The 61,316-nt window shown below is 45.8% G+C and overlaps 1 protein-coding gene across 2 annotated transcripts; it reads left to right on the top strand.

The window, feature by feature from the left end:
- The first annotated feature begins 1,700 nt into the window (after nt 1-1,700).
- Nucleotides 1,701-57,055, top strand: Cmtr1 (Cap methyltransferase 1). 2 transcript variants are annotated; one of them, XM_077665535.1, is made up of 26 exons: nt 1,704-1,897; nt 3,690-3,761; nt 5,820-5,927; nt 8,352-8,447; nt 11,953-12,021; nt 12,526-12,606; nt 15,698-15,729; nt 17,279-17,440; nt 18,154-18,246; nt 19,666-19,737; nt 19,862-19,956; nt 21,263-21,335; nt 23,600-23,792; nt 26,004-26,122; nt 27,327-27,423; nt 31,064-31,196; nt 35,162-35,347; nt 36,352-36,408; nt 39,837-39,894; nt 42,782-42,850; nt 44,046-44,195; nt 46,786-46,908; nt 48,123-48,214; nt 49,481-49,597; nt 50,247-50,377; nt 56,713-57,055. In XM_077665535.1, the coding sequence occupies exons 1-26, from the start codon at nt 1,867-1,869 to the stop codon at nt 56,967-56,969; spliced, it is 2,766 nt and encodes a 921-aa protein (XP_077521661.1). In that variant the 5' UTR covers nt 1,704-1,866; the 3' UTR covers nt 56,970-57,055. The 2 variants fall into 2 exon arrangements, with proteins under 2 accessions (XP_077521662.1, XP_077521661.1); XM_077665536.1 differs by lacking the exon at nt 8,352-8,447 and having other exon boundaries at nt 1,701-1,897.
- Nucleotides 57,056-61,316: the final 4,261 nt, after the last annotated feature.

Genomic DNA, 61,316 nt, shown 5'->3' with positions numbered 1-61,316 from the left:
TGTCTCACTTCTCTCGGTGGACACCCGAACCGCGACGTAAGGGAAGGGATAGAGGAGGAAGTGAAAGAAGAAAGGAAGAAAGATGTGCCGTAGTGGAGGTCTCCGGAATAATTTCGACCATGTGGTGGGGATCTTTAGTGTGCACTGACATCGCACAGCACTCGGGCGCCTTCAGCGTTTCGCCTCCTTCAAAACGCGGTCGCGTGCAAACAGTAGTAGTAGTAAGTGGTTTTTATTAAAAAATAATAAAAAGGAAGGAAAAGATTTTTTGCTAGCCCCGGCATCTACCATCTATACTGAAGTGCCTGAGCTGGGGCAGCGGAAATAAAGGATAGCAGGCAGAATGGAGAAATGAAATTAAAGAGATGAGGGGAAAGGGAGAGGATAGGGGAGAAGTAATATACGGGCGCGTATTGTGTAAATAGTTTGTGTGCAAACACTAAAATTGGTTTTGAGGAAAGGAAAGGGCGCAGAACGAACGCAAAAACTGTTGCATGGTAGCTTCTTTCCTGGTTTTAATTTTACCTCTGCTCTTGCCTGCCCAGGAGTTGAAATCACAACGAATCGATTACCTCGCGGTCGCGTGCCGTTCGGCTGTTGAAACCGAAACCGAAAGAGCACAAGAAAAAATATTCATTAATATTTAAAATTACTCTATTGTCCTGTGCATCAATAAACAACTCCCACATAAATTTAAAGGATTTTATATACATCACCACATGGTAATCACGTACGACCGGCAAATCATTTCTAATTTACTGTTATCTAATTTTTGCTTACATATTTATTCGGTTTTGCTTTAGCACCCAGATGATTATTTTGACGCTTAAGGCCACATGAGGTACAACATGGCTGCTTATTCATTCGTTGTCTTTAGGGATCTTCGTGCAGGCTGTCTCAAAGCAGGTAATGACAATGATGGACTACGTTTGAATGACATTGCGATCCTGGAAACTTTTCATGTCATTCCCAATTAATTGGGACCCGCTTAATGAGACTGAGATCAAAAGTGGCCTGATATATGTCTTATGGTTCATAACAAACCGACTTTTTTTAGGTCATATTTACTGCCTCACGGCATAAAAGGGGTATGCAATCATAGCTGAAAGGAAAAGATAGCTTCATTACTACGAGAATAGCATGACGACAAGATGCATGCGCCCAAGCAACCTTAACCCGCCGCGGTGGCTCAGTGGTTAGGGCGCTCGGCTACTGATCCGGAGTACCCGGCTTCGAACCCGACCGCGGCGGCCGCGTTTAGATGGAGGGGAAACGCTAAGGCGCCCGTGTGCTGTGCGATGCCGGTTGACGTTAAAGATCCCCAAGTGGTCGAAATTATTCCGGAGCCCTCCACTACGGCACCTCTTTCTTCCTTTCTTCTCTCAGTCGCTCCTTTATTTCTTCCCTTACGGCGCAGTTCGGATGTCCACCGATATGTGAGACAGACACTGAGCAATTTCCTTTCCGCAAAGCCAATTCAATTCAAGCAACCTAGGCTATCTCAATTTTCTCCGCTCAAATTTTGCCTGCTGTATCGTGTTTGTGGCTGTTCACTCCATGCAAAATGCATTTTTCACCTCAAGCCTGCTGGGCCGCGCGGAGTAGGTGCTTCCCTGTGTGGCACACTGCTCAACTATAAATATAATTCAAACATTTCCTGTTCAGCGCGTTTCCAAGTTCTTCCGCACCGCGTCGCAACGAGCGCACCCAAAAAACATGGCGCCGCCCTGGTTTTAGCATGGGCCGCTCCTTTCTTTAGTTCCCGGTTCAGCGTTTTACTTCCCTTCATTGATATAAACGCTCTCAAAACTAAAACTACGTTTAGGTAGGAATCGTGAACTCTAGTCCGAGCTTCGTTGCTCAACAATGAGTGCGTTCAAGCCGAAGATGCTTTCAGGTAAGACGGGTTGCCTTAGTGATGCGGACCGGCTACTTGTTTGCGTGTCAAAAGAGTTCGCGTTAAATCGAGTTCTAGCGGTGGTTATCGAGAGTCGTTTCCCGCCGATGGTGATGTGGGGTGCTGAGCTTGGGCGGAGCTGCCATGTTAAGCTTACCAGGTGCTATCGGGTTATCGCGATACGGCGTTATCGACAGTTCGCGTACTTATGGCAAAGTCCACCGCTCATCGATGAACGCTGGGATAATGTCGGTGTTGAGGCGCTGGGCGGCGAATCGGTCGCTGTTTGTCATTCGAGCGTAAAATTGTTTAGTAGAAATCGGCACTTTTAAAGCGGTAATTCGGAGTGCCGCACACTTGTCTGTTTCCGTACAAACAGAAGTAGATGCGTGTAATTTTCCGGAGTATTTACTTACGTGCGGATCTGTGCACAGCTGGAACGCCGCTGTTTTTCTACTACGAAGTGGCGTTATGTTTTTGTTTGACAGTCATTGTTTGAGTGAAAGCTGCCGTTTATCTCTATTACATAGTTTCCGTTTCACAACCTTTATATATTTTCATGCAACTGCTTTAAACCGTTCTAAGGTTGTCAGTGTTCGAGTTACGTTAACTGTCAGCCATTTATAACCAGCTAAAACAGAATAGTAGAAAACGTCGAAACAAGAAACTGCATGCGTGTCGTCGTCGATAATTGTAACTGCCAATGCTAGGTGCATGCATTACCACGCACGCACGCGCGCGCGCGCGCGCACGCACGCACGCACCCATTGCCTTGGATACCTGTGGCACACTTGGTATACAAATTTATGAAGGCAACGACTGCCTTGAAATTGCCGTGGTGGCACAGTGGTTATGGTACTCGGCTGCCAGGCCGAGAGACGCGGGTTCGATCCCGGCCGCGGCGGTTGCATTTCGATGGAGGTGAGGTTCTAGAGGGCTGTGTAATGTGCGATGTCGGTGCAAGATGACGAACGTGAGGTGGTAAAAATCCTTTCAGCCCTCCACTATGGTGACCCTCATAGCCTGAATCACTTTAGGATGCTAAACTCTATAAACCAGACCAAACCAAAATATAGTTTTACTACGCCACAGATAATACAATAATATGCTGATTCACTCAACAAAGTAACACAAGCTCGCAGCTGTTGACTGTGCTTCTATTTCCTTGGGCCAAAATTCTGGTCCTACTATGCCATGTCTCTTCTTCAAGATATGATGTGCTGTGCCGTTTAATGTAAACTTGGCCTAGCTACATTGCTCGTCCCAACTTGTTCTAGTAGAGTTAAAGCTGCATGTGCCGTGCTACAGCTTCGACAAATATTTTCATTTGCTCACAAGTGAACGATAAGCCAATGCGTTGTGGCTGTCTTCCACTACTGTGTAAATGTGTTGTGTTACGGAGTAGGCTGTGTACAGCATCTGTAACTCTTTATATTTTTTTTATTTGCTCTGCATCACTTTGCAGGCCCATTTGGTATTCATTTCAAATTTCCAGATGCTGAAACCTAATTTTTAAGAAAGCAGGATCATGAAAAACATGCTGCTTGCAAGAAGTAAAATTGATTGTCTTGAGTTGGCTGGCAGTACTCTAGGGCAGTGAATATAAAAAAACAGAGGTGTTTGTATTATATATAAAATTGAGTAGAAGAAATTGTAGCCTTAATTTTAATTTCTCATGATTTGGATATGTTGCACATTTATGTTCTACTAAAATTAATGGAAGTGATAACAAAATCTTCTGCATCCTGCCGTTCTTGAGACTGTGTGTTGAAAAAAGTGGCTTGTTTTGCAGATACAAGTGAGGATGACACGGATAACGACCACGAGTCACCCAAGAAGACGCAAAGTTTTCGTCCAGCACAAGGTATATGTGTGTCTTTTGCATGCTGTCTTTAGTCATGCATAGTAAGGTAGGCAGCCAGCTACCCCATATTTTCTTAAAGAGTAGAAAGTGATCAGAAATGCGTTGTTAATTCCTGTGCACGCTTCAGATTAATTTACACGTTAAACAGCTTTTATTCCCGAGGCAGAGTGCCTGAGGGACACTTCAGATTATGGGGAAGAAAACAGAGCTTACGTTGCAGTTCAGGACCAATAGCTTTTTGTATTGGTCATCCTCACAGCGTGTTCAACACAAAGTTGTTAGGATTACCACACTGGGTCAGAAGAGTTATATACGGCTTACCTTAAAATTTAGAGCCGCCGCGGTGGCTCAGTGGTTATGGCGCTCGCCTGCTGACCCGAAAGACGCGGGTTCGATCCCGGTTGCGGTGGTCGAATTTCGATGGAGGCGAAATTCGGTCGAATTTCGATGGAGGCGAAATTCTAGAGGCCCGTGTGCTGTGCGATGTCAGTGCACTTTAAAGAACCCCATGTGGCCGAAATTTCCGGAGCCCTTCACTACGGCGTCCCTCATAGCCTGAGTCGCTTTGGGACGTTAAACCCCCATAAACCATAAACCAAACCTTAGAATTTACTTCCGTCTATTCCCATTTTTACTCTGTTTTTTGAATGCCATTATTGATTGTGCGGCCCAGGACCAAAGACATTTGCCGGATGATAGTTCACCTTTGCTTCACTTTCTTCGTGTGCCACTTGTGGCCTGAAAAGTGGAACAGCAGGCAATCCTTTGCTGACATCTCTATGCTAGCACTGTTTAGAATGAGTTTTAAATGCATTATCTGTGCTTTTTTCTGTACCCCCGTGCAGCACTACTTTCTGCTGCCTTGGCATTGGACAAACGCCCCTTGCTCACAGCATCATGCTTGTGAAACCAGGAAAGACTCTGCAAACTGTGTGGAGACGTGTTCATAGTATTATTTCCAAGCATAAAACTTAAGAAACTGGGACAAAAGCATTTCACAGTATTTTACCACAAGCACATTTTTTTTTTCCGTCACAACTTTTTCGTAGGAGAAAATGCAATTGTATATTTGTCGCAAGCCGTAAAGAAGGAAATATATTAAATGGATTGAAACTTTTTGAAAACTTGTAGACCTTAAGCGCAACAGACAGATATTCGCAATTTTCTTCTTGTTCAGTGAATGATACAAGGATGGAAAGGGGGAGGACACGAGCCTGTCTACTGGAGGGCTAGCCACCACGCCCACTGCCAGTGTGTCATAGAAAGAGGTGGGGTGCTTGGTGGCCTTAGTCGTTCAGATACCGTGAAACCCAACACAACAACGTCATACTATAACTTTAGTCATATTCAGGCACCTATGCTGGCAGTATGCAATGATCAGCTTCTCAAAAAAAAAAAAAAAGTAAGTGAGTGAAAGAAGCAGTAGAAGTGAATCGGTAAGTTAATAAAAATTCAAAAAATGTGGAAAAAATGAGACCAAGCAGTGCCGGTCACATCTTTTCCTTCTGTCTATCTCGTTCCAGTCAGTTAGGCTCTCTTTGATTTGCTAGGGGGGACTGTGAAGAGGTCCAGCTATTCTAACACAGTAGTCATAGCGCGGGAAGAACGCAGGACAAAGACGAGACGGGACAAGCGCTTGTCCCATCTCGTCTTTGTCCTGCGTTTTTCCCGCGTTATGATTACTGTGTTACAATGAATTACCAACCTGCCCAAGCCTATTCCGTTCTCCAACTATTCTGCGCTATTTTACCACAGTGATGGCCTTGTCTATTGAGCATCCGGCTCGCGTCCGCGGGAGTAACGCGGTTCAGTCCCAGTGCCGCTTGGTACCCAGCGGTGGTACAAGGAGTATAAGCTTTCCCCTGACCTGGTGATCGGCTTCTTTGGACTGAAATGCTTGGTAAATGTTTCCTTGACTCCACCTTGAAGAGACGAAGAATACCTTGGTGCTTTGGTGCTCTCAGCCAAGCTGCCCTTGCGTCATAAAAATTCATCATCATCATCACTTTGTTTGTTCTACCTTCACTCGTTAAATATTCTGTGGCCTGCTTTCTGCAGCTCCCAAGAAGGCGGGGTTCTCTATGCCGAAGCTGTGCGGAGACGATGAAGAGGAAGAGGGAAGCAACACAGATGACTGGGAAGGGAGAAGTGTCAACGATGATACAGGTAAGCTGGATTGAGTCTCTTTATACTCCCTTTATGAGTAGAGTTCTTTATACTTGCTGTGAAGATTTGGCATGCATACCATGGTTACCATGGTTTTGCCAAAGGCTCTCATTTAACTCTAGTGATTACAACTGCTTCTTAATAACACTAATTTGAGTCTTTTGTATTAGCCATTAGTTTGAGCAAGTAGCTGTTTTGCTCCTTGAGGGCAGCCAGTTATGCTAGCGCTGTCTCTCTGGTGCAAGCCCATTAAATTGCATTTCCACTGTTGACAGTTGCAGAACACGGCATATGAGTGCAGGTTTGGACAGTGTTGATATGGCACACTGCATTTTTGTTAGGGCACATGTGAAAAAAACTCTGATAAAAATGGGGATGTTCCTAGCAACTACTGTTTGCTCCTTTGGTACATTTTTTATTCGGGGCGCATGTGAGTAGTTCAGGAGGCAACTAATAAAGCACATTTGACTTCTCGCTTGTGGGATTCCTGCACTTACTTTTTCATTTATTCTGCTGGCTTACCTAGTCATTATGCAGGCCTACTTGTCCTCGGAGGTAACTTTTGAAGGCATGCTAAAGTGAACTTTTATTATAGTAATTAATTTTAGTTATGAATGATGTTTAAATAATTGCGTGCAAGTGCAGCATTGCAAATCGCAACCACTTATTCTGCTCAATGTAATGCTTGCTACACTGCATTTGTCGTGTTGATTTGGTACTTGCTCATGGTGAAATAGATGGAAGAGTGCATTAATTAAGCTATTAAAGAGTCCTAAATCAGTTATATTTGGTGAATAATCTACATCAGTGGGCATATATGCCAAATTTCCACATGAAGTTTGGGCTTATCTTCTACCTTTATACAATTTTTTGGCTTGCCGCAGTTCCGTTCTTGCTAATAGGGATACACACACAGTGTGCACTGCTTACTTGCTAGTTTTGTGAGGTTGTGGGGGATGTGTGTCTAGTTTTTTAAGCAGCCTGACGAATGGGTGAAGTGAACAGTCCAGTGCACTTAAGAGATAATGTTGGCAGTTGAAAGTTTCTTAGTTGGAAAAAGAAAATTGAAATAATGTAGCAGAACACATGCATTGCCAAAGGATGAACCCACAGTCTCATTCACGAATTGGTAGAGAAGCTCTATTGAGTTTTGGTCGTTTGTAATATTCGGAAGTTGTTTGGTTAATGCTGAAAATATGCCATAGTTGAGTACGATATCCTCATTCACTATGCATGCATGGTCCTTTTTCAGTTTGTGTGCATTGTAGCTACTGTCACTCCTTGGGCAGCTTGGAGTTCAGGTTTCTAGTTAAATGTGCACAAACTCTTACGGAAAGTTTTTGCATAGCTGGCCCAGGCTGTAGAAAGCTGTGAAAAAAAAAGTACTCATTTTAAAGAGAGTGTAGAGTGCTGAATAAAAAAGGACAGCCGAAAAGTGTGGAGCTGCCCATCTACCAATACCCTTACGCTGTAATGACAGCACGCTATCTAGATCATATTGAATGAACTCAGTTGGCATGTTAGGCAATAGCTTTGAAATGAGCGCTTTTGTGTGGCCTTGCAGTTCAAGGGAATAGGCACTTTTATACTGTCTTTCTTATTCAAGCTTCTTGTAACCCAGCCGACTGCTTCAAACATACTTCGGCCATTGTGCGGTAGGAGGTTAACACACAAAGTACTTGTTATCTGTAACACTGCAAACTTGAAAGCTGCTTTGTATGCCTGGTAATGGAGCCTTTAATGGTCTACACACCATGTTGTAGCAGCCTAAAGCGTAGTTGTCATCCTGCGTAGACAGTAACTTAATTTGTAAATGAAGTTCAAGGTATAAAACACTTAGTCCCCACTGCTTTTTCTTTATTTGAGAGCCATGCCACAACAAGGGGCTGTGTTCTTCAGTGATCACTTTCTGCAGTGCTTCCACTTTACATGGCAAAGTTCCTTGCTGCAGTGAATGCATTTGTGTACATAGCTATGTTTTCTTCTACCTGATTCTGTCAAAAGCAACGCACTTTATTGATTTAATGGCGTAGTTCTCTGTGCATCACATTCGTAGCAGTTTTAAGAAGAGTCCAAGGCCTAGCTACCTAAATGTATTCGTAGTCCACGAAAAGACGGCTGTTCAGCTGTATATTAAGAAACCTACATGACACCAGTGTGCCTTTCATTCAATGTCTCTGTGCTCAGCAGCTAATGTTGCATTGAGTCAGTGTGCATGAGAAATGCATCCTCCGAGAAATCTCTTCAGTCATGCTTGATCTCACTGGACGGGGTACGTGTGATAGGTGTGCATCGCGAAAGGCACATAGCAAGAAATGATCACTTTGGAATGCGGCCTCTGCCCAAGATAGTATTGATACTGTTCTGAGGTCACAGTGTGGACTTTGTGCGTGCGTGTGTGTGTGTACGTGTGTATGGCCACAGGTAAAGTGAAAAAGGCTCCGTCCAGCAGTGAAGACGAGGACGGTGAGAGCGCGAACAGCGATGACAGTGGCGGCGGCAAGAAAAACACGTGGAGGGGTAAGGATGGTGTGTGGCGGTGGCCGGAGCAACGTGCTGTGAGTGGTGCTGATGTTTGTGTGTGTGTGTGCGTGCATTTGTGTGTTTGATGCTTCGACCTGGGAAATCCGTTTGTGCTTCTGCTGCTGCTGTTGGTGTGGAGGTTGCGTCTGCATTTGTGTCACCGTGTCTCCTGCGTTTGTCCCCGCCATCTGCTTTCACTCACCACCCCCAGTACATGTTGCGTTTTCACTCATACTGCGTGAAATGCTGTTTGTCGTCACATTCGTTGGCTTACGCGGGATTTATTAACCTTGGTGGTGGCGGTGGTTGGGAGTCTGGGCTGTCACCTTCTTTCGGAGTGCATTTTAATGTGTAGCCTGCAGCGAAAGTTCATGGGGCAGATTTATGTCGTATGACAAAAATGAGTTTCCTAGTGCCCTTGGTGCACATGACCTGTACCGTGTAAGCTGTATTGAGTGGTTGCAGAGACTAGTGCAGTTTTCACTGATGGGTCCCAAGCATAATTTGAAGTTTCTGACGGCGTGCGTGCGTGTCCCGTGAGCTTTTGCTGTCTACTCAACATTGAGTTAATCTCAGTGTTATACCTCAGCGTTTATCTGTTTTTGTGTGGTCAGAAAATTATATGACTGATAGTCTAGAAGTAGCTGGTGGTCACTGATGGTCACCTGACTGTGGATGCAAAGTAGGAGACCTTAATTAGGTGGTTGTGATTGCCTTGCATCTTTGTTGGTAGACACAGCTGTTGAATTTATCTCTAGGATGCACTGCAGGATTGCATATGCAGTTATACCAACGTGATATTTACAAGATAATCGGATCTATGCTGTTTTTATTACCATAAAGACAGTAATTTTAAACGTGCAAGATGCAGAAAGATGCCTAGAACAGAACAGTGCAGCAAGATTCGCAATCTACGCGGACGACGTAACAGTGTGGGCCGAGGCCAATGATTTTGAGTTTCTGTAGGCAACGGTGCATAGCCTGGAGACCTCACTAATAGAGCTGGGCCTAGAACTGGCACCTGACACGACTGAGTTTCTCAGCATTGATGGCAGGACTCGTACTAACCCATCCCAACAGTTGTATCTTCTCATGGCACGCCAGGTGCTCACACCTTATAACGGATCACTCAAGCTTCTCAGTGTGCCCTGCAGCAGCTGTAACAGTCCTCGTACTTGGATCAAACACCTCAAGAGCACCTGGAAGAGTACCCTACATCTCATCGCTCATATGTCAAACAAGTACGGTGGTGCAAGGCAGGAGGCTTGTCAGATGCTGGCTCGCACGGTAGCAGTTGGCAAGATTTTCTACGGCGCCCCCTCGTACGAACGGACCACGAAGATACACGAAGACCAAGCTCGTCTGCATAGGCCCACGTTACGCACCATAACAGGCCTACCACTACATACGCACATCACGGCTGTAGAGGAAGCAGTGGCCCTTCCTCCTATACACAAAATCATTGAGGAAGCTGTAAACGGGCCCGAAACATGCAGAACTTGCACGAAAGGGGGCGCGCTTTGGAACGCTGGGACGAACTCTCGGCACCGGTTGATTATGAAGGCCGGCTCCGCCCTGGCTTCGTCCACACCTCGGCCGCTACAGACGTACAGCTCCCCCCGGAGCACATACAGCGGCACGGCCCCCCTTGCTCGACACACGGCCGCTGATGGAGAACAAGATGAGGACATATACGTAGGTGCATCCCTTAAAGACAGCGCCATATCAATGGCATGGCGCAGCCCTGAGAATTTCAATTTCAACGGCTGCCGTAGTATTCGTGCACCAGATGGGTGCATAAAGAAACGGGAGCTGCTTGCTACATACGGCACTCTACTGCAGGTGGAAAACGTTCTGGTCGGCAATCAATTGCTGTAAACTGACTTGTCGCTCAAAATCAGAGTACTCTTTGATTCTCATGAAGCTGTACGCGAGCTCCACAAACCATTCTCGACCCACCCAATTGCACAGCAGATTACTTCTATAATCAGAACCCTCTCAACACGCAATGTACGCATCCGCCTCGCGTGGATCCCTGCACACACGTGCGATGACGACGGGAACCAGTCTGCTCACAACGCGGCTCGGGTTTGTGTCTCGTTCCTTCCTCCGCTGGTATACCCCGCCGTTACTGATGACCGTGCCGATATGTCCAACAGCTTGGCTAACCTAACGTGCAGACTAGAACACGCCAAACAGAGGAGCCACGCACGATTTATGGCCGTTACACCACCGGGTTACCTTTATACCTCAGCTGCTCTCACATAGCATAGATCTTCATTAATAAGGTCATCGCCGATGCCGCCTACATGCCAAACATCATCCGTAGATGGCTTGCCGTCCCTCGCTGGCATCAAGAGGGCAATATTGACGTTGCGAAGTGCCCGTACTGTGGCTGTACGTGTCGAGCTGACCTGTACCACCTAGTTTGGCATTGTTCAGAGTTCCGCAAGGGACGCGACGGCCTCGTCGCCAAGCATGGTTTTCCCACCGATGGCGAGGACTTTCGTGCATTGACCAGAGCCGGAGTGAACAGCATCTGGGCAGATATTGGCAAATATGCTATGTGGCCTCTACAAAGCAGTGTAAAGCGTGGCCCATGCCGTCCCTTCATGTATCAAAAGACCCCTACATTTCCCTTCCTTAACAACCCAATTCCCCAGCAAACGGCCATGAGCTTCCCTTTCTGAATAAACAGCTCATTTATTCATTCAAAGGTGCAAGATCTAGAGTAACTTATCTTTTGTATGTAGCATATATGAAAAGCTGTATTGAGCAAGATGTGAAGAATTTCAGAAGTCAACGATATCAGTCTGGCTGCCATATATACAGGGAGCTTAATGGGGGCTAACAATTTTAGAAATATCTTTATGGGAAGACTAGGTGTGTTCAAAAGTACTGGAAGAATAACTTCGTTGTCTTGTATGTGCCCAGCAAGCAAGCTTGACCAGAATTGCCTTGTGATAAGAAAAAAACAAAACGTTTGGTACTGTTCGCAGTACCCCTTTGTGCCTTTTCATAACAGATGGCGCCGCAAGTCCAGTTGGATACTTTCAATCTAGAATCGTTGAAGTCTTGAGTGCGCGTAAGAGGTCTCAGGGAACTCTTGGCTCTTAGTTTGAGGCGTTTGCCGCACATCGTGAGTAGTTAATAAAATGTGCATCTTTTATGAAGTTCAAAGTTACTTGTTAATTACTTCGTTCACTGCTAGGGCATTTTTCCTGTTCTTTTTCTAGCGAGGGTAAATATTCAAGAATGCAAAAAATATTCTTAAAAGCAGGGCTTGTATCACCCAGTGTACTTGAGAACTTGGAATGCATTTTTTTGTAGCCTTGAAATATGAATAAAAAACATCATTTTAGAGCGTATTCTGGGTAGATTCAACCGCTTTCATGAAAGAGCTGATCCCCTGTGAAAGGTTGGTTTTTTTATTTTCCTATGTTGTGAAAGTAAAGCCAAGTTGTTGATTCTTGATTGACAAGGTTTTCTACATCTACTGCAGGCAAGTACAAGTCACCTGGCGCGGTAAACAACAGAAAGCGGAAAAGCGGCATGCATGATAGTCCCAAAGGTGAGAATTGCTTGTACTCTTCAAGCCTTTGTGTGTGCTCTGAACATTAAGTGCAAGGGCTTGTGTAGCGCTTGAGTGAGTTTAGCTTTTTTTTTTTACTTTAGAAATTCTTAGATGCACTGTTTTTGCAAATGTTCAGGAGCAGATGTATTGAAATAGAAGCAACCTTCACACATGAATTGCTTACACCTCTAAAGAGATTAAAGCTACAAGGAAGAATGATTTGAGTGGTTGACTGTCTAAAATAAGGAAGTACTTAAGCTTTTGAAATTGCTATGTTCTTTTAGGTTGACGTGGGGATCTTTCGGTAGGATGACAAATTATATTCCAAGTGCGAAAAGGATATTTAATGGCAGTGTCGTCACCGCTGAAGCTACTTTAAAACTCCATTTATATCTTGGGCCTTTCAGCCTCAGACCTGTGCTTATGATCACTTGCATGTCGTCTGCAAGAGTATGCAAAATTTTTCACTTGTACTGATGCTGTTCTCTTGCACTCTTGCAGCTAAGTTCCAGAGGTTCTCCCACGACTCGTCAAAAGAAGATGACGATGATGTTGAAAGTGGCTCGGGCATTTCCATGGGTGGTAAGTCTTGAATACTCATTTTAAACTTAGATGTGTTGAGCTTTAAAATTATGTTGGGTCGTGGAAGTGCTTGTCTTAACCGATATCGTTCTGTTGTGCATTAGAACAGCACCATTATGGGACACTGGACACATCCTCTTGCTTTGGTTTTGCGGGTTTAGCAGTATTAGACATTACCAGTGACCTACCAGTTAAATAGACAGCAGTATAATTTGTGTATTTCGGACAGCTCTTTAGTTACAATTAGCCCGCATTGTGATGCTGCTTTTTATGTGCTGTAGTGAGCATTGCTTGCTTTTAATGGCATCTTGCCACTTATTAATCGTTCCTTTACCTTGTGGTAGTGGAAAATTAGCATACAGGCTGTATTCTGGGCAAATTTGTACCATGTTATCAGTTTATTAAGGAACGCAGCTGAACCTACTACGCGAAATGCAAGTTAACTTCGTAGATTTAGTTACACTTGCTCAGTTTAAATTTGGCCTCAAAAGTAACATTTCTAGGTATGTATATGGGATGGTCTTTAGCAGTCTTTTTTTTTTTTGTGATATCAGTGCAAAAAAGTGGATGGGGGCTGATATCACTTAAAATATGTAGTTCTGTACAACTAGCCCAACTTTCTATTATTTTTCTTTAGCAGCTATAACAGCGTTGTTCTCATTGATAGAGCCAGTGCGCAAACATTTATGATCTGCAGAAAAGCAGCAATTTGACCGTTTTGAAAGCGCCTAAAAGATCATTCCATTGTTTGATCTACGGTGTCTAAATGTCTGAAGTTTACTAGATTGATGCCGGTGGTAAGCATGCTCACCAGGAAATTGGGCCAAAGGCTGTTCAGCTGGTACAGCCAGTAAACCTGCATTGCTTCCTAAATTGGTCGAGCCACTGTTGTGGCCTTTGGAGGAAATGCTTTCCTATTCGCAACGTTGTCCCCCAGCTGCGAAATTGCAGGTTGCCTGGATTTTCTTATCGTGTTCAGTATACACTGCGGTAGCGCCCGCTCAGGCACTCGCGTGCTGTAGCTCATATTGAGTGCAGTAGTACATGGCAGTATAGAAGAGGCAGTCGGAACACCATTGCACTTGTTCATGAAATACGTGCCTTCGGGCTGGTGCTTTTGCCACTGTTGCTGTCTCCTTTTTACGGCACTACAGTAAAACCTCATTAATTCGAGGGAGTCAGAAAAACGCCCCAGTTATCCGAGTGACAAATTATCGAATGCTCCCCCAAAAACTGGAAATAAAATTTCTTTTGTGAGAACCTGGGCAATGGTCTCCTCCTTTTAAGATTAAAGCTGCGAGACAGTGGTGATTTTTTGCAGTTCTGTCTAATGTTTATAATTCACACGCTATCAGGAGTGTTGGAAGCAGAACTGCTCCGTAATAGTAACGGTCTTCGCGGTTTCTTTCTGCAAGCGATGCATTACCACTGGATCTACTGCCGCGGTGGCCAAGTGGTTGAGCATCCACTTCTCATGCGGGAGGTGCGGGGTTCGATCCCCAGTGCCGCCGGGTACCCACCGGTGATACAATGGGTACAACCTTTCCCCTTTCTGGTGCTCGGCTTCTTTAGGGTGAAATGCTTGGGAAGTGGGTCTTTGACTCCACCTCAAGCAGTCAAAAATACCTTGTGCCATGGCGCTCTTTGGCCACAGATGCCCTTGCACCATAAAAATCCATCATTATCACCACTGGAGCTCCTTTGCAGATGCCGCTGCACATGAGGCTTCAGAGCACTAATGGCAAACGGCACATGACAAGCATGGAGCTTTGGCGCGCTGCCGAATGGAAATGCTGTATGGACAGAAGTGAGGGGAGCATGCATTGATGCCATATCGGCGAGACTGCTTCGAAAAAGAAAAAAAAAATTAGCGACAAAGCGATCACCGTTGTAAATGATACGCAGCTATAGGCTCGGCTGGCTGGCTGATATGAGCGGTAGGCAGCCACCATTGCTGTGGGCTGGCAGCGAAGCTCTGATAACAAAACTATCGACAGCGGCCTGCCGATCGTCAACGTGCCTGCTGTTTCACGCACATCAGAGGGGCACGCGAAACAGTGTGGTGTGCAGTTTCGGTCTGTGGGTGAATGTTTGGATGCTTGTCGTGCCACTCATACGTTGACGCAGCACTGCTTTGGCAGCCCATCCGAATCAACTGACGCCAGCAGCAGGGCATCCAAATAAACAAGCTTCCGACGCCAAAGACTTGGATGGGTGTTTTGGTGGGACTCGTGGTGGCAGTCCTAATTATCCAAATTTCTGAGTTAACGGGAGTTTAATTAATGAGGTTTTACTGTATATCTGGTTGTGTGCACACGCTCAGGACAGAGTAGTTTCTTGGCTGGCATGCTTTTCACGTGCTAACACGATTAAACTCGTGAGGGCACCTTGTTGTTTCACCCCGTCTGTCTCTTAGTCTAGGAACAACTTTTGTGGTGTATCCTATTTACTCGCGCAATGCATCCACTCTTATAATGAACCCACCCTGCACTTTTGCTGTTGAGAGCTTACCGCTACTTTTTTTTAAGAATTAGCTTTTCATAGTGTGTTCCTCAGTTTTGTGCTGTCCGCAGTGCAGACCTTGGCGACCTGGTGAGCTCGAGATTGCGATCGATAATAATTAACTGCTTTCGCAGTGCAGCGATCTCTTAAACATTCACCTTATACACTCGTAACCATCCTGCAATTTACTTTAACCTTGCGTAAAAAATGTGAATCTGACCTTTAGAGCTGGTGTTCAGCATGTTGACTTTATCTTGCAACGATTGGCCAATGCCATCGACTATCACAAAATTGTTGAACTGCGCCACGCCAAGATACAACAAACACCTTTCAAAGCAAATGACGCTACACAACGGCAACAAGACCATGGCTGACTGCGTGCTTTTATTGATGATGGACAGACGGACGGATGGATAGGCAGACGTATGATATGAAATTTCTACTCGGAAAGGAATTGTCAACTTTCTTTCTTCTTCTTTGGTGGGTGCTACATTTTCAAAAAGCATGCGGGATCTGTATCGGCAACATGATGCCAAGTTCACTTTTGAATCGTCATTATCTTTCTGACTGCATTTTTTTGTTGTTTCAGGACACTACAGCAATGTTTCAAAGAAGCTCATGGTAAGCTCATTTTTTGTTGGACTGACCAGTTGCAGTAGCCTTTCTGGGTTTTCTACTGCCTTCTATAGTGCACCAGTGATTCTTTTGGACACATATTAGTATTTGCGTCTATTGTTTTTTTGTGATGCAAAAAAAAGAGGGGGAGTTTGGGCTGGTTATGTTCTGTGCCAAGTTCTGACAGGAATGGTGCTGTGAGCTTGCTGTGGAGAAAGATACCGTATTAACACGTGTAAGGGTCGCACTTTTTTTTTCCTGATTCGAGGGCCAATTTTCGGGGTGCGGCACATACACGCAATGTGTGAAAAAAAATTTTTTTCAAGTAAGAACACACCAAGCAGGGAATGAGCGGCATTTATTCTACGCTCAATCCGTCACTCGCGGAGTATTCCGTCTCCGAGGTGGTGCTGTGCTCAACGATTATGCTGTGCTCTGATGCATGCTCATCCCTGAAGAAGTCGCGCAGCATGTCCGCTGTCAACGCGTAGCCGTTGTTCCGCGCTTCCATCACTTAGCAGAGCAGCTCTTCTTCCAGTTCTGGAAACTTGCACAGCTTGCCTCGGAAAGTGTGCTTTTTGGAGCTTGCGTTCCTTAGTGCATCCTTTGGCTGCGCCATCGTCGGATGCACATCTCGGCCACGTCGAATTTCCTACCTGCCGCACGCTTGCTGTGTTCGAGGGCTGTGTTCGAGGGCTGTGTTCGTGTGTCATCTAAGGTGCTTGCCCATCGTGGTAAAATTGCAATGCTCGGCTGCAGCACACAATAGCAACAACTACGGTGAACTAACACTACCATGACTCCCGTGACTTTGCTAGAGCTGGTGATACTGACGTTGATATGAATAGTGGGAGCTCGCAGCAGAGTTGATGATGATGATGAGACCCGTGGCCTCATGTGCCATCCGTGGGTGGCACGTGGAAGCTGCTATGCGCGTGCGTGGCCTCCGCAATCAAGCTCACCATTGCTCGCAGACAGAGCTGATCGCAGAGGCCACGGTGTATGCATTCTGAAGGCTATTCCCGCATGGGTCTTAGAAAGTTTGGGTGCGGTCCTTATATGGACCTCTCTTTTTTAAAAAATATTTCCTTTGGGAAAATAGGGTGTGGCCCGTACAGGGGTGCAGCCCTTACACCTGTTTACACGTATGTGTTTAAACTACATACACATGCTTCTACATTGGTAGCATTGTGTTGATGGATGATTTCTGTTCATTATGAAGAGTGTTGGATTCCTGTACTTTTGTCTATGTGTACTATGCTATTTTTGCAGTGAAACTTGTCTCTTTTTTAGCCAAATATTCAATTAGTGCACTTGGGGGACACACATGTCCAAGACAGATATAGGAGACATTAGGTCTTGATCTTGATGTGTTTTTTTATTTCATTATGATTTGTTCAGCTTGCCCAGCCAGCAACTGTTTACTTGCCCCTTTTTTTGTGAAATTGTGCATTAGGGAAGGCACCTTGTCCCTAGCTGGAAGAGACCGCACTTTTCCATTCAGTGATAGCCTTGATGGAAGCCTACAGTGAGAGTGTTCATCACTGGCTTTTAGGCGAGCATGGGCTACAAGGCCGGCACAGGACTGGGCAAGGACAACCAGGGAATCCGGGACATCATCCCCACATCCAAGCAGAGGGGCCGTCGAGGTCTGGGTCTTTCCATGGAGGGGCTCGAGCCCAGCACTGACATCACTTGGGACTTTGAAGAGGAAGAGGTGAGAAGCGGCGTCCTCTGCCCCCCCCCCCCCCCCCCCCCCCCCCCCCCCCCCCACCTTTGTTCTTGTGTGTGGACGGTTGTGAGCCGTATGTCACTACCGTTTTCTTCTTTAGGTCATCTAAGCTCAAGTTGAAAGTTTTTTTTTAAACATTTTGGCATGTCGGATACCTTCGAGTTGTTACAACCTTGGTAGAATAAAATGTTATTGAGATGAGCATGGTCAAAGAAGATAGCTTGTGTAGAACATGGGAACTTCTTTCAGGGTTTATGGTCTACAAATACATTCTCATATATGCTCCGAATACTTTGCTTTTATATGTTAATACCCAATGGGCAATTTTTCCCTCCAGCTATGGCTCCCAAAGCCTATATAAATGTTGAATATATTTAGAAAGCATTTAGGGCTTGCCAAGGAGAGACAGCCACATTTCTGTTCGGACACAACTTGCCATTGTTTTTTTTGCCCTTCATTAATTTCAGTTTCTGTCTCAAAAAACTTTGTGCATGTTACCACTGGTGTTTCCGCCATCTGCTGACCATGCAGTAACTATTTCTGGCCACAACCACCACAGAAATGCTTCGTTCTTTGTTTCTTTATTGCAGTCCTTTGTTAATCACTAATCCCCATCATTCAGTACCTTACATGTGGGTGCTCCTTTAGCAAGATTCTCAAAATATGGTCTCAACAGTGACGTCATGCTCTCCACACAGGTTGACGTGAAGGAACCGTTGGAATGGATTCCCGAGTGCGAGGAGGAGCCACCCAACATCACCCAACTCCGGGAGTGGGTGACGGAAGGAAAGGTGAGATCTGTGTTCAGAAGATCAAACCTGTAATGTGGGTGTCAAAGTCGTTCAGGAGTTCTGGACATGTTCCTAAGGACCTTATACTTTGCGGGGCCTCTTTTTTTCTTTCCTTCTTTGTGTGGTGATAGGACTGGATGTAGGCTAACTGTGCTTGCTCCAGTTCAGCATATAAATTGTTCATATAGTTCAGCATGTGTGCACCTGTGTGCATGCGTGCATGTATGTATGTGCGCGCCTGTGTGTGTATTCATGTGTGTGTGTGTTTGAGAGAGAGAAGATTTGAGATCCCAAAGTGGCACACAGGCTGTGAGGGCACCTTAGTGGATGGCTTTGGGGCTTTGGACTAATTTCCATCACCTGGGGGTTTTCTAAGGTGTGCTGACATCGTGCAGCATGTGGATGTTATTGCATTTTGCCTCGATTGAAAAGTGGGCACCTCGCCCAAAGTAAACAAATGATACCAGCGTATACACAATTGATGTTATGATTAGGGGCTCTACCTGTGCTTTATTATACAGGTGATACTCGCTTTATTCAAACTTGCAGTTTATTTGAATTGTGGTTTGGCCCCATCAGCATTAAGCATATCAGCATTAAGCATGTCTTATTGAAATGCTCAAATGTAATGTAGAACTGAAATGCAATAAAGTTGCCTTAAAATTCCTCAATTGAAACTCTGCTTAGTCCAAAAAACCGTGAAAGTGCACAAAAGTGAAGTAGGAATAAGATGCATTAAATGCACAATAAAAAGGCCCTAATTCGAACTCCGCATGGTCTGAGCAAATTTTTTTGTCCCCTTTGAGTTTGGGGTATTAAAAGTTGGCTGTATCTCTACTCCTGTTCCCCTTGGCTCCTCGATCACCTTCATTGGTACTTTTTGAGCCCTTTGCTTCCAGCAGTGATGTTCTATGCCAAATCTGAAAATTCCCTCAGACCCTGAAATTCCTATGTCAGGCCCTTTTTCCTGCATCAACTTGAAGACTCCAATCAGTTGGAAAAAGTGAGACAATTTCAGCTCCTAAATTTCTCTGAAACTGTACTAATTCCCTTTTTGCCTGATTTTATCTCAAATTTTCTGAAAAAGAGAAAATTCCCTGAATGGAACACCACAAATGGAGCACCATCACCTTCACTAGTGAATGTGATGGTGCATTTCATGATTGATAGCCATTGGATTATTTCCTACATCGAGGTATCTCTTCTCACACAAAAGGTGCAGTGACTTCTTTTTTAGGTTTGAAGTTTTCCACCTACAATTCTTTGCATGACCTTCAGGGAAACCCAGGAAGGTTTAAAGCCACGCTTTCAGTGTATTTTTATTGGAAATTGGCATGAAAATATATGCAGCTTTGAAACACAGTGCAAAGGGAAGCTCATCACAAACCCACACATGCTTGCTTGCTTTCTATCTTACAGAAAAAACTCACCATAGATGATGAGACCTGTTTCTGTGACGAGGACGTGCTCAGAGAGGTTCTCGACTGCAAGGCAAGTGGCACTTTGTGCTCCTTTTTAGCTGAAGCATCAGCGCCTCATTTTGTGGTCTAAAGGCTCCGCTTCCTCCTTAACTTGACCTTGCGTCTTGTTTCCCCTTTGTCGTCCTCCCTTCCAGAGTGTGTTTGACAGGCTAGAACCAGAAGAGCTGCGGAGAGCAAGAACACGGTCAAATCCTTTCGAGACCATTCGAGGTGGAATCTTCCTGAACAGGTAATTCTGTCCTCCTCTGCTGTTCATCACAAATACGGTTGAGCCTGGGTGTAACCGCCCTCTGTGTAGCTAATTCCCTATATTACAAAGTGTCTGAAATCCCCAATGCTGCCACCAAATTGAAGCACGTCAATTTGGGAACTACGTATTACAAAGCTGTTGTGGCGGTGGACCATGGTATAATGAAAACACTTTGCTGACTTAGCTGGTGCTATGTTACGTGAAATTGGGGAGAACCATGCAAAAGTTGCTTGACTATAAAATATGGACTGCCATAAGAGGAATGTCTATGATCGCAACAAACAAATCCAGTTGACACAACATGCCTTACTACAACACTGTCAGTACATCTACATGGCAGACACGGCAGTCTCCACAGCATTTGCTTTTGTGACATCACACCAAGTGACACTACAACAGTTCATACGTGAAAGCACTGTGAAGCAGCAGGACAGAGCTCAGAAGACATGTCATGAGCGGTGTGCACCCATCGCCACCGCTCAATTGTTTGCGCGGTTCTGGTGGCAACAGCTGACGCACCTGCAGCGGACGCCCCTAACCAATAGGGTCACCCTGTTCTACAAGTTTCTAATGGTTGCTGCTGCTGCAGTCGCGTTATCAGCATGTTTGCAAAATGTTGCTCAGTGTTTATAACTTTGAGTAAGAGGGCTCACTGTGAACAACTGCAAGATGATTTCACCTACTACATTTATGTCTCATTTTGATTTCCAAGCCGCCGCAGTGGCTCATTGGTTGCGTTGCTCTGCTACTGACCCGAAAGACACAAGTTCGATCCCGTCTCGCAGCGGTCGCATTTCAGTGAGGACAAAATGCTAGAAGCCCGTGCAATATCAGCGCAATTTAAAGAACCCCAGGTGGTCGAAATTATAGCCCTCCACTGAGGTGTTCGGCATAGCCTGAATTGCTTTGGGGACGTTAAACCCGTAAACCATAAACTTTTATTTCCATTCTGCAGAGTCCTTTCCTTTCTTCACACAAAAACTGCACACAACAGAAGCTGGATGTAGTAAAAAATTGCACTTTTCTCTGTTTCATTATGTCCAGGTTTAACTCTGTAAACTCTGTATAAAGAAAATATAAGTAACACCGAAATGCAAAAAGCAGTCTCCTTTGCATACGGTGGAGCTTGCTTACTAAAGAGCTGGTTTTTGGTGTGTTACACTATCTATTGCAGCCAGCGGATTTAAGTCTTGAACTGCAGTTTCTAGAACTGCAGAAAAGCAAAAGAACGTTTTTTTTCTCATCCCCTGGAGGCAGCTTACATGATGCATGCCTTGCGCTGCAGGGCGGCCATGAAGATGGCGAATATGGATGCCGCCTTTGACTTCATGTTCACTTCTCCCAAGGACGAAAACGGGGTGAGTGCGAAGATTTTTACTGTTAACCAGCCTATTTGACCCACTTGTGTTGCCTGTTTTTTCAGTTTGCCAGCTGCCAACTCTGCAGCCTTAAAGGTGCACTTAAGAGGAATCTGAACTCGTCTTTTTACCGCGGGAACTCAATCAATCTACACGTTCCGAGCATTCTTAGAAACTTCGAATTGTTGTCCTGTGTGGCCGATTGCCCTAATTAAATCGGATTAAACGTCCCGGCTCCCGCCCTTTTTTTGAACTCTACGCGGTAGGTAGGAGGAGTCGACCAACGCATCAGCCAGTCCCGTGGCGGCTTGCCGCTCTGCCATCGGCAAAGTGATACGTAAAGCAAAGAGTCCATATGTACTTTTATTTCTGTGGGCCGAATTTGCTGCTGTGTTGCCTGTGACTGAAACAGTTTATTCACAGAAACCTAAAAAACAAAATAAAAGCAGAAGCGGAGCCGCTACTGGACTGGCTGAAAGGCACTCCACGTGTTGGTTGACTCCGCCTACCTACCGCGTTAAGTTCAAAAAAAGGCAAAAGCTGGGATGTTTAATCCAATTTAATTAGGGCAATAGACCGCACAGGACAATATTTCGAAGTTTCTAAGAATGCCTGGAACGTGTTGATAGATTTCCCGCGGTAAAACGACGTGTTCAGATTCCTCTTTAGTGCACCTTTAACGAAAGCATCTTTTTGGCTTGAGTGACCTAGTTTTTTAAACCTTGTTTATAGTCTTTGTTGAAATGTCTGGTATCTGTAGACATACTATGTGTGTTTCTATGCAGACTAGGCATGTGTGAATATATGGTAATGGCAACCGACACAAGCAGGCAGAAGCGCCGCGCCCAGATCTGTACCTGCCAGGTGTCTACAGCTGCGGTACCCATGGTGTGCACGCGCCGTAGCCGGCATGGTGGCATGTGTCACATTGCATAGCACGATCCGCTGCCATGCACTGCCAGCATGCACGCACTGATTGGTTCCAACAGGGCAGGCATGCAAACAGCTGGCTGGTGCTTGGCGCCTTGTGGCGTCCTCTGGGCGATCTGCGCATGTGCAGTGGCAGCACCCCATGGCAGCGGATCACGCTATGCTTATTTTCTCTAATCAGAGGATGTGTGGCTCCCTTGACTTCTGTGGAACAAGTCTGAGGTGGCTATAACTGCCGCAACTGCTCTTCTCCGCTTGAATAAGCTCAACGGTGGGAGCACAAAGGGGAGCCAGCGTGAGCCACATGGACATGGGTGCCTTTGTCGTACGCCTAGTTGGGGTTGCGCTAGGCGCGCGGTGCGTACGCCTAGCAGGTGTCATGGATTCACCGCCTAAAAGCAACAACTGCACAGCGATGCAGTCACAATTAAGAGCAGCATTTAAGAGCAGCAGATACGTTTGGCTTTGCAAATAGGCTCGCTGCTCTAACTTCTGACAGCCATTTTTGCAGAAACTCAACTTATTTAATAGGTGTGACAAAGCTTTAGTGCATTGTTTCTTTTTTTTTTTCATTTAGCGGCCTTGTGCGTTCGAAAAACACTTGATTTCAGAAATGCATATTATGCCATTCATTTTTTTTTTTGTGCTCCAGTAGTATTCGAAATTATCTGAAGAAAATTACTAGTATTCGCTTTGAACTAAAAAAATACACTATTCACACATGCCTAAAGTAGACACTTAGCATGCTCTGACTGCACAAAAAAAAGAAAAGAAAGAACAATCGTGCTCAGAATGGCAGCGTCTCTAAGCTACCTTAGTAGCACCTGTTTCTGTCACTGAAAAGTGCATGAAATTTGCATCTAGCTGTAGTACTTGCATATAGGGCAGAAACATGGGGGCTAACAAAGAGGCTTGAAATTGAGGACTGTGGAGGGAGCTGTTGAAAGGAAGATGGTAGGTTCAACATTAGAAGACAGCGAGAGAGCAGATTGAGTCAGGGAACAAATGTGAGTTAATGACATCCTATTCAAAGTCGAGAAGAATAAATGGAGATGGGCAGGGCATGTAATGCAAAGGAAAGATAACCGATGATCATTAAGGGTAGTGGAATGGATTCCAAGAGAGGGAAAGCGTAGCAGGGGGCGGCCAAAAGTTAGTAGGGTAGGTCAGACTAGGAAATTTGTGGGGACAAGGTGGCCACAGCTGGCATAGGATAGGCTTCATTGGACAGGGGTTATGTGAAAGGCAGTGGTTGTAAGCAAGCTGAGGTGAATATATACTGAACACCTGTTTCGATGAATTCACATTGCTCAAGTGGTCTGTTCTTGTCACAGGACTCTGTGTTGGGCCCTGATGACCTGCTGTACTTCGCTGACATCTGTGCGGGGCCTGGTGGCTTCTCGGAGTACGTGCTGTGGCGCAAGGGCTGGCAGGCCAAGGGCTTCGGTTTCACGCTGAAAGGCGCAAACGATTTCAAGCTGGAGGACTTCTTTGCAGGGTCTCCTGACACGTTTGAACCCTACTATGGTAAGCAGCTCTTCGATATTTGTTTGTGCATTTGTGAGTGAGCGAAAACTGTTTTAAAGATGGAGGCGAATTATAAGTAAAGCAGCGCAGATTTGTTACAAGTTTGTTTGTAATTTGAAAGCGGCTGGAGCTTGTTGTTGTTGTCCTCCAGTCTCTTGGTTGTTTATTCTTGGCTGGCATTTCTAAATGCTTCTTGTTTTATGTTTTATCTTATTGAAGGAAGTGTACTAATAACAGCGCGCGAACAAAATGCAGTGAAAACAGGCACATCAGGTGCTGCGCGTTTTATCCCTCTTGCCACGACCTCTTTGGGATTCTTTATCACAGGCTATGTACTTCCGTGATTAACCAGCAGAAAAAAATTTGATTAAATAACTGGAAATCAGTTAGTCGGACTTCTGGACAAAAAAAAAATACAGTTGCTTTCCTGTTGGTTTCTGCCTGGTTTCCTTCCTGTTGTGGTTGGATTGCATCTTTGGCTGCTCTTTTTTTTTTTTTTTACCTGGGGTATGGCAGTATATTTCTTTTGCTACCCCACTTTTTAAAAATTTATCCTATTGGGTTTTCCTACATAGCTTTGTGATCTTGCTCCTTGCTACAGGAAGAAATTGTGCTCCCTTCAGTGTGGTGGCCTCTGGGAGGCTTTCCTTATGTATGCTTGTTTTCTTTGTGTTTCTTTTGCAAGTTGATTCACACCAAATTGTTTCACACTTTGTTTCTTTCTGTTCGAGCCAAGCTAAGGCTTACATTGCAAAGGGATAATGGTTCATTACAGGAGTTTGATTCATTTCTGTGATTTATGGAATCAAGAAGCTGAACAGATGAGAGAGCAGCAGCAGCATAGCTGCTGGCTATTTTCACTTCCGAATACAGTTTTAGCAGCAGAGTGCAGCGGAGCTGTGTGAGGCATTGGGCGAAGAAAGGCCCCACGTACAATCGGGGACAAAAAGTCTCTGGACCTTGTGATCTTGAAATGAAGCCGATGGCTCTATTATTAGCTTACTCTAGTCCACACTTGTGGAGATGAAAAATCAAAATCCTCTTCTTTTACCTCCAGCCATCATCTAATAATAGAGCTGACGACTTCGGTTTCAGATGACGTGGTCTAGAGACTTTCGTCCCCACTGTACATTGTTTCCTGCCCTGCGATTAACATCAGTACTTAACGAGGGAAGTTTTTTTTAGCATCTTGCTAGCTGAAACAGCTTGCCAAAATTGTTGGAATTTTGCGAAGTATAGATTTCGACGACTAGAGTGTCACAAGAAAGTAAGGGCCTCCAGCCCACTTATATCATGACAATGATGGGCTTCAAAACATTGCAGTGGAGACATGCGGCATTTAAAAATGCTTCCAGGCTGTGTTGGCGAAGTAATGCGTAAGGGCCTCCAGCCCACTTATATCATGACAATGATGGGCTTCAAAACATTGCAGTGGAGACATGCGGCATTTAAAAATGCTTCCAGGCTGTGTGGGCGAAGTAATGCGTGTGGAGATTTTCCGCTGTAATTTTGATGCTAGCTGTCACAATGTAATAAAGTAGCACTGACTTTTCTTTCTATTTTCTCTGTAAGCTTTAGCTGTTATTTTCAGTCCTTGCTGCTCGCACTGCGATGGTTAGTGTTCGCTGTTACTGACTTGTTCAATCCTGGCTTTCAATGAGTCGCTGTGAAATTGGAGAGGGCCTTTCTTTACAGTGCCATATGTGTGCGTTGGCTATAGGGTTGAGGTTGCGTGCGTGTTTGTCTGAGTCGTCTTGTGCTAAAGAAATGTGCGTATTACAGCGATAGTTGTCAGGCGCGCGTCCCTGGCTTGCACGTTGTAGTCGTCGGGCGTCGTCGTTCAGCGGCGGCATCGTCATCATCGGTGTAACCGGTGGGCGCGTTAGTGACATCCACCCGCCACTCATTAATGCACTCACATTATGTCATGGTCAAACCGGGTCACCTAAGCCTATGGGTGGCTCTGTTTGGAACAGCTGCCAGCCAATGCAGGGGGGCATCACTTGACCACTACACCAGTGCAATATGAGATCACTATCTTTTCTGCCTCAAAATATCCCCAAAATTAAATGCCTAAACAGGTATCGCATAATCTCACATTACATAGTCATAACCGTCCTATCAGTTTTTTTTTGTTCCTCGTACTAGGCCAAAGAACTGCAAGCTGCTGAGTGTTGTGATAATTTAGTGTCTGTCGTTTGCCACATGCAGGTGTTGGAGAGCTCGCTGGTGACGGAGACATTTTTGTCCCCGAGAATATTCGAGCTTTCTCCAGGTTTGTCAAGTCCAGCACAGACAACCAGGGAGTCCACTTCGTCATGGCCGATGGTGTAAGAGAGGATTTCTTCAGTTACATCGTGGAAGTTGCTCCAGCCTGCATGGTGTCAGGCTTAGTCTTCAACTCTTGGAAGTAAAACTAAAATGGAGGAATTAACTTTAACAATACATTAAGCATGGGTATCTCTCTTATTCTGATCATTTCTGCTGAATTGTGCAGCCATGTAGCGTTTTGTTTCTGCAATTTTACAGTTGTCCGCTTTTGTGACCTCGCTTCAGAGGATCTCAGTCAGTGCTTACTATTCACAACCATTGCCCGCACTTTGATGACTGCTCCTTAATTGCCAAGCAGGAGGTGTCAGGGTTGTATGCAGTCACTGCAGACATTTCATCAGCGAGGCCGTCACTTGCAGTCACTAGTGCTGCCATTCAACACACGTTCAATAGTATTGGCATCAATGTTAGGAGCATTATATAGGTAGCTACGTCACGCAGTTTACTACTGCCTCCGTCTACATAGCTCGAGTCTTGGCTTTGGTTTGCTTTGTTTTTAAGCTGTAAAGTTGTTCTACTTAGTATTTTGAAAAGCATACCAAGCAGAATATAGGGCAGTTCAAAAGCTTCAAGAGTAGCTGTTTAGATGTACAGAGACCTACTGTCACCCTCTCTTTTTGTGTGTTATATTCTTGTGGCTTGATGTTAGGGCCGAAAAGTCTTGTTCTTTTCTGGGGGACTCAGTGAGCTAGCTAAAAAAGCAGGAGTATCAGCGATTAAAACTTTTCGACGTTCCTTGTTTCAGGGATATGGAAAATTGGCTGAGCTGGTTGCAATATTTCGTGTATGACTCTGACATGACGTTGTATTGCTGTCCATCTTCTCTGGTTGTCTTTGGCGCTGTGTGAAGGATGAATTGCTCTAGGAGGTCGTCATTGAATGGCGTCTAGTATAACCTAAGAAACTTTTTTATTTTATAGAGACCAGGCAGTGGTTTTGCTTGTAAGGTTTCTATATTGACTTCAGAGTGATGAAAACAATAGTGCTGGGCAAGTAGTTTGTGTCTGATTTTGATGAAAGAAACGAGACAACAGCACAGACGGAACAGAACTACGGGGATGTCACTGCTGCAAGGCTGCTGCCTCACCCTTTTCGTAGGGTGAGAAAGGGAATGATGCCTGAATGTGTTCTCAAGGCTCATGGTGTGCAGTGTGTAACAGCTGTGAACAGGGACCATTTGCATCATTTTTTTATTCAATGCAGGGCTTCTCGGTGGAAGGCCAGGAGAACATCCAAGAGATTCTCTCCAAGAGGCTTTACCTCTGTCAGTTCTACATGGCATTATCTGTTCTGAGGACAGGTGAGCGCTAATTGCTGGGGTTTTTACCTGCCTTCATCTGTATTGCACGTTTTCTTGCTATGGCTGCATGCCAAGCGATTCTGTTAGCAGCTCACCTTATTTGCGGTTGCTTTGTGGTGCTGTTTTCAAAATGGGGAATACAATTACAGTGATGGATTCTCAGAACCCACACTCAGATTGTCACAGCCTTTTGCCATACATGTTCTTATTAATGCTAGTTTCTTATTGGCTCTAGCACATGCAGTAATTGATTAATTTTTTATTTCTTCATTTCATACTGCAGATTTATTTTATGGATTCAGAGAGGGAGGATAAGCCAGATAACAATATCTTGTTTGTTTTTTACAGCAGTAGTTGCTAGTGCAGTATGTGTGGTAGTTTCTTGTCATCTGAAGCCATGCGCTTTAATGATGTCAGCATCACATGGCATGGAGCGCATTAGCATGCCTTTACTAAGTCACTCGCTACCAAGGCAGAGAGCATTGTTTTCCCGAAGCTGTACTTGGAAAAACTACTCCCGCAAACATCGCCTCAAATGCGAGGGCAAAGAGCAGCTATGTCAATACCCGGCTTTGCACGCCTGTGAAGCAGAGCAAAAACATCAATGGTGCTGAGAAGATAGCGGTACATTGTGTGTGGTCCTGAAGCTGCATGTGGACTGTCGTGGTGGAGGGCTCTGGATTAATTTCGGCCACCGTACTCCGACATCGCAGATCGCACGGGTGTTTTTACTGCATAAGCAGCGCTACTGTCACTCGGTTAACATGCCAGTCTGGATGGCCGAAGCCATGCACTCATTCACTGCCACCCTCAATCCACCTTGCTATCCCACCCACCATCTTCCTCTAGAAGTGCTGCCCATTACGCACCCACCTACCTCTGCTCTTTGCAAGGCCTCCACCTACTAGGAGTTCCCCACGCAGCAAAGGAACAAACAAGTGATGGCGTAATCGAATTCAAAGGCACAGTGGGATAGCCAGTTGCTTTCTAGAAGCACCTCCCACAAGCCACCTCCCCACCCCACCTCCTGGCTAGGGGCTTCTCACATGCTTTCCTCCATGCGGGCCGCCGCGGTGGCTGAGTGGTTATGGCGCTCGGCTGCTGGCCCGAAAGACGTGGGTTCGATCCCGGCCGCAGCGGTCGAATTTCGATGGAGGCGAAATTCTAGAGGCCCGTGTACTGTGCGATGTCAGTGCACGTTAAAGAACCCCAGGTGGTCGAAATATCCAGAGCCCTTCACTACGGCATCTCTCATAGCCTGAGTTGCTTTGGGACATTAAACCCCCATAAACCAAGCTTTCCTCTACGCATACCCCCATCAATGCAGCAAAAGTAAAGCATAAAATTATTAGCAAGCCATAAAAGCTAGCCGGAATAAAGTCGATAATAATTGGCACAACTTGCAGGCAATGGGGTGCGGTGAAAGGGAGAAGCAGCTCATGGAAAAGTGTCATACCATCCCAAAAAGTGAATCTTGCTTGTGCTTTTCATCGCATCGGATCGTCGAAGTGTCTCACTTTTTCGCATTTCATCTCCATGGATATGGGGCCAGGATTCCAACCCATGTCCTTCCACTGAGCAACCGAACAGCATAGCCAGTAAGCCACCATGGTGGGTGGCCTTACAGGCACTCAGCATTCAGCGTGCCTTTTGGATGTGCCAAGGGGGCAGTCGGCTTTTATCTCTTGAACACACATGCCTGTACAAATGTGTGGTCTAAATACTGTAAAAACCCGCTTATAATACGAACCCGATTGTAATACGAGGCGAAGTTTCAGGGACACAAAAGGGAAAAAAAAAAAGTTTCACCCATGTATAATACAAGTGACGAAAGCTCAGAGAAGACATTTATTCAAATCACATCTCGCACTTCACTTCACTCACTTTCATCTTTAGCAGCGCTTTCTTCGGACATTTCTTTGTCCGACAAATCATCCCAAATGTAGTTATCTTCCGAGCCATCGAGAACATTTGAGATGCCACACTTCTCAGAAGAACGACGCACAAGGTCTTCTGGGATGCCCACCCACGCGTCCATGATCCATTCGCACAGCGTGGCTGGCAAAGCCCGCTTCAGCCGCCCGGTTGTCGTCACTGCAGGCTCACCTGAGCGCATCCACTCTGCGTAGTACCGCTTGACTGCGTCCTTGAAGGGTTTGCTTACACAAACATCGAGGGGCTGTAGTTGACGTCGTCCCACCCGGAATCACAACGTGTTCAGTGCCGCAGTCGCGTAGGAGCCTCTTCACCGAGCCGGCCAAATGGCAACGAAACGCATCCAGCACAACGATGGACGGCAGAGACTACAATGCACCATGTCGCCTACACCAAACGGACTTTACCCAGTCCAAGACTAGATGCTCATTCATCCACCCTTTCTCATGACATTTCACGATGACATTTTTCGGCAGCTGCTCACCTTTTGGCATTGTATTCCGCTTTAAGATCACGTAAGGGGGGAGGTTGCGGCCCTTTGCCGCCCACGATAACATGGCAGTAACTCGCGCCTTCTCGTTGCTAGTGGACCAGACACTAACTTGTTTAGACACCTTCTCGTGCACGGTGAGGGGTGATGGCATGTCCAGGTAAACCGGCGTCTGATCAGCGTTGCCTATTTGGCCCAACAGAAAGTTCTTTGACTTGCGCAAAGAAATAACATGGTGCTGAAAACTCACAAGCAGCTCTTTGAACGCTTCAGGCAGCTTCTGTGAAATCAAAGTCTTCCGGCTTAGTGAAAAGCCAGCTCGGCACATGTAGCGATGGATCCAGTGCTTGCTCGCTTTGAAGGCAGAGCGCGGCATCTCTTTTTCTTTTGCAAGCTCTCTAGCTTTTGCCTGCATACGCTCCATGCTCACAGCTAGATGCGCGGCTCACTGTTGCCATATGAACCCCGTCAGGCCAAGTTCAATTTTTGAGAATGCGCTATTCTTCCGGCCACGAAAGCTTCGCCGCATTCGCTGCACGTGAAAAGGGCTTCTTTCTGTCGTCGCCATCCACGAATGCTTCCCTCAGTGACACCATACTGCCTCCTGGCTGCACTGTTGCCGATGTTCTCTGCAGCTAAAATCACTTTTCGCTTGAAAGCAGCAGAGTACTGTTTTCGAGACCCTGACATCTTGCTGCCAAAAAAACATCTACTTCACGAAGCGTGGCTTACCTGCGAGCACATGCGCTGTCAACAGGCACACAGCACACCACGACCCCCGGCACACGCAACAGATCAACAACAAAGAAACGACATTTTGGCGTCCTTTGTCGAGAGTAACGAAGCCAAGCCGTAGCCACACGCCAATAGCGAAGCCAAGCCGTAGCCACGCCGCAATAACGAAACTTAAAACTTCGAGCAACTTCCAAAATTTTTGTTCGGATCCGCAAATAGTACGAGGCGGAAATTTAGGATGCTAATTATGGGAAAAAAACCTCATATTATACGTGGGTTTTTACGGTAATCTGGCTGTGGCCAAAAACTTGTGCAGGTTTTGTAACTCCCAACTTACCCCGGTTCTTCTTGCTCATCTTTGTGCAGTAGAGAGTGCAGGCAGGGCACTATTTTTCTTGTTTAATTACCCGCCCTAATGAATGTCAATCTTTAGGCTCATAAGTTTACTTTTGTCTTCCCCACGTTCTATGTTCCTCCCAGGTGGCCACTTTGTGTGCAAGCTGTTCGACATCTTCACCGTGTTCAGTGTCGGCCTAGTCTACCTGATGTACCGCACATTCCGGCATGTCTGCATATTCAAGCCTAACACAAGTCGACCTGCAAATTCCGAGAGGCAAGTCACATCACAAGTGGCACTCCGTCCTTGAAGTGCCCAGAATGTTATAGGCAGGGCTCCACACAGCCCTTTCCTCCACAAACCGCTGTACTATTTTATGCTATCATTTTTTTCTTGTATGCAAATTTCTCTATGTACTACAGTAAAGCCTCCTTGGTATATATTTTTTTTAATTGCTGGAAAAAATATATTATCCGGGAAAACGTATGATCCAAACCGCCTGATTTTGAGAAATGTAACCGTTGAATGAGACATTTGTTGACAATCTCACTTTATAAAAATGTCGATTGGCATTTCTTGGAACAAGAGCTAAACAGATCCTATTCCAGAGCTCGCAGACTTTAGTCCACGTTGGCGCTGTCTTTAGCACGTGAGGAAATTCGTAACGCATCCGGTCAGTCAATGACAGTGACGAACGTAACCAAAATCTCTTCCTTGTCATTTTTGTATGCTTCGCCCCTTCGCTCCCAAGTTCCGTGGGAAACCCACCGCGGCGGCTGGTTTAGCAGTATTTCTGCTTTTCAAGCTGCATTTCCCGGACCCTGCCCGTACGTATATAAGCGCATCACTGTAGTTCGTAGAAGTTTTGCCTCGTTTCCCTTTTGCATCACGAAGAAACCTCAGCGTTTCTCCTCTACACATCGCGCCCCCGCAGAAACGGCCGTTGCGAATGCTAGCACGCTGTTTTTACTTTTTTTGTTCTTCGCGGTGGTGATGCCTCGCCTCATTGCATCGAGGCAATGCAGAGAAGCCACTACGGCGGGTAGCTGCCGCAAAAAACATGTCATGTGCCCTCTCGTTTGGCCCACTTGTATGTTTGCACATGGGTGGTTGGTCAGTAAACGTACTGTACGACCACAATTTGTCAAAATTTTAAATGTAGTAGCTGGGAAATCTTGTTTTCCGAGAACGTATTAACCAGGTAAAATACAGTGTAACTCTACGGGACATTTTTAATGTCTGCAGTTTTGAGCGTACGAACCGGGAAATCGTATGAACCGGGAACATAGCAGCGAGGTTTTACTGTATACGATCAGTGCAGTTTATATAATCTCTCCTGTATGTAAGGCCTGAAAGGGCTCATAGGGTAAGTAATTAAATAAGTAAACATGATGGTGGCTTTTTGCAGTTCAGGTTCAGGTAGTGCTGGGTAGGAGAAGACTGGCGCCTGTTTGATGCAATGCCCTCTCAGTGACTGAATGATCTCTCTGATTGGCCCAGTACACAATCCTGACCCTAACGTGACGACTGTGCCTGGAGTTGGCATGCGCGCCCACAAAAATTTGGCCCCCACCTGCCACTCACTTTTGATGATATGGCAGCAAAAGCAGGCGAACTGATGGTGGGCTTCACTCAAAATTAATATGGTTTTCACAAGTGCTGTTACTCATACTGCTGTAAAAAAGCACGAGTCTGCGACCCATTTCATAGAAGAAGGGTGTGAAGCACTGTTCTTGCTAGAGCCACCGCACGTGATGCACTAGCTTGCTCAGATGCATAGGATATAGCAAGTGTGCCAAGGCGTGTTACCGCATCCTAGCTTTCAGGGTAACTCATATGATTACATTAAGCACATTCCCACAATTCTGTGGTTCTTACTTATGTTTGCTGCCACAATAAGATAAAAAAAAAAACAAGAGAATGTGGCTGCTAGCACAGAATTCCGCAGAATATACTCATATCTGCTATTTCTCACACAGTCGTGGAATGCTAGGGGCCTTAGTTATATAGAGCCATTTCGGAAGTCTTTAGATTGGCTTTCCTGAATTGCACATTGGTTAAGAAGCAGCGGCAATGGCTGATGGTCAGTTGAAGGGTCCAAAAGCGCTGGTCAATGTTTAGCAACAGTGCATGGTGTCATCATGGGAACAACGTCAGTGCCTTTTACATCTTAAAACTAGGCCTGCACAAATATTCGGTTGAATAGTAGAGTTTCTGGCTTGATCCAGATGTGTGGTACTCAATATCTCAAAGCATTTGTCTCAAGTAAATAAGCAGGTGTCCACGCAGTCACTTTTAAAAACAGCAGCTACACAGCAATGCAATCGCAATGAAAACTGCCAGTCGGGGGTGTCACAAGTAAGTCCCACACCCCACAAATACATTGACTCTGCATCCAGGTCAGCTCTCCCAATTTCCGATGGCCATTTTTGCAGAAAGTCGATACAGTAGAATCTCGTTACAACGAACTTCACGGGACCGCCGAATTTCAATCGTTATTTTGAAATATCGTAGTACTGAAAAACCATTATTTTCATGTCAGTAATGCTTCACAAGAACTAAAATTAGGTACCTTTGCAGCAGATTTATGTGTTGGTAAGTAAATAATAAACGATAACGCTGGGCACAGTTTAACTACAATTTATTGCTTGAGAAAGTCTTATCTTCTTCTGGCGAGTAGACGACAAACGCTGCAGGACGAACGTCTCCACATCCTCGACCTTCCTGTGCACGTCATCGGGGACATCTTTGCAGCGCCCGAGGAATGATCGGGTCTTCTCTAGAAAGACTAGGACATCCGAGCTGGAAACAATCTCTTCCTCTTCGTGCGCTGATCCAGTGTTGGCATCGTCTTGCTCACGCACTTGATTCACGATGTCTTCGGTGGTGAGCTCCGCGGATGTAGCCGCCGCGCTGTCGCTATCCACATAATTCGAAAGTCGCTGTCCACGGTAGTTGCCCAGCCGCAGACGTTTTCTTGAGGGAGCCAGCTGCGACACTCGATGTAGTTTTACGATCTTGTCCCGATCTTGGAACATCGTTGCTATTGTTGACGGTGTAATGCCAAGCTCCCTGCACAAGTCCGCTTGCTTTTTTCCAGCAGCTGCGACAGAATGTCCGCTTTTTCTTTAAGCGAAAACTGGCGTCGCTTCTTTTTAACGCGGGGGCCAGGAGAACTCATTGTCAGCAAAGCTAATGCACAACACAATCACAGCGCCGATAACTTCGCAGATCCTAACGTTCGCTGTCGACGTGGTGACACTGCGCTGAATAGGCTTAAGACTGCTGCGCAGTACGTATGTGACCACACGCTGGGTGGATAATGGCCTTACCCTTTGTATCGGGCGGCAGCTCGCGCCGCCTCGCGTGATGGCGATACCGCTGGGGCTGTATCCGTTGCAACGAGTTCCCCAGCGCATAGCTGATGCTTCGGATGATGATGACAGGCGTCAGCTTCAGGGATTTGGTACGGAACTTCGTAATAACGAAGCGTTTTGCGACGAATGCGAGATTAAATTACATACGTTATTCTGAAATATTCGGTAATTTGAAATTCGTAGTACTGAAAGTTTTTTACATTGAAAGTATAGGCATTTTGGCGGGGATTTTAAAAAAATTCGTAAATCTGAAAATTTCGTTAATCTGATGTTCGTAGTAACGAGATTTTACTGTACAGCTTCAATGCCCTCTTTCTTTTTAGTGTACTAGCACTAGATGTCTCGCTAGCAAAAAAGCCGACCTGTCTGTGGATGATGCCTCCACCTGCCAGCTGCCACCTGCCACTTTGAACTGAATTTTTAATATCCAAATTTGTTTTACACCCAGAATTTTGTTATTCGTTTTGCTAAAAAAATTTATTTGCTTCATACCAGATAACCCACCGTTCACACAAGCCTGCTTAAAATGCAAAAACTCTACCTGTATTTGCTACGTGAAAAATTGGCTGCCCCGCCTTTATTTTATTACGCAGCATGGCTGTTGAAGCTGGCTTAACAGTTCTGAAAAGGGCCACCCATTGGCATACAAAAGATTAGTGCCACCATATTTATATAAGCCTTTATGTTTCTGTAAAAATGATGTTCTGTTCATGTTGCCCATGGGCTGTGTTGTCACATTTCTTCGGCACCACATATTACTAGCATCGATGGGAACCATGTAAATACACCATTTCTTTCGTTCCTGGTTCTCTGGCATGTGTTGATGCTGACTTCATTGCAGTCATGGTGTAAAAAAATGCGCAGGTACATAGTCTGCAAGTGGCGCCACTCTGACACCAAGGACGTTGAAGACTACATGTATGAGCTGTGCTGCCGCTTCCAGCAGATCTCAAGTGTCACCAGCCAGGATGATATCATTGAGGTGGTGCCCCTGGAGGTGATCAACGATGACGACGCCTTCTCCAAGTACATTCGAGACTCCAACAACAAGTGAGTGCTGGAACCTTCTGTGCAAGTCGATAGTGTGTTGTTTTATAAACATGCCTTGACATTAGTGCCTCATGGCATACATCGTCTTACTCATGGTCAGTTTGTGCGTTCGTCTTTTACTTTTTATATTGGGTAGGTGTCCAGTGTGTTGAGAATTTTGAAAACCTCATGCCTATGTTGTAGCATCCAGCAGCACTGTTTACACAAGGGACTCTCAAACTGGGTTCTTGCATGTAGTTTTTTTTTGGGTTCCTCAAGCCCCATAATTCATGCAGTCCTCAACCACCCCACCTTTCCTCTGCCCACTTTACTCTTGTACTAATCACACTTCAATTGCTTACTCAGTAGGTGGTTTCATTGTTTTAGTCATTAAATCATTAACAGAATTTTAGTCATTTTTGGGGGACTATGCATCTGCATGGTTTCCTGAGGCGAAAAAAAAATTTTGAGAACCTCTGGTCTGTGTTATTACCAGTGGTATAAGGCTGCAGTAAGGAAAGAGAATTTAATCATGACAGCTTCATGGCGGAGTAGGTACCACTTCACATAGCAGGATTTTACCAAAGTTCAGTGGCAGTGGTTGAAGTTGCATTTTGGCCTCTCTGCATTTTTCATGAGTCATGAAGCTTTCTTTACGTATGTCTCTAGGCCATGTTTATAATTTGTTTCGATTTCCTACGTGACATTCGTCCACGCACCTTTGGTTGCCTCGTGAAGACTTATGGAAAGTGTTAGAAGTGGTATGTTGTTCATCGTTTGCACAGGGCTTTGTTGCCGTTACTAGGTGAACCGGTGCACGGCTGAGTTGCATTCGAATTAGTTTGTTGTAATAGCAAAAGATAATTTTGCCTACATAGGAATGGTAAGCCACTGTCTAAATTGAGGGGTTGCTGATTTTTACTTCTAGGTCGCACTTTGGTAGGGATATTTTATGTACGTCAGTGTTTGAAATATCACTCCTATATCTTCATGCTTTCATTTTCAACCATCTTCATGATGCCAAGGCTGGGACGGGCCCAAGTCACTCACCTAAAGAAGATTAAGGCCTTTGCTCAGAACAGGTAAGCGTTCCTCTGTCACTTTACTAACACGAGTATACTTACATTGTAGCATGTAACTGCAGAAAAAAAGAATAGTACAATAGAATCTCGATAAACATAAATTGGTTAAACGGAATCAACGCTTAAATGGAACAAACGTCTCACAGTTGGTTGGTTTTGTATTAAGGCAATGTAAAAAAAATCTCGTTTCAAATTTTCCGACCACCGTATAAACAGAACCGAAAATAGACTCGAAACCGTAACTTGACGTGCATGCGCAGCCCCATCGCGGTACGCATCACTGTCCCCCCCCCTCTTTCCGGTTTCCGTCCTTGGACGTTTCCAGTTTTCTCGCACACTGCAAGCGCATCGCTTGCTTTCTGTCACGGTGTGCTTGCAGTTGTGTTCAGCTAGGCTTAAGCCTTACATCCGTTGTTCAGTGTCGTCTGCGACATTTCGTTGCGAAGTCAGCATCCGATGGCAGCGCAGAAGCGACCTCACAATGCCCTTATGTTAAAAAAGGAAGATGGAGATAATCAACGGCTTTGAGAGTGGTCGCTTCACAAAAACAGCTCTTGCGACAAAGTGCGCCGTCCCCAAGAGCAGCCTCACGAGGATACTTCAGGACAAGGATAAGCTGCGGCAGGCTTTCGGGATGTCACGCTTTGTCCCTCAAAGAAAACGACTGCGGGTGGCCAACCACGAAAATCTGGAGAAGTGCCTGGTGGTTTGGCTGCGTAGAGCCCGCAGTGAAAACGTTCCGATCAGCGGGCCACTCATTCGCGCGAAAGCAGAAGAATTTGTTCTGCAGCTCGGCGTCGAAGGTTTCTCGTGCAGCGAAGTGCGGTTGACGAGATTTAAAGATCGGAATGGCATAGTGTGTCGTGCCGTTTCAGGGGAGGCTGCCGCTGCAGACACAACAGCATGCGGGAACTGGCGAGCAAGACGGCTCCCCAAAATTCTGCAGGAGTACGACCCAGAGAACATCTACAATGTAGATGAGACAGCACTGTTCTTCAAATTACTACCCTCAAAATTCTTGTCATTCAAAGGAGAGAAATTCACCGGGGGGAAGCTGAATAAGGACAGGTTGACTGTCCTGATCGGGGCCAACATGACGGGAAGCAACAAATTGAAGCCACTAGTGATTGGGAAATAGGAGCACCCTCGCTGCTTCAAGAATGTGAGAACCTTGCCCGTTTCTTATCAGGCCAACGGCAAGGCGTGGATGATGCAGTCCATTTTCAGGGAATGGATTTATGGCGAGGATGTGCGCTTCTCGCGGTGGAAGAGAAAAGTTTTATTCCTCGTCGATAACTGCCTTGGACATGGGACTTTGCTGGGTGTGAAGTCCATAGAGTTGGAATCTCTGCCACAAACACCACAGCGCTGCAGCCTATGGATGACGGTGTGATCCAAGTGCTCAAGTTGTGCTTCCGCAAATACCTTCTTTGGAGGATGCTGTTATGCATGGACAAGGGGAAGGACTACAGGGTCTATGTACTGCGTGCCGTTTACCTCCTTGATGATGCTTGGCGGCAGGTGAGTGCAGCGACCATTGCCAGCTGCTTCAGACATGCAGGGTGTGCCTCAGCTACAGAAGAGCACTGCACACAGGATTAACTTGATGTCCAAGATGCAGCCGAAGAAGAGCTGCTACTGGAGAATTGTGCTGTGATGGGCGTACAATTTGTTGAGTATGTTCAAATTGATAGTGATGTGGCAACATGCCCGGAAAACGCTGTGGAAAGCATTGTAGCCGATGTCTGTCCCCCCGATAAAAGCGAAGATGAGGAGGAAGAAGTCAAAAACGAGACTGCTGACTCTGATCCTGTGGTGACACCTACGCAGGTGGAATCAGCAGTCCGAATGCTGAAGAGTTTCTTCCAACGAGAAGATGGTTTTTGAGCAGCCTGTCTAGTATTGGTGGCGCCATTCAAAGAAAACGTTTGCGAGAGCTAAAACAAGCAAACATAAAGTCCTTTTTCACAAGCCAGTAAATCACAGTTCCCACTGATTTCCACGGAATAAGTGGACTATTGACATTTTTTTTTTAAATTTAAGTAGTGCTTTGAAAAAAAAAAATGTTCACTGCTTACTGCTTTTGTGCAATAAAGTTTGTGCCCATCGTGTACCGTTCTTCTTATTATCTAGATTTTGCAATTAAGATCTGCTTTTGCGGAGATTGCGAACTGCGTGCACGCCTGCCTCGTCAGGACCAAGCAGCGCGGAACGGATTGTGAAATTCTGAACTTTCTCTCTCAACGAAACTCCTGATAAGTGGAACATATTTTCCCGGTCCCTTGACGTTCCGTTTAATGAGAGTTCACTGTAGAATCTTGTTCATGCGTCGAAAGAAAAACTGGGGATAAACATATTATCCATGAAAATGGGTGGTCTAATTTTGAAAAATATAGGGGATAGGGGGGCACAGCGTGACACAGATTTGCAAATGTCACCATTATTTTTTTTATTCTCTGATATCAAAAAATAAATACTGCCAAATTGTTTCCTACCATCCTGGCACCACACTCGCCAAATAGGAAGAGGCCAGCTGAATAGGAACACAGTAAAATTTATTCAAAGTTAAAACTTCACAATGTCGTCACATATTGCTCTACGCCTTGGGGAAAAACAAGCCGCTGCATGAGGCTAAATGCGACACCTCTCCAGAATTACTATATTGCTCATCCTTGCTGTGAATACACATGAATTTGACTCCATGAACGTCTAGACTATCTTTGCTAGCCACTTTGAATGACGGATGAAACCGAACCCAGCACTGTTTTGTTCCATGGCCCACTACAGTTGACGCAGTTCTACTGCTGCACTCTGTGTGGAGCCTGGCTATGCGATAATATTGAATTTCCTGCCTTGATTGAAGCTTTTATCTGTTTCAGTGTAGGCAGCAGCAGAGGGCTTGATTTGCTGAAATCAGCTGGTCTCGTCTGCCTTGAAATGAAGGTGTCCTGTCCTGATAGCATGCAAAATGAAACTGGCTGTCATTTGCTGATGTGCCCTCTGTTATCGTGCTGTTGCTGTTCATCTGCCTGCATACACCAACTCTTGACATTGTGTACAAGCTGATGCGAATCCCACAACTGTGGCGTTTCTCAGTTGCACATTTCCTCACAAGGCCAAGCAACCAAATAATTTTGTGGTACGCTGAAGTTACCATCCGAGCAATCTTTACTAATGGTACCATATTGTTAATAAAGAAAGCCTCTTTAATAATATTAACAGCAGTAATAGTACTAGTAGTAGAGTAGTATTTGCAACAGCCTTGCAGAGTGCCCAGCAGTTGCTGCATCATAAGGGTGGGGTTTTGCCGACAATTCTTCCAACATTGCTTGTTGTTTTGGGCTGTATGAGCATCATTAGCATTGGTAGCCTTTTGGACAAAGCTTAGCTGTGCAAGACTGTCATTTTCTTTTTGTTGACCCATGCAGTGACTTGTACGAAGAAAGACAGAGCAGCCTTCGGAAAGAGTGCCTGCAGCACTGGAAGGTGCGTAATATCCTCTTGCTATAGCTGTCTCTCAGTGCTAAAGGCCGCTCGGGTTGTATGTGGCCATTGTGCGATGCTACTCGAGCAGGAATCGATGGCACTGCTGGTGGGTGAAACTGCAGCCACTTTTGTGCGCAAGAGGCACCAAAACTGTAATAATGAAGGAAGCAAAAGGTCGCAGTGACTGCCTCACTCCCGGCGGACACCCAAGCCGTGCTGCTGCACTACGAACAGAAAGGACTAAAAAGGGAGTAAGCTCTTCTGTAGCACCACTCCCTCTTATAAAAGGGAGTGCACTAAGGATGGCTTACTCCCCTTTGACACTCATGTGGGTGTATTCGTGTGTAGAGAGCAGAGAGGGGATGAAATAAGGATGGAAAAGAGGCAGGGAGAAAGAGGCAAAACTCGATCAGGTTTGACCACCAGGGGTTATTTAAATTGACATTGAGGAATACTCCATTAATGAAAATTGGTTTTCGGGGAAAGGAAATGGCACAGTATCTCCTCGCATATCTGTGGACACCTAAAGGCACCTAAGGGAAGAGATAAAGGAAGGAGTGAAAGAAGAAAGGGAGAAAGAGGTGCCATAAGGGAAGGGATAAAGGAGGGAGCGAAAGAAGAAAGGAAGAAAGAGGTTCAGTAGTTAGTGGAAGGCTCCAGAATAATTTCGTCCACCTGGGGATCTTTAACATGCACTGACATCCCACAGCACATGCCTATGCGTTTCGCCTCCACTGAAAGCCAGTGGAACCGGTCGAACCCCGGGTACTCGGGATCAGTAGCCGAGTGCCCTAATCACTGAGCCACTGTGGCAGGGAAATTCAAATTTTGTTTTCAATAAAAATCCTTTGTATCGCTGTTTGGTTCTATGTTGATATTTGTTTGGCAGCAAAAGACGCATTTATTTCTTAGAAAGTTGTATTTAGGTATGATTTTTTTTTTCCCCTGCTTGATTCAAATTTGTAACATAAAGATAGAGAAGGACTGCTTGATTGCTGGCTCTAAGTGACTAGTGGTGTGACCAAGCCCCTGGGATAAGCATGAAGAAAAAAAGCTATTTTTGAAATTACCGCAGTTTTCTTGTGAAAACGGCTGGTAGTGGTGGTACCTGTATTTAATTCCTCTGACTTCAGGTGCACTGACAGAAAAGAGGAAAGCTTGGCCTTACCATTTCGCTTGTGCAGTGGCCCAGAAGGTTGGAAATACAGTTAATTTTGCGGTTATTAGTTTCACAATAAATTGCAATAATTAATACTCTACTGATTCACACTTTCAGTTAAAGGAAAGAAATCTCAAAATTTTTGTTTGGCCTGCCATATTTTCAGTGCATTTTAGAGTTTCGAACTGTGCCTATTCTAAATATTTTGGCCCGCTCCAGTGTTCCTGGCGCATGATAGAGCGGTGGCTAAGGTAGGATACATCACAATTAACAGCACTGAACTGGCTGTAAATTTGGGTCCATCTATACTCCAACGAGATTAACTTGGAACGAGTTTCTGGTTGGGTCCGCCTTGAGTCATGACCAGCGCGGCAAAGGATCATCCAAATATCCCTCTTGAAGGCCGACTTGCACAGTAGGCCATTGCCCATTCAAGCTCTGGCATGCATGTAACAGCAGGCTTGCAAAAGTGGTCTCAGGGCCCCTGTCGCCACATAGTTTTGTTTTCTAAGTTCTGCCACCAGCCTGAAGCAACACCAGCCCAGCCCTCCAGCAATTGGTTTTGAACGCTGATTGACAAGATGCTGATTCACAATTTGGCGAGATGTGTGCGTGCATGGCCACGTGCACGTGTGCACAAGTGCACATTTTGCTTTTTTATTTTCGCTTTTATGATGATTACGTCCCATTGTGTCTCTAAACCTGATTTAACTGTCACTTTTCTGCACCACTGCTGCCTGGGCTTCTCGTGGAGAGGGGTTTCTGGAAGGTGGAGTTCGGTAGGTGGTGGGTGGAGCTTACCAAGGGTGGACTTATTCGGGTGGAGGGTGGGTGAATGCTTGTAGATGGGAGATGCATTTTTCCTGGTTGGGCTCCATACACGCACATCTGGAGAAAAGGGCTTTTTACCACAAATGGACTATCTGCTAAAGCAGTCGTCAAATGTATCCTCCACCTGCGAGTCTCCACCTCCGCGTTGGGCCACCCACCTGTCTGCACATTTCAGAACTTCAAGGGCCTCCACATTTCAAAATTAGTTTCAGATCGTATTTAAAAGAGCTTCTGGTAATTGAAGGAAAATTTTGTGGCCACTTGGAATTTGAAGTAATTAGTCTACTTAATACCTCAAGTTTAAAGTATGGCTGTATGTTCACCATGAACTACTTACAGCATCTAGGCAGTGTCTAGAAGCACATTGAGAAGCCTTGTGTTCTTCATGCCTTTGTTTTGTTGAACTTGCTTCAGTTTGTAATGCCTCCCTGTCACCAATAAAATTCAGTTGCAAGTTTTCGCTTTGTCCTCTATGTGTCGCATATCCCCATCTTCTTGTGCACTTACATTTTCGTTAAAGTGTCTAGGAGGCTGTTGATCTTAGCCAGTGAAGTTGAATGACAGGTGAGGACAAGCGAAGGAAGATTGAGGTTTGAGATGAGCGAAGATTTGAAGATTAGGGGTAACCACTGCAACAGGTGGAGCTCAAGCAGAATGCCTGGCTGCCACGTTTGCTGGCCGCTCAAATTTCAAGTTCCACGAAGTCCAATGTTGGCGTAATATGTTCACGCATTTGCCTCAGTATTCAGTGATTGGAAATGGTGTACCATAAGTGATGCTCCTAACTGATACGAGCCTCACTTGACTCGTGCTGTGGCAGTGGTCTCCCCAGCTGGAAACAGCAGATCATACCATGTGACGTTTTTCTTGCCTTCTCTCTGCATATGACTTTTGTAGGTTCCAGACCAGGCACGGTCAGAGCCCAAACGGCAGTCACCTGAAGCAAAGCTCAAGGAGCTCACCAAGGTGGGACTTCGGACATCTCTTTTTCCGTTCTACACCTTGCACTAGTATGCCGAGTGATTAAGAGATGGAGCCGTAGTTTTTATTCAAGTTTAGTTTAGTTTAGAAAGGTCTCCCTATCCGTACTCCTTAAAAGCTACCTAAGGTGGTGAGGTAAAGTGCAGAAAATGAGACAGAGATCCAAGCAAGGTGGTAGTACGTTGTAGCAAGGCAGTGCTAAAGACAGGACACACAAAAGAACACACAGGACATGCACTGTCCTGCATTTTTTTCTGCGTGTTTCATCTTTAGTGCTACTTTGCTACAAAGTCCAGAGGGACACATGCACACACAGCAAACACAAACACAGAAACACTCCGGGGCATTTACAGGACCTAAATGAATCCACTCTTGGAGAAACAATAGAAGCATCTTCACTGCCTTGAGTTGAAACAGTGTGAATTCTGACTGGGACAAAGGAAGACATACAAGGACAAGCACTGCACGCAATGATGAGGCAGCACTCCCCTCAGTGCCGAAGAACATTGGTGAAAGTGAGGCAGGAACTGCTGCGTAAACACCATGATCACGTGTTACTGTCTTTCTATGTTCACTCAGGAGTCTGGTTGGCCGAGTTGGTTCATGCTCATAGGTCTTTTTAAAGTAGTGCAAAAAAGGTGAAGTGAACTAGGAACACATAAAACGGAATGTGTCACTGTGCCTTTGTTGACACAAAGAGGTGAGACACTAGGAGCTGTGACCGTGCACACTAGTCCGAGGTGCTGCTTGTGATGGCAGGTTGATCCCCAGGGGACAGTAGTAAAGCTCGAAGGGATACATATGTACAATTAGCTGGAGAAGGAAATAAACCACAGAAAAACTGTAAAATGTCTCTGAAATGTTGTTATTGCAGTGCAGGTTAATACTGCAGGAAGAAAGTGGTGAATGCGATAAGCACACTCTAACATGCTGTCTCTGATGTCAGAGTAAACAATTACTGGTGTGCTATGTGTCAAGGGGGCATTCAGAACACATCAATAAGTATGTTCAGTTCCTGCTTCTCTCCATTTAAGCTGATCTGAGGACCCTTTAGTCAACACATACAGAATTTTTTTAAGTAACTTTTCCCCAGCTTTTGTTTTTATTCCTGTCGATCCCTGTCACCATGTAGTGATAGCAACATTTTTTATCTTCTCTTTTCTCAACCTTCCTGTTTCAGAACGAGCTTTCCTACTTTGACAAGCGGCCTGATGAGTTGAAACCCAAGTTCCTCGAGGGCATCAAGAGCATCTACGACTACCGGTGTGTTGTGTGCGGTGAATGGAAGCCCAACCTTCAGGACAACAAATTTTTCTTCCTCAGTGTAGGGGTGAGTAGGAGCTGTTTTGTTTGGCCAAACTGTCTACTTTTCAGTGAAAACTGTTGAGGCGCCTCTTTTGTCTATCTGGTGCCAGAGGGACAGCGGCACATTTGCAGCTGCTTTAGTTCCATAGTCATTGCATTCGACCCGTGGGTGTGAGAAGGATGCTGTGTGCAATTTATCCATACTATTTATTACTGTGTCAGGGATTTGTAGCATGCCGCACGCATCTGTGATGTATGGCTGAATCTCGACATTTACTGGCCACGGCGGATCACTGGCCTTCGCATTTTTCTGCTGGTCCTAAGGTCGTGAGGTTGAAACCAGTCCATAGTGGCTGCATTTTGATGGAGGTGAAATACAAAAATGCCCGTGTGCTGTGCGATGCTAAGACATGTTGCTGGAGCATGTTTGGTCATCTGAACCCATTCCGAACCCAGCTGCACGCCGCTTTCAGGCATCGACTGGCATGCATCTTAGTGATGACTTGAACTTGGAATCAGATCAAAGGGATGATTTCCATCAAACACCTTGCAGAGGGAAGTAGTCCATTAGCAACACTTGTAATGTGCATACTCGGCAACATGCATGCACAAGAGGACTTGTCGTAGTTTTGTTTGCTCTGCGTTATTTTAGACTGATAGCTGCATGATAGAGTTCCTCTTAGGTGAGAACTTTGTTTATCACTGTTCTGGTAGCCTTAATCAAAAGCTCCTGCATTCATTTTTTGTTGGCCAGGGTGAACATTTTTATGAAGTGAACCTGAACTGTGAGAGACACATAGTTGCAGCTCTCTTAAGAAAAACTGAAAATTGGTTTTTTGTGGAAAGGAAATGACACAGTACTTGCCTTGGTGGACACGGCAACTGTGCCTAAGGGAAGGGATAAAGGAGGGAGTGAAACAATAAAGGAACAAATATGTATCCTAGTGGAGGTCTCTTGAATAATTTTGGCCACCTGGAGATCTTTAGTGTGCACTGACATCGCACAGCACAGGGGCGCCTTATGCGTTTCTCCCCCATCGAAATTCGGCCACCGTAGTCGGGCTCGAACCCGGGTACTCTGCTCAGTAGATGAGAGCATTAACCACTGAGCCACCGCAGCGGGTATCTCTCGATAGTACATGTACCAATTGTCATGCGATGAATGTTGGCCTTCGCCACAGGGGAGTTCAGAAAGTTGATGGGCTTTTTGGGGGATGATCCCCTTGAGTGTATGCCTGCAGTCAAATGTTTACGGAACACGATATTAACGAAAAATTTTATTTTTGCCGCCCTTTTTGTTCACAGCCTTGAATAAACATGCAAAGCTTAACTTTGAGCGTTCATATTGCACTGTGCGCCATGAAATACAGTGAAACCTTGTTATAGCGAACAAGTAAAAAATCATAAAATAGTTTGCTATAGCCGAAATTCATAATATAAAATGTCGCCACAAACGTATGCAACAGCAGCGCAGTTTAGTCATTGAAGGGACAGCAATTATTGTGATCTTTGCTAGAGAAACAGAGAGGTGTTTTCCGAGGTTTTGGCAGCATTTCGAAGGCGCTCGCGGCTATTCTGAAGGCTGACAAAAAAAAACAAAAAACGAGCGCCTGTTAGGTTGGTTTCTCCGCACAGCACAAGCGCAGGTTGAGCGTCGGTTACGGTGTCTTTCCCGCATTACAGTCGTGTCGCGTGGAAAGCGATACGTCAGAGCGTAAGCTATTTCTGTTTTCACCACCTCCGCGAGGGCCGACATGAGCGCATTGTAGTTACTCCAAGCTTGCAACCACCTGCGCTGTTGCTTCCAGTTGCTGTTGCCGTTGCTGGTGCGAGCGCTTGCCGCATCACCACCAGTCACTTGTGCAGTGTGGCGGAGCATGTCAGCTACCATCCGAACGGGCACAGTTTGGCACTAGGGAGTTCGATATATCCGTTTCATGGCCAACCGGGTTTGATATATAAAGTAGAAATTGCATGAGTTTGTCAAAAACAATTACGAATAGTTCAATATAGCCAATAATTCATAATATTCATGCTCACTATATTGAGGTTTGGCTGTATCAAGCATTGTGCCCTGGATGCAAATGAACGATTTCTCTGTGATAGTTGCATTCCACATTCCAATGTGGGTGTCTAATGAATAAAAGTCGCCGCATTGAACAACTGTATGTCTGTATAAGTGCTGACATAGCTGCATCTTGTTGTGAATTCGGAAATCCGGATAATTCAAACTGCAAGCATGGCCCCACCCAACTTCCATGCAAGTCTATGGCATCAGACACTCGGTAATTTGGAGGTTGTGGGTCTTGAACCAGTTGATTCGAAGGAGAGTCTCAAGGAAGGCTGCTTCTAGGAATGACCGACACGGCAAGCGGTCATCAAAATGGCCCTTTCAAATGTGAATTCAATGCTGCAGAGTCGCCTGAGCGTCTCTGCACACCTGTGGTAGCCAGCAAGGAGGGTTTGGACTGCAAAGGCTAGCGTTTTTTTTTTACACTATGCCAGTTTTACTGCGGCTTCTTTTTGTGTATTCTTGTTAGTTACTAGCAGTACCATAACAAAGCATGCCTTGTGTCACTGCCAACTCCGGTGTTAACATAAATTTCCACCTCCAGCGAAAGCATGTGTACCAGTGGACCGGCATTCCAACGGACCAGTGGAAGAAAATGTCGGAGAACCTGGAACTTCCAGCAGACACGCTCTTTTACGGCGAAATGGTGCAAGAATTTGCGGGGGAGGCAAGTATCTGCATTACGGAATTTAGATAATGCAGTTGAGCCTGAGTATGTCTAACTCTAAAGGGAATTGTGAAATAGTACATTGCACCCACGCTAGCGATGCGTTTCTTTCAGTGACGTGCCACCTACCTTTGTGCTTACATCGTACCACTCGCTAGGCTTTGGTAGACCTGACCTGCCTCATACCGAAGCCACAGTGGACGGTTGTTTAGAATTATCTACTGCCAGTCATAAGATGCATAACCCAGTTACCAGAACACTGTAAATAGAATAATAATCACTCATTAAATTTAAGTTACAGTTGGCTTCCGCAACGTATTAAGCAGTGAGCATGCTAGACGAGGTCCGTTGCTAGGCTTTGGTTTGGTTGTGGTGTAGAGAATCAGTGTAAGAAATAGGAGGCCACCCCGAATCACACCCCACATTCATCTCATTTCACAGTTTCGCAGCTCTAGTGTTACCAGCAGGTGCTCAAGGCCACTCAAGACCTGTTTTCGTACGCTAAGTGACGAAGGAGCATCCTTAGGACGAGCGCCACTGCCGGGGGCGCGGCGCGCAGGTTGATATGTCAAATGACTGACGAAATTGTAGCTCAGTATACTCTGCTACTTACTTTCGTTTACTCTGACACATGATTTTCAAGGTGATAATCAGTGTGTTCGACATAACCAATAATTCAAAATATCCAGGTTGAGTATATCCGGGCTCGACTATACGATAGTGCCCTCTTTTTAGAGGGTAGCTTCTGGCTTTTTAATGGCACCCAATTTTCTGCAGAAAGACCGACAGTTTAGCCTTCCAGGGAGTTGACTGACCTTAAAACTGTTTTGCAGGCAGATTTAACAGCATAACAAGAACAGTTAACTGCTTTGCAGTCAACTTCATGCTAATAAATATACTTGTGGCACTGTCAGGCTGCTTCAAGGAGCAGAGCTCCCCTCCCAGTGCTGTGTGCGCACATTTATTTGGCTATGAAATATAAATTTAAACTTTGTTGTGCACTGCCACTAGTGTGGCACCCGTGATGTTTTGTTTGTCAATAGGGGGTAGATTAATGGGTAAATCATGGAAGGGATAGCTATGGGGCAGCTACGATTCTGTTTTGCGCAATCAATTCAGATCATTGTAACATGCTGCTAATGATTGCTGCCAAAAAAAAGATTTTGGAACTGGTCAATTAATGTTGCAACTCTCTTCTTTTTTTTTTAAACCAGGGTAGGCAGCAAAAGAGGTTCAACACAATCCACATTATTGACGCGCTTGTTTTGGGCAAGGTGTCTGTCAAGGACATGCACTATGAACAGAGGTAGGTGTTTCCCATTGTGTTCATGCGCATTTCATTCTGCGTGTGCCCTGTATTGCATAAGAGTGCTTAAAATGAACTTTTTTAGTGCGTTAGCACTACTAGGCTCATTTTCCAACTTCCCAGCTGCACACCGAGTTGTGGGCAACCTACCAGGTGTGTACACCTGGCAGGCATTCACCTGGGTGAAAGCCACCACCCATGTCTTTACCCAAAGGCCTTTAGGGTAAAAGCCTCATGGTAAAGGCCATTAGGGTGAAGGCCTTCACACAGTTGCCAGGTGTGCACACATTCCAGGCCTTCACTCAGGTCTTTACTCAAAGGTCTTTATAGTAAAAGCCTCATGGTAATGGCCTTTAGGGTGAAGGCCTTCATGGTAAATGCATTCCACGTAAAGGCCTTTAGACCAGATGTCTTTAGCACACAAGGAGCTTGTGCTACTGCATGGTATTCAGCACTTTGCCATGCTAAACTGTCTCTTTCGGTTCCACGTAACATGTGAAATGCTCAAGTTGATATGAAGTGGCATGATGTCAAAGTGTCTTGAATTTCTTATCCCGTGGTATCAGTTGCATTCGGTTCCTTTTCTGTTGTATTGCCACGAGTGGAACAGGCAAGGAATTTTAAAACTAGAGAGTGTTTTCGAAGAATACTTTGAAGGGTACCATGTTTCGTGTACGATGATTTTGGGCACTTAAAAATTTGTCAGATTAGGGAGACAAAATTTATGCACTATTTTGGATAGGTTTATAGCATGCCATTTTCTGAGCCCCTTTTTCGCTTTTTCCAAAAAGATTCATATCTTTCCTCTAGTGTTTGTGCTTAGAAATCTTGCAACTGTTCATCAAAATAGAAGTAATTGCACAGTATTGCATAGATGCGCTTCAAGGCTCACCTAAAATATTTTAAATTGGCTGGCACTTTGTATAAACATTTCATTAAGATGTAATTTAAAGATCACTCTTATTGTGTTCTAGTAATCTTTGATGTAATTTTTGTGTTATTGCATGCACATGAAGAGCATACAAAGCAAATATGTGTACAGTTTGTGAGGTGTGCATTTTTGGGCAAATAATTTGTGCAGGCAATATCTGGCATTGCAGTTAGCCCCCTATATCTGCTAAATCATTACACTTTTTTTTTTATATTTGCTATGATACTTAACTTCAGCATCCACGAGTTTGCACATGTTTGGAATGTGTGCGACGCACACTGCTTTGCTGCGATAAGAAAATAAGAAATCAAATGCACTGTTGAAATGTATTCTAGAATGAAGTGGGTCCACAAGTTTGTCAAGGCCCTTTCAAAGCCAAGTCGATCTGATTTGACACCTCTTCGAGCCAAAGAGGTGTTCAAGCTTCAAAATGTGGAGTCACTCTTCGACAGGTAATTATTGCAGCTGCAGATCATGCTATATATTCTCATTTGTAAATTGGTAGTAATTTTAAAATGGTGCTTTATTTTCTGCCCCCGCATTAAACTGCAGTCCTGCTTCTGGTTAATGTTTTTTAGAGTTTTAGTACAGCCAGCAGCACATCCTAATGAATGTTTTCTGTGAAGTGTACATAAAAGAACAGCCTTCGGTAGCTGTCACTGGTTTCACCTCAAGGGAATTTGAAGGTAGTTTGATCGCTTGAAGGGAGTTTGTTCAGAGAATTATGAAAACCAGCTTTTAGAAGCTATGGTAACTTTTCCTCATCCCTTATTTGGGCAACATGAGCGCTGCTTATCTTGTCAGCCTTTCAAATCATTGCATCAGAATCACTAGTCGTGATCTGACGTGACACCAACATCAGATTTGTGATATCTGGTATCAGGTTGCTCAGTTAAACCTGATATCAGGAGAAGCCATGTGGAAAATTGTTTGGGGTGTTCCTGTGGCAGTCTCTCTGGATGTCGGTTCTTGCCTTTCGGCGAATTTCGCATTAAAATTATGAACAGCTGCTTCGCACCTTCTTTTAAAGATATTGCAGTGCGGTACCTTGTTGCTGAAAACTTGTTTCACACGACACATCGGTGGATGTGCCTGTTCCAGGATCAGCTTGAAGCTGGAGAAAGGTGCGGCCAGGAACATGCGTCTCAGCTGCACAGTGCCCCGGGAGGTGCGCGACCGGGAAGAGAAGCACTTCTCAGCCACGGGCGTCCTCTTCTACCGGACCACCAAGGGTGAGTGGTGAGGGGAACCACGTCATCCGTTGAAGGTTGTGGCTGTCAGCTGGATGTTTTAGTAGTTTTAGACTGGTCGCTAGGCCTCTCTTTAAGGGGGGACCCAGGTCTTAGTGATTGAAAATCTGCCCAAAAATCTAATTTTCGAGGTCTTCATTTTTGGGATCCTGGCACATTTCAAAAATACCTTATAAACACATGTAAGGGCTGCAGTTTTTTTCCCAGATTCGGGGGGCGAATTTCGGGGTGCAGCCCATACACGCGATTTTTGAAAAAATTTTTTTTTCAAGTGAAAGCAAACCAATCTGGAATGCGCGGCATTTACTGTTCAGGCATCACTCACGGAGTCTTCAGACTCCGAGCTGGTGCTGTGTTCAGGTAAATGTTCAGCCCACAGAAAGTCACATTCGGTCCCATCTAAACTGTTTGAAATTCCGGTCACTTTGAAACTCCGGGTTACAAAGTCGGTCGACACGGAATTCCATGCGGACAAAATTCATCCAAGCACAGTCGCGAGCGGTGCCCTCTTAATCCGCCCTGTCGGCGTCTCGTCGTGATTTCCATTGGCCATCCATTCCGAATACTGCCTTCGAAAGGCCGATTGACGCTTACATCCAGGGGTTGCAGCATGCCGGTGAAGCCACCTGGTATCACGGCCATGTCTGTGCGGATACAGCGCAGGCGTTCCTTAACCCTACCCGTCAAGTGACCGCGGAAGCTGTCCAAGACGAGGAGCGATCGTCGGGCCAGCATGGCGCCTGGGCACTTCTCCCAAACGCTTTTTACCCAGTCGAGCACAAGCTCATTGTCCATCCAGCCCTTTTCTTGGGCGCGAACTACAATTCCCTTGGGGAAAATGCCTTTAGGAATCGTTTTTCTTTTCAGGATGACATAGAGGGGCAGCTTCCGCCCGTCCGCGGTAACGCACAGCATAACAGTACACCGTTGGCGCTCCGCGCCGGTTGTCCGCACGCAAACACTCTTCTTTCCTTTCAGTTCAACTGTGCAGCTCTCGGGACAGTCGAGCCACACGGGGGTCTGGTCGGCGTTCGCTATCTGCGAAAATATATAGTTGTGCTCACGACGCAGACCGGTGACATACTTCTGAAAGCTGAGCACCTTGTCGGTGTAGTCGGGGGGCAGCCGCTGGCACAGCGTGGTCCTTCGCCGAAATGATAGGCCCTTCCTCTTCAGAAATCTTCATACCCAGCCGGCACTAGCCTTGAAGTCCTCGTGCGGTATGCTTTTAGCATGTGCCAAGGCTTGTGCCCTCACGCGCAGCATGTCCGTTGTCAACGTGTAGCCGTTGTTCCGCACTTCCATTGAATAGCATAGCAGCTCTTCTTCTAGCTCAGGAAATTTGCATGGCTTGCCTCGGAAAGCGCGCTTTTTGGAGCTGGTATTCTTCAACGCATCCCTTTGTCCGCACCACCGTCGGACACACTTCTCGTCCACGTCAAATTTTCTGCCCGCGGCACGCTCGCCGTGTTCAAGAGCGAACTCCACTACTTTCAGTTTAAAGCCCGCCGTGTAGCTGTTGAGGTGCTTGCCCATCGTGCAACAGTGACAATGCTCGGAGGCAGTTCATGAAAAAGTGAAGAACGACAGCGCACGAGAGCAACAACTATGCCGAGCGACCACGCTAACACAGCCACGAAAAAACGCATGCTTTGACAGCCAGAACAGAACAAAGTTAGACCTGGCGATACCGATGCCGATACGGATAGCGGAAGTACAGTAGCAGAAGCTCGCAGCAGAAGAAAAGATGATGATGATGACCCGCGGCCTCGGGCGCCATCCATGGGCGGCACCTCGAAACTCCTGTGCGCATGTATTTCGAAGGCTATTCTTGCGTGTTTCCTGGAAAGTTTGGGTGCGGCCCTTACACGGATTTTTTTTTTCATATATTTCCTTTGGGAATACGGGGTGCGGCCCTTACACGTGTTTATACGGTAATCTGTATTTCCAATGCTAGATGAGCCGAAAGAACCGAAACCGCGATCGCGGCCCTTTAAATTGAGGACAAATCGTGCTCGATTTCTACTGCTCGCAGCTCGGGAACAACGCATGCCACCAGCGCCATTTTGGTGTCGTTCGAAAGTTCGTGCTTCCAGCTTTTTTTTCTTTCAAGCAGCAACACTGAGGCTGCTGTGATCGTGGATAAAATGATCACAAAAAGAACATGCAGTGTTCGTTGCTATTGGCCAGTTCAGGCACGTGACCAATATGGCGGCTTACGATTGGCTGTATCGCGACAAAATTCCGTTCTATCAAACGCTACGGGCGGAGGCGAAAGAAAGCCGAAAAGCGTGCAGACGAACCGGCGCCGTCGCAAAGGCTTAGTGGGTGCTCGGCAATCGACTGCAGATACTGCGCCGCCGGAAGACATCGCCGCGCCGACTGTGTTGGACGACGTGGACAGCGCGTCTCTTCGCCGCGACTCTGGCCGTGTAAGAATTGACGCCACGGATCCTGGAAATGAATCGACGCCACAGCAACGCGTAGTGGACGCTCAGCAATTGAGCGTGGACGCTGCAACGCCGGAAAATTGTGCCTTGCCTGCTTCGCTGGGTGGCGACTATGGTCGCGTGAGGATTGACACAACGGTCTGACGAGCAGCGAACTGCAACGAGCGAGTGCCCGCGAGAAAGCTGCACTTCGACATATAGACTCAACGCCAGCAACAAAAAGGAAGCTAGAGTGTTTCAGGACCAGTAGAGAGGAAGCATCGCCTCTGTGAGCTGCTGATTACGTCATTCTAGATCTTGCCGCTTTGAATGCGCTTCTGAGTCTTGTGGCGTGTAAAACTTGCCATGGGTGTGTGGAGGTAGTGCACGGTGATCGAGATTATGGCCTCGCTACGAAGCTGATATTGGTGTGCAAAAACTGGCGAAGTTTCGTCCGTGTGGAGATCTCAGAGGGTTGACAGCGCGAAACATTGCAACCCCTTCGAAGTAAACATTCTTGCGGGCCGCGCAGTGCTGTCAACTGGTAATGGCCAAACGGCCATGAACGACATATTTTCGTCCATGGGGTTGTCTGGGCGAGCAATGCACAAGAAAACTTTTCAGTGTCACCTGAAAACTGCCCTACAGCCCGCTACCACGCGAGCAGCAGAAACCGCAATGAAGCAGTGCGCGCGTGAAGTGGTGATGCTGTATGAAGAGTTGTGCTTTGGCCACCGAAATAATATTGCCGTATGCTTCGACGGGGCATGGATGACTAGGGGCCCCTCGTCGCATATCGGCGTCGGAGCTGTGATAGAGCTATTCTCCGGCTATGTGTTGGACTACGTCGTCCTAAGTAATTTTTGCTTAGGTTGTGAACTCGGTTCGAAACCTTACACAGAGGAATACGGAGACTGGAAGGAAAAGCACCAGGTCAGGTGCCAGAAAAACACTGACTGTAAGTTGGCTCAAATGGATTTTGAGGCAGGTCTCATTTTATTTCAGAGATCTATTGAGCGCCACAACCTCCGCTACACGACTGTCCTCTGCGATGGGGATAGTCGCACATTTGATGCCTTAAACCAGGCGCAAGTTTATGGGTTTATCCCAGTTGAGAAGGAAGATTGCGTCAACCACATTAAAAAAGAATGGGAACAGCTCTTCGCTGCCTCGTTCAAAAGCATAAAACAGAAGATGGCCGAGGCTTAGGAGGTAAAGGCTGAGTAACGGGTAATCTGATTTCCAAATTGAGTATGTATTATGGTCGTGCTATCAAGTCACGTGAAGGCGACATAAACAACATGAAAAGGGCAGTCATGGCCACATACCGCCATGTGACATCTACGGATGATCACTCTGACCACTCGTTGTGCCCAACTGGCAGGGATTCGTGGTGCCGGCACAATGCCACTGTTGCAAAGGAGATCCAGCACCCAAGCGCAGCTACAATTTACCACAGGATGTAGCTGATGCATTGCTGCCAGTTTATGAGCGGCTCTCTGAAACAAAACTGCTGGAAAGGTGTTTCCGTAGGAAAACATAAAACTCCAATGAGAGTTTTCATTCTGTCCTCTGGAATCTGGTGCCAAAAGAGTGTCACTCCTCACTGTTTGCCATCAAAGCAGCTGTCGCTGAGGCAGTGCTTCGCTTCAATACAGGGTGCCAGAATGCAGCTGCCACAGTACTAGGCGAGCTGAAAACAAATATGCCAAGAACAGGCCTCAAGAGGGCTACGGAGAAAGATGTTCGTCGAAGTCGCAAATGTGACAAGGAACATGAAAGTTCAAATGCGTTAAAGAAGGGTGTGAAGCGAAAGCACCGGGACTCAATGCACCCAGATTATGCTCCTGGGGCATACTGATTCCATTTTTCTAGCTTCTTTTAAAGTTTTGTGTGAATAAATAATCTGTAAAACATTTTTCTTTGTTTTCTCAAAACTGTATTTTTGACTGCGTTGCAGGTTTGGAGGTCTGATATCTCTCGTTCTACTTATGCTATTGCTATAATTCTTTTTGCACCAGAGGCGTAAACTTATATAGAGTGCAAAATTATAAATAAATTTGTGGTACTTTATAAGGAAACTTTTTAAAAATTACATGTTTTCTTGAGTGTCCAGATGGCTTTCTGGTCTCTATAAACTTTGACAAGCTCTAACTTCCGTTAAAATGAGACCAGTACATTCAAACTTGATTTTTGCACTCCCTGTGTGTTCTGGATTAATTTGATAGGTCAATTTTCATTGTAACACCTGTAGTTTTACAGGTAGCTGTTCTCCAAACAAAGAAGATAAAGTGCTCAGTATTTTCAAAACTAAATTAGTTATAGCAAATCTATATGCATATTTGAAATCAGCACAAAATCTACATAAACTCTGCTACTTTCATCAAAATCTGCCAGTAAATAAAAAAATTGTCTTAAGACCAGGGTCCCCCCTTAACACTATCGGAGGTCTTTGTGTGCGGTCTAGAGGGACAGCTATGCACTGCTTGGGGACACAGCTGTCTGTTATGAACAAGAAAGCTCTGAAACATTTCACACATAAATGGTACATGGCTAGACGGGGGCCCACGGAGCATGAATATTTTTGCTGACCTGTGCAATGTGTACAACGCATGCACCACGAACATATGTATGTACAACAGAAAGAATGTTTCGGGCCAGGTTTGATTACTATCACACCTGTAATTTCACACATACACTATGGAAGTGCTCAAGTTCTGTCGAAAATAGCATATATTTTATTATTTGTGTAAAAAGTTATGCATAGTCGTATTGTTCTGTTTGTTGACCTTCGTGGAACTCTTTTTTTCAGCTGTCTTGGCACAAGAATTGTTCTATATTGCAGTGTACAAACATAAGACGTGTGTGCAGAGGTCCAGTCATCAAGCGGGTTGTGCACATATTGTGTCGCTCTTGCCAGATGGCGCTCCAGAAGTCCAGAAACAGGGGTCTTATGGGTCATAATTTACTAGGCCCTCGTAATGGGGCCTTTCTAATAAGAGCCTCTTTAATGAGCATTTTGTAATAAGATCCTCCGTTCTGGCAGTCTTGATGTTGTAGGTATCATAAGAAGGTTCTCACACAGCTCCCATCCTCCCCATTCAGTCTCGTGCCATATGACGCATTAGTACAATGTGTACTACGTCCCTACCTATGGACGAGGGTGGCACTGGTGAACACTCTTATGGTTTGGTGACACGCAACATAAATCCACCTTTTTCACAGTATATGGTGCCCACTGGGGAGTGGGTGAAAACTTGTTGAAAAGAAACGCACATGCACTATGCAGGCTCAATCCGGTTCCTTGAGACGCCAGCTGCGTCTGCGAAGTGGCAGATGTGTACTTGACAGCTGCTGCCATCAGTCGCTTGCAGCTGTCATTAGCACTAACTATGGAGGTGTAGTAGGAGCTGGCGGTTTGTTGTCAACCAATGTAGCTGTAGGAGAAAGGTGCACATGTACACAGTGGCCGTGTGAAAAAGGACAGTAGCCCCGAAAGGAGAATATAGGACAGCTGCCGCTATAGCTGGGTTGGTAGAGCGCCGTACACGAAATTTGGAGGTTGTAGGTTCAGATCCCACTGGTGGCATGTGGTTGTTCTTTCTTCTTTGTCGTAATCAATTATCTTTCGGCCATAAAATAATTATGCTATTTTCCATTGATTAACACCACATTTCTCTAGGGGAATGTGGTGTTGACTTTCTTCATATGTTAGTATTGCGGGTATGATGATGCAATCTTTAGTGAGTAATGTAGCTGAGTGACACCAACATAAACCTTTTTAATTACACCAGTTGTCGAATTTTGCAGCAGTTATAAAGAACTCTAGGGTCGTTGTCATGAAATGAAAGTTAATTCGCCGTTTCTGCTCCTTTCCTGTTTCTGCAGAGCCCTGGCACGAAGAGTTCAGCTTGAGTTCTCAGCGGACATACTTCTTCAACACCATGACTAAGAAGAGTGACTACAACATGCCCCAGAGAGGGTGCGCAGCCTCCTTTAAGGACTGCTTCACGTCAGCCGTGCTCTGGCCCTGGATTCCGGGCCTTAAAATCCTGCCCCCCAAGTCACCGAATGACTGTCCCAACGACGGCCGCGTCCATCGCATGACGCTTATAAACTTTGTGAAAAGGAGGCTTTCTAAATGAAGGATGAGCTGTCTCGAGAATGTATATTGTGCTGAAAGAGATTGTACTGAGAGAAAGCCCGGGTGATAAAAAGAATGAGAGTGTGATTTTTTGATCCAGTGTCTTTCTCCATGCGTGACATGCTTGCAAGGTGTAATGCCTTGGAAGGGGCAGTAGAAAAGGCATCCTGTTGTGCTAGAATTCGTGAGAAATGCTGCGCATGTTGTTTTTGGGGAGATAGTGAAATAACTGTCAACACTAAAAGAACATCGTGTCTACTTTTCTTCACTTTTTATCACTAGAAGGGGTTGGCCCGGACAGGAATCGGACAGAAACAGCGCGCGGGGAGAGAGAGCACGTGATGCGCACCACGAGGGGACGTAGACTTGCAGGCGTGGCTACATGTGCTGCTAGTCATACGTCGCTAATTAGGAAAATCAGATAATTCTTCCTCCCCGTACCCTTCAGCAAAAACGTTACATAAGTCAGTGGCTGCATGCACTCTAATAAGGAATGAAGTCTCGCGCCCGCCGGTTGATTCGGACTGAAGACATGCCAGGAATGGCGCTGAAATCAGCTCTCTCAACACGCATCGCTACTCTCATGAACCGGAAATCAGTACCGGGCCAGAAACCAGCCTCCATTCCTAAATCAAAAACGTACGAGGGACAGCCCTGCTGTAGTAAAACATTGTCTAATCGCCCTTGTTAATTCGGACTGCCGCCGGAGTCCCTCCAAACGCCCATGCAAGTCTATGGCATCAGAAGCTCATTTTTTCGGGCGCTGTGGGGCTCATATTGGTTAATACGGACGGGCCACCAAGGTGAGATGATGTGATGATGTGCTCTACAAGCGATCGTTCAGATATTCGTCCACAGGCCTGAATTGCATATTACGATTCTCCCGCGTTCCTCTGATCTGCGCGAAGGCAGGCATGTTGACGGTCGGCAGGTTCCCCTCGACAGGCCGAGAGAGTCCGGCCACATAGTTTCGTTTTCGGAGCTTCGTCTTCGCACTTCGCCAGCCCGCAGCGATGATGGCTATCGCCTGCGCATATCAACAAGCCAGTCAAGCTGCGCTCCATTTGGTACGATGATTGCCTTGTTTCTGAGCTTTTTCTTTGTTTTTCGACGGCGTCTTGCCGCTCCGGCACCAATGTGCGCTTCCATCCGCGTGGTGTTTACATTCTTCCAGCGCGCCAAAAGTTTGGGCTCGTCACGTGCTCTTCGCCATTTGTGCAGTGAAGCCTGCTCACATGCGACGCCACACGCGAAGAAGCTCCCGCGCTACCATTTTGGACAATGAAAGAGGCCGCGGAGAACCTTATCATTGTGAAGCAGTTCTGCTTCCGCCACTCACGATAGCGTGCACGAATTAGCACATTTGACGGAACTGCGAGTAATCGCTGTTGTCGGGCTGTTTTTATCTTAAAGGAGACAATTGCCCAGGTTCCCAAAAAATTAATTTCGCTTTCACACGAACAGTTTTTGGCAGTTTTGTGGCCTCCATGAAGACCGAATTAACGAGGTTTTTACTGTATACCGCTCGCTTTTGTTTTGGTAGCGTGCAGGACCAGAATTTCCTGCGCTCTGACGCTGACAAGAATTGTTTTTCTGGAAATTTAAATTCTGATATAGCTGTTACTAACGGCAAACTTCAAATACAGTGGGGTGCCTGGTTGCAGCAGTTGAAAGTTGACAAATTTACATTTTGGTTAACCATCTTTTATTCATTTTGGGATGTCAACCAATGGTGACCACACTATGGCAAAGACCTCAAAAAACCTATTTTTATATATTGATCTGCCTTCAGAGAAACAGCCCATACATGTGGAACAATAGATTGGGCGTTGCCGTATTCAGTATAAGTATTCTGAGCATAACCGAGGACTTATTCCGTCAGTGAACTCGGCCCATTGCTCATGGCATCTTAATACTCCGCGGAACTCGGCGAACTTCCCAACAACGTCCTCATCTTTCGTGCCGACTCTTGCTGCTTCGCAAGAGTCTTCTTTCTTGGCGACTTGTAATTATCAGCATGCATGCACACATAGAGGCCTCATCTATAATACTTTTTCCGGTACATATAAGTGATGGCGGTCACGATTCTAATGGCCAGTGAACTTGGCACCCTCACTCCAGCCCGCGCCATTGGCTGTGCGTCGTTTTCTGTCGTTTATACACTCAGAGCCACACAGTGAATAAAGTTCCTTGACAGGCTTTAGGGACTTCACGGGGAACCATATTGGTGTAGGATTTCTTTGTTTAGCGGTGTTTGAGTAATCTACTCATGTATAAACAGCACTGTGTTCTGTCTTCGTCTTTGCCTTTCGGTCCCACTTCGCGGATTTAGCCCCAGATTTACACAGCGATTGCCTTGCGAATCAGAAACAATATAGTATCGATCGTTTAAGTTACATCAACGAATTTCGTGTCCCCTCACAGCAGCTGTCATTTGCAAACTGCAGTGTCGCGTAAACGTAGCTACTTTTCTAGCTTTCGTCAGCTCCCCCTGATGTTACAATTGCGCTGACAAAGAAGTGACCATCACTATAGCTGGTGCCTCGTCCGCCATGCATAATTTACTTTTCGCCTCCGACTTTAAGCGAGACGTTCCAGGAACACTGGACGCTGCTCGATTGAACGTCCAGAAGAGTACGGCCACCGTGACACCCGTCCTACAACCAAAGCGAGAAATTTTGCAGTCTATCGTACCTACGGCGTTGATAGCTGCCTTCGAGGAAGTCAGTGAGCCTGCGGTGAAAGTTGAACCTGTCCGAGAAATACCCGGTTTCCGCTCGACCGAGGTATCGGCACAACGTGTGACGGGGACCTTGAAGACCGTCGGTGCCGATCGGCGGGGTGCGGTAAGCCACCGTGGTGTTCCTCCTATGAAGCGACCCGCCACCAGCCGAGACTTCAAGGACAAAGGTCGTTTTGGAAGCACTCTACCTGGCTTGGGTCTACAGCATACTGCTTTTGCCGAAACCACCGAGCCTTCTGTGGAGGGGTCCGAGCCCGTCCGAGAACCAACCTGTAGTCCAGAGCACAGCGATCTGCCATACATGGCCAGTGTCTTCGGAGAAAACTTTACTGCCGGGAATATTTTGTCTTTGCTGTCTTCAAACTACGGACCTCGGCAAAATCCCGACGCATCGAAGTTGAGCCTCAGCGACATAATTAGGAGTCCCAGTGTTAAGAATATCAACTTCAAGAGGGAGATGTTACTAGCGCAACATGAGAAGAGCTCGGCCAACCAGCCACAGTCCATATGGGGGACAAGGCCCGCCAGTGAGGATACTACGACGCCCTCGGAAAGGCCGACGAACCTCACTTGGCTGTTCTTAGTTATGGTGACAATTAGCGTCGTCTTGATGGTCACCATGTACGTCAGCTACGTGGTCAACATGGCTCGTCTCGAGAAGGCGAGAGCCGCCCTGTCGTCAAAGCCCTCGTTCCCAGCTGATGAGATTTGAACTGCTAGCTTTTTATCGTTCTTCCTTTCTTCTCCGATTAACGCACGGAAAGAAGTAAAGTACTAAACAGGACTAACTAAAATGCGATCTTCATCGACTCGTGGTTGCCACTCCGTGTTTTGTCACCATAGCAAGGTCACGAGAATCGGCTGACGCGATTGGCTGGAAGGGGGTGGCTTTGACGGGGAAAAGCCACTGCGTTCTTAAGTTTTATCCGAGTGTATACAAAGTTATAACCGCTTGAGATCAGGCTTTTACAAAGCGCGAAGGACCAGAGTTTTTTTTTTTTTTTCTTGTTGTCGCGTAAGCGATGCGAACATAGTGACCCTATCGGTTATGTGCATATGAGAATAGCGGGGCGCCAGTGCACAGACGCGGGGCAATAACCGAAGGGAGGGACGTTATTGTCTCGAGTGTTCGCACAGACGCCCCGCTATTCCCATATGCAAATAACCCATAGAGTCGCCCTATTCTAAAACTCTCTATGTGTACTACGAAACAGATTCAAACGACAACACTCCTAGGCGCCATTGCGGGAGCACGTAGACTTTGTTATATAACCGGTCTCTACAGCTTCTGTTCATAGAGTACATAATGCGGCGTTCGCGAGTGAATATGACGCATCATAAGGGGATGCTTGTTAAATCAAACTCGTATAATCCAACTTTGATTTACTCTCACCATTTGTCATACCTTTGCAGCTTTCTCAGATCACCTTTGTTTACTGCTTTGAAAATTTTACAAAGTTGCTCGCGGCTCATTGTTTACTTTTAATTGCTTTAAGCCCGTTGTGCCACCGTTACGGGGCGGGGGATTTTTTTATACGCTTTTATATAGACGCAGGAAAGGCTACAAAACCAAATTGACTGGTTTACAACAGGTACCCTAAAGAA

Source organism: Amblyomma americanum, chromosome 5 (assembly GCF_052857255.1).
Source record: "Amblyomma americanum isolate KBUSLIRL-KWMA chromosome 5, ASM5285725v1, whole genome shotgun sequence".
Lineage (NCBI taxonomy): Eukaryota > Metazoa > Arthropoda > Arachnida > Ixodida > Ixodidae > Amblyomma > Amblyomma americanum.
The sequence above is the reverse complement of the archived record's forward strand: the minus strand, read 5'-3'. Positions and strand labels throughout refer to the sequence as shown.

Bases quoted from the DNA above. Each gene is read 5' to 3' on its own strand.
- Cmtr1 (XM_077665535.1), top strand. From the start codon at position 1,867: ATGAGTGCGTTCAAGCCGAAGATGCTTTCAG. The intron at 1,898-3,689 runs GTAAGACGGGTT...CTTGTTTTGCAG, and splicing joins CAAGCCGAAGATGCTTTCAG to ATACAAGTGAGGATGACACG. The intron at 3,762-5,819 runs GTATATGTGTGT...TGCTTTCTGCAG, and splicing joins AAGTTTTCGTCCAGCACAAG to CTCCCAAGAAGGCGGGGTTC.